The 53,685-nt window shown below is 38.3% G+C and overlaps 1 protein-coding gene and 1 pseudogene across 2 annotated transcripts; one reads left to right on the top strand and one right to left on the bottom strand.

The window, feature by feature from the left end:
* The first annotated feature begins 1,576 nt into the window (after nucleotides 1-1,576).
* RMDN3 (regulator of microtubule dynamics 3) lies at nucleotides 1,577-26,018 on the top strand. Of its 2 annotated transcripts, none has more exons than XM_087722601.1 (13): nucleotides 1,577-1,800; nucleotides 3,792-4,000; nucleotides 5,516-5,711; nucleotides 7,253-7,399; nucleotides 8,367-8,634; nucleotides 10,086-10,188; nucleotides 10,881-10,941; nucleotides 16,799-16,874; nucleotides 17,621-17,698; nucleotides 19,868-19,966; nucleotides 22,317-22,370; nucleotides 23,855-23,935; nucleotides 25,856-26,018. In XM_087722601.1, the coding sequence occupies exons 2-13, from the start codon at nucleotides 3,799-3,801 to the stop codon at nucleotides 25,907-25,909; spliced, it is 1,419 nt and encodes a 472-aa protein (XP_087578727.1). In that variant the 5' UTR covers nucleotides 1,577-1,800; nucleotides 3,792-3,798; the 3' UTR covers nucleotides 25,910-26,018. The 2 variants fall into 2 exon arrangements, with proteins under 2 accessions (XP_087578727.1, XP_087578735.1); XM_087722609.1 differs by lacking the exon at nucleotides 1,577-1,800 and adding an exon at nucleotides 1,970-2,369.
* Nucleotides 26,019-34,756: 8,738 nt separating this feature from the next.
* LOC106549947 (cytochrome P450 1B1 pseudogene) lies at nucleotides 34,757-36,845 on the bottom strand (annotated as a pseudogene).
* Nucleotides 36,846-53,685: the final 16,840 nt, after the last annotated feature.

Below are 53,685 nucleotides of genomic sequence, written 5' to 3' on the forward strand. Positions count from 1 at the left end.
GTGGGTATTTTTTGGGGGGGTGGGGGGGATACAGTAATGACACACAAAATCATTATCCAATTACAGTGACTTAAAATGTTTTATCTACATTGGTAAAAAGTGGTTTGGGGTAATGAAGAATCACCTGTGCATTGAACAGGTGCATTCTACATTGAACATTAAAAAGGAAACTTGTTACTCAGATATGCATAATGTTCCTTCCTCCTATTTTCCTCACAACAACCCTGTGAGGTGGGTTGGGCTGAGAGACAGCTAGTCCAAAGTTACCCATCGGCTTTCATGCCTAAGGCAGAACTAGAACTCACAGTCTTCTGCTTTCTAGACCAACATCTTGCTCACTACACCAAATTGGCACTGCTACATTTATTATCACTTGTGTCTTCTCTCTTCCAACCGTAACCCTATCAATTGATGGAGAGTGCGCACACTCACACCGATACATATTGATTTGCAAACAAATAACATTTTTATTTATTCATTCAAAACAAAGCTAAAGTGTGTTTTATACACAGGCAGCAATTGTATTTTTTCCACCTTTCTTTTGGCCATAGAATTGTAAAGCAGGTTGTGCATGATACCGCTCTCCAATTTTATTGTTTGTTAAGCAGTGTAATTGTTTCAGAGATCCTGATTGGGAAAACACTAACCTGCATTTGTTCAAATATTTGTGAAAGCCAACAAAAGCTTTACTTACCGTAAAGTAACCATCTTGAGTTACTTAGAATGTATAAATATGGGATAAAAATCTAATAAACAAACATCAGGAAGAAAAACCATGAGAAGATGGGAAAGTACCATAGCCTGAAGGAGGAACTAGAAAGGATGTAGAAAATGAAGGTCAGTGGCAGCTGGAGCACCTGGGCAGCTAAGATACTATATATAATAATTAAAACTCCCAGGCCTCTGGTACCCAAAGTTAAGGAAGACACATACAACTTGTATAGGAAAGAATCTTTCTATCTTTCTATCTTTCTATCTATCTATCTATCTATCTATCTATCTATCTATCTATCTATCTATCTATCTATCTATCTATCTATCTATCTATCTATCTATCTAATGAAACCATTGCTGTGAGGCAGATCACCTTGCATAAATTATTATTATTTAAGCTTCCCTAATTTGGAGATACATTATTATTTAATTAAACTTGAAGTGGACATCTGATGTGATCAAGTGGTGTTACATTAGGTAAAAACTCTTCCTTCTTCAAATATAGGAATGTGGTAGCATCTTTTCTGACTTAACAAATTTTATGGTAACAGTGACCTATGCTTTCATTAGCTGCAGACCAGCTGCTCAAAGTCAACATAGGCCTTCATAAATCTGCGGGTATTAAGTTAACCCTAAATACAGCTTCAGTAATGCAAAATGTAAAGTGTAAGGTATAAAACCTACAAAGTGAACGCAAAAGCTGTGGGTATAGATTTAGCACATTCACTTCTCCCGCCCTTCCCACTTTCTCCTTTCTTCCTCATTGGCTCCTTGGGCAGATGCTTTGAAACAAACGGATTTACGAAATAGAGGCGTGGCTTTGCGTCAGTTTTCCGCGCCGTTAATTTTTTTTTTTTTTTTAGTACCCAGGCGAAAAAACTGGCTTGTCAAGAGCCGGGCAAAGTTGAAAGGCGAAGCCCAAAAGAGGGTGCAGGGCAATGATATCATTGTAACGCGACTATGGGGAAGGGAGCAGTGCGGCTTCAGAGCAGGAAGGTGAAGGGGAGGGAAATGCGGTGGACGGTGGCCGCTTGAGAACTTACCACGCAGGAAGCGAAGCGGTGTTGGGAATACTTGCATTACGCGGTGAGAGTCCCGCTTGTTTTGTTTGGTAGATCCCTCTCGTTTGGCTTGGCTCCGTCCGTCGGCTTTATTTCTCCACGAGGCCCTTTTTATGCGGCTGTGCCTTCGGACGTAAATCTCACTGAGGTTCATGGGGATTGCACTGCGATCAATCGTTTCTGCATTTGTTGGGCAAAAAGGCGTGTGATCTGGGGGGCGAATAACGCGATCCGGCGACATGATGGGACACCTTGTCTATGGAGATTCTCAGTCATCCAGGTCACTGTTGTCCCAAAGGCGCTTTTTCAAGAGGCAACTTTCAAAGAAAAAGCAGAAAGCCCAGTTGCCTCTTTAAAAAAGCACCTTTGGGATTAGACACCTTGCTTTTCAGCGTGTGAACAGGTTGACACGGGTCCTCCCTCTGCCTCTGAAATGCAGAACCAAATGCTTTGGAGAGGCGCTGGGTGCCAGCGATTCCCCCGATGACACGTGCGCTTCCGAGTGCCACACTGCGCTATTTCCCGCTGTCTCTTCAGTCATCGCGTGGGTGCGGTGGGTGTTGGCAGGTTTCCTTTAAGTCTAAGGAACGAAAGGTGATTCCATGCGATAGCGGCTTCTTTGAGTTTCACTTCTCCTAAGCCGCGTGGGCAAGATCTGGATTTCCATGTCAAAATATATGCCCTGAGGGCAGAACAAGAAGCAATGGGTGGAAACTAATTAAAGAGAGAAGCAACTTAGAACTGAGGAGAAATTTCCTGACAGTTAGAACAATTAATCAGTGGAACAGCTTGTCTCCAGAAGTTGTGAATGCCCCAACACTGCAAGTCTTTAAGAAGATGTTGGATAGCCATTTGTCTGAAACGGTATAGGGTTTCCTGCCTAGGCAGGGGGTTGGACTAGAAGACCTCCAAGGTCCCTTCCAATTCTGCTATTGTATTATATTCAGTGACTGGGGCTGTTCACATTTCATTCCCTGCCACACCAGAACGCAAGGAATCCAATTGTTGAGGTCCATTGCTTCACAGGATTGATTGATTATTGTGTGTCATCAAATCATTTTCAGTGCCAAGTGACATCAGATAGATTTTATCTATGAACATTGACCATACAAAAGGGCAATGTCCTCCACCATGTGTACTGTTGGTTTCATTAAGAAAACTTGGCCTGCAAACAAACTATGGATACTGTTCTTTAAAAGGGTTGCAAACTCTGAAGATCGGTCTTGCATCCTCTTTTGAAGTGGCTTGTCATTTCGTACTATAGGGAAGTGCATAAAACATTTTAATTGGGTGGTCTCATTCTTGTGCAGTGGCTTCCAATGTTATATATAAGACCTAACTTACATAAATTGGACTTCATGCAACTGTTTCTATAAGACATACAATTTTAAAGGTGTGGAAAATAATTGTGTTATGCACGGATCCAAAGCAATAGGGGATATAGATGAATATAGCAGAGTGAACCTTAAGATGGGCAACAAAACCCATAAGAGCCCTAAGGTGAAGGCTTTCATTTTTATCCATTTGTCAGCCATCCCTTGAGAAATTTGTAAGTTTGGTTTAGGGAGAAGATGCTTGGTCAGGTTCCAGTTTGCAAAAATCAGGTAACACAAAACTTTCCAGAAGTGGTACATGTTGGGGAGTGCCTAGTCACAGTCTTTTCAGTATCCAGGGTCTTTAAACTATCTCCTGTGTCTTCAAGCAACTATGTAAGTGAAGTCTACGTTTTAAAGAAATGTTCTGATACCTTCTCAGAAATTTTTTTTAACTCTAGTGAAATTAAGCAAGGAATTGCTATTGAGTCTACAAAGCATTATTGTACCCATTATTGTACACATTTTTAAAAGCAATATACTGTCAAGTATATATAGTTTAGGCAATGACATTTATGTTGCCATGTGCTGTTCTTTAAAATATTTAAGAGTAATTTTAGCTTCACATGGTTTACTGATAATATGATATGACGTAGCTCTTTTTCCTGCACAGGCTAATTCCTTTCTATTTAATTTACTTCAGATGAATCATGTCCAAAGCAGGGGTCATTCGTGTGGGACTTGGTATAGTTCTTGGAGCAGCTGCAGGAATAGGTCTCATCTTTTATTTCTACAAACAGAAGACAAAGAAGCACAGTCAGAAAAACAACTCAATATATCCAGTTGTACATTGTCAGCAAAATGCTGTGTATGTTCGTGAACAGGGAGAAACCCTTCAGCCTTATAATCAAGGTAAGTTGATGATTAATTTATTTTGCATTTTTAGTTATTCATGACTGTACTTACGCAGAGTAATAAGATACATTTTTCTTCCTAGCATTTTCCCCACAAGTGCAGGGGCTGGGTTTTTTTTTTAGGGATTAACTATGTGTTGAGCCATTACCATTTTTGGGAGTATAAGACATACCTCCCCCCCCCCCCCCAAAAAAAAGAGGATGAAAATCTTGGTGTGTCTTATACACTTACTAGTAATCAGTGTGGTACTCAAAATATCAGTGTACTGACACTGAATGGCCAACACAAATCCTCCTAAATAAAGAGAAGATTCAAAACCTTCAGCTATGTGTGTGGCATCCATGATTGCTTAGGACAGTCCATGGTCACTGTGGAAAACCTGAGCCCTGCCAGATACTCTTCCTAAGGCCTGAAAATTGAGGTCCCTCAGGACTAATATCCAGGGAAGCTCCCGTATCAGCTCTGCGACAAGATCCATCAGCATCCCAAGAGATCCTCCTCAGAATACAGCAGTCACTGTATGAACAGGAACCTATGCTGTCCCTATACTAATCTAACACAGAAGTATTTGTACTCCCATCAGCCCCAGAAGTATGTCACACAGAATTTTAAATTGATATTTGTTTACAGTAGATTAAAAAATAACAATATAAAATTTATATATGGGTATGGGTATATAGAGATATGGGTATAACATAAGGAAACTGGATGTAAACTTTAAACAGTGATTTGGAAAGGAAGATTAGAAAACTTTGTTATTAAATGTTATGGGTGTTTAGTTAGAATAGGACATAAGGATTTAGTGTTAGTGGAGGATTTTAGAAATAGTAATTGAAAGGCCAATATGTGGTTATGAATTAAATTTTGGTATATTTTATGATGAAGGACGCTTAAACAATTATAGTCAAATGAAAATGGAGATATAATGATGGTGACATGTATAAATATTTGAGTTAAATACTTAAATTAATATGAATTATGTTTGTTGACTTTGGAAGAGATGCATGAAAGTCTTTTTGTAACCAACTGATACACTTTCTACAGCATGTAAAGAAGGATGTTGTATTTGTTTTAAATTTTAAAAAAATTAAAAAAAATAATGATATAAAATTAGGATTCAGGGCCAATCGATCAAATATTATGTATGCAGCTCTGTGTTTTGTCCACTTACAGTAGAACCTCGGGTCACAAACTCTTCTGACCATGACCAAATCGGGTGCTGACCAAAAAATCCACTAAATGTTTCAATCTGGTTGCTAACACATCCTCGGGTTGTGATCAAACACAGCTGCGGCGATTTTCCCTGCCGCACCGATTTTTTTTTGTACGCGCATGCACGGTCAGTCTTGGTTCCGGTCACGACCAAATTGGGTTGCTACCAAAATCCTGGAACGGATTATGGTCGTGACTGGGGGTTCCACTGTATCTAAAAAAATTTACAAGTAAGAACTAGCCACAGTTTTGTGCAGTACAGATGAAGTAATTTTTTGGTAATTATTTTTCTCCTACTAGTTCCATGGATGAGACCAGAACCAGTGGCAGGTGGTGATAGCATTCCATATACATCTCTTCTAACACATGAAGACCAGGCTGAAGTCTTAAACCGTCTTGATTTTGTGCGCAGAAGCCTTATAGAGTTGCAACATGAGGTGCAAGAATTACGGAATAGCCTACAGAGTTTAGCTGGAGAAATTATTGGAGAAGTCAGGTGTGTATCTGTTTTTCCCAGATTCAAGACTACAGAAGATTCCAGGTTGCAGAATCCAGAGACTATTGGTCAAGATTTGTGTCAGATCACTAAGATTACTCTTGCTGTTATCTGCAGGACAGCTAGATTTATAGTGTAAACTCACTGATGCTCCCTTTGTATATAGCTTCATTTTTATTTTTTAGCAGAAGAACAACCTAATAATTCTGAATGTCAGAACAACAATTGTATCACTTACAATTATTGCTTAATTTTGTAGCTGTATAAGAAATAGAAGACTCTTTTCTAAGAGAGAGGATTTGTGAAAGAGGCAAGCTTTTCTTTTAAAGCTGCACTTGCAATTTTAAAGTGAAACAACACATTTCCAAATAATGTTGGGTTTAATGGCCTTTGCTGAATTCAGCTTTTTCTTCTTATCCTTTCTTTTATTTGGATGTCTGCCTGCTTCTTTGCTTCTTATGCTTACATTTTTAGGGTCAAAACCATGAAGTAATGCTTCCCATTGGGCTTTTCCTGTTGCAATCATTACTATGCCTTTGGGAAGTTATTGGAGAATGTTTATTTCCCTGAAGAAATTTGAAGAAGTTGTTCCCCTCAATTTTTTTTCTGCTCAGAAAAGTGTAGAATTGCAAATGACCTACTTTACTTAAATTAACTAACTTTTGATAGCCAGCAGATGATGAGCATGTTGATGAAATGCAGAGCATGATCTCCAGGGAGTTTCCAACTCATGATACAAATATAACATGTCACAGAGTCTGAGCAACAGCTAGATTTTATCTGATATTCAAGAGGCTCAGAGAACAGATGACATGCTTTTAATCCATGATCAACACTTTTGAGGAGCAATTATTTCCATAGTGTAATGAGAATACAGTAATTAAGACAAATTATTATTTTAAAAAATATTCTGAGACTATGTTCCTAGAATATTCAAAGGTTTTTCTCGGTGGTAGCAACTTGTCCCAGTAGGTTGGATCATGTTTCCTATATTTGTTTTCTGCCAATTGAATATTTTTCTTTTCATGTAAGCATGTGCCCTTCTTGTTTAATTTTATTTGCTCACTATGGCCATTATATAGGTATTTTAACTTTTATAAATACATTTTAATAATTTGTTTTGTAAGTTATATTCCCATTTTTGAAGGGATATATATATATGTATATTTCCCTTCAAAATGGGAATGAATATATATATATATATATATATATATATATATATATATATATATATATATATAGAGAGAGAGAGAGAGAGAGAGAGAGAGAGAGAGAGAGAGATAGATAGATATGTATGTTGTATTTGTGCTGATAAATAAATAAACTCATTCATTCATTCATTCATTCATTCATATATGTATGTATGTATGTATGTATGTATGTATGTATGTATGTGTATATATATATATATATATATATATGAATGAGTTTGACTCATTTTGAATTGTATTAAACCGAACAACAAAAATTGTTTTGGTAGGCAAAAAAAAAGGACTATCGAAAGGTTTCATTGTCTTTTATGCCAATCTCTAACTTTGAAGGTCCCATATAGAAGAAAGCCAAAAGGTTATTCGGCGGAGGCGTTTTATATATCCCAGAGAAAGAAGCGATTCCACAGGATCCAGCTCAATATATTTCACAGCCAGTTCAGGAGCTGGCAACACAGACGATGGAGAAAGTGAAGGGGGGTAAGGAACTTTTAGTTTAGAGCAAGGAATAGTTAAATGTAATTTGGCTGATCAGGAGCTAAAGGCAGCAGTAGACAGTTTGCATTTGTTGTCAAAATATCAAGTGTAAGGATGAAAATGAGAATTATGAGGAGGCGTTTTCCCCTCATTGACTCAATCAACATTTGTGGAAGTGGCTTGCCCTTGCCTTCTTCCTAGGGCTGAAAGAGAGAGTGATCAGCCCAAAGATACCAGCAGCTTTGTGCTTAAGGCAGGACTACAAATCCCAGTTTCTTTTTCACTGTCTCTAACCTACATCAGACTGTCTTTTAAGATTAATGTTAATATAAACATTTAATATTAAGGAAGGAACCCCAATATTTTAGGAGGTTTTTTTTCTGATACATCTTTTGTTATATATTCAGTGGGTATCAGAGTGGTAATTGGCTATGCATGTAGTAGCTCAGAAATAATAGTTCCAAGTCAGGTTTTGAGACAATTAGTACTTAATATCTTTAAGTTTATCTTTGACATTTTAGCTACATTTCCATACAGGGTAAGCTATGAGTTTCCGGAAGACTTGATGACTGAATCAGTTACATGTTTATATATGCCACATATTTGTGCCCATTGGCTCTTTCTGCTTGGGCCAACATCTGAAAATTTAATGGATTTTCAAACTGGGTTACTCACTTGCTCTTTAAGATGTCATGTTTCGTAAATCAGGAGCATGCCTTGGTTTGCTATCTTTATTTAAGAAATACAAAAAGCCAAGAACCAAAATTCAAATAATATTTACTTTCTTGTTAGTTTAATGGTTTATTAAAGTGGCAGAAGCCAGTTAGAATGAGTGGGACACACTGCTGACTCGCTGTTAATTCCCCACGTTCTGGCTGATTGTTGAATATGAATTTAGTCATTGGTTACTTGATTTTTAAATTCTGTGTGTGCTTGACACGGAAGTATAAATATTGTATTTCCTTTAAAGCTATACTACGGCCAATGCAGAATCGGATTATGATAGGGAATCTGATAAAGAGAGTGATGAAGGAGAAGATGAAATCAGCTGTGAAACAGTTAGAACTGGAAGAAGAGATTCCTTGGACCTTGTCAATGAAGATGAAGCAGGACTGAGTTTGGACACTGCTTCAGAAGAAGAACTTGCTCAGTTACTTCACCAAGCCGATAACTCACACAGAGGGACTGACCAGGAGAAGAGAGACGGTTTCCAACTACTGCTTAACAATAAACTTGTGGTAACTCTGAATTGCTTATTCTGGGGGGAGGGGAATGTGTGTGAATTAACATGCAGCGAAAAATACAGGTGTTGTGCAAAGTCCTACCTAAACTATATCAATAATGAGTACAAGCAACTAAATGCAAACTAACCATTGCTCTTTTAAGCAATTAGCATCCTCAGTGTGGCTGAGACTTGGCTTAATTTAAGAGCATTGAAGTAATTTGTTTCTTGTATATTAAATAATTTAATAGTAAATATTCTAAGGCTGATAAAAGTGAAATTTGAACATCTCTATGTCAATAGCAAAGCTGTCACCAGACTTTTTCCCCACTAAACATTATTCTGCAAAGTTATATATCCAAGTTTATTTTATATTTCCCAAAAGGCTATATGTTACATTTTATAATATAAACAAGAAAAACAGTTAACTACTTAGGATAATAATCCCAGATTTGTTTGTAGAGAAGGAATCTCACCTTCAATTTCTTTTCTTTCTCTATAGAATTTTTTAAAGTACAATTACATCTGCATTATCCTTATCTTTTCATTTTGTAAAATGCACAAATTATTTATTTCCTTAATAAACAATTAGCATTCCCACAAAGTGGGGGGAGGTCTGGTCTTTTAGCCTAATTAATTTTGCTATTTTAAAATATACTGTATTTTGTCAGGGGAAAAATCCTCCGTTTTTTTTAAATCACATTTTTAAAATGTGTTTTTAAACTTTGTTTTTAAATTGTATCCATTTAAAACTTACTTGGATCACAAATTTGTTAAGCTTTTTGTTTTTAAATCAAAATCCAGTAAATATTTTCCCCATTTGTAATTTCAATAATAAGGCACTGGTTGAGAGTCTCATCTTCCATTTTGCCTTTTGGAATTTTTCTCTTAGGTTGTAAAGTAATTATTAAGATGTTTAAGAAAACAGGACGTCTGCTTGTCAGATATCTATTAAGGCCTCACAGAGCTTAAGGGCACTTTGTAGTTCCCTCCTCTCTCAACCTGCTCAATTAGTGTTTGGCCACAAGGAACTAAATTCCTGTGATTGCCTCATGAGGAACAGTTCTCTCCTTCTCTTTGGAGAGATTTTCATCAGCCAGAACCTGGCTCCTGATTGGCAGTTTCCCCACAGTGCTATTCTCGTTGGCGGAACTGCTAACGGAGTTTCAACCGCCATCATTCCTTATCCAGAAAGCCAGTCCTCACTCAGAAACTGGAATAATTCTACTTTTTTCTTATATTTGATGTAAAAAAAACCCAGCATGTTTTTGTACTTCAAACAAGTGGAAGAGGTTTTTTTTTTAAAAAAAAATATTGATTTTTACAAAGTCTACCTTTTAATACAAATCTTCGCAAAGAATTATAATTTAGCCCTGAAACAATGTGTTATATGGCATAAGTGCCATTTACTTTAATCTAGAAGAAATGAAATGCGAAGATATAAACTGTTATTCATTCTGTCTACAGTATGGTGACAAACAGGATTTCCTTTGGCGTCTGGCCCGAGCTTACAGTGATATATACGAAATCACAGAAGACACAGAGGAGAAGAAATCGTATGCTTGTGACGGTAAGAAGAAACTTTAGTGGATTTTTTTTTACCAGTTAAATTCAACCAGACAGTTATTCACCTAATCTGGAAATAAGAGTTTACTGAAGTGTATTCATGAACTTATAGAAACAATAGATTACATTAAAAACAGGTAGATTGAAAAGAGTTTGGATAAGCAGAAAGCATTATTGCTTCATAATGCTACAGTTATCTTTGCTCAAATATATTGTATCACATTTCTGATTCTTGGCCAATCTGTATGCAGCTTTTCAGATTTCTAAACATACGATTATCTCATAGCCATCCAGCTTCCTTTGCTTCTTATGCTGTCTCCATTAATTGGCCAATTGTTTCTCATAATAGAAATTGTGAATATATTGTACTTAAATCAAAATCCCAGCTCTTCTGCAGGCTGAATTTTGCCTACATTGAATATTTTCTCTTGATGGTTTTATACATGTTAAAAGTGAAGTTTGAAACCAAAGAATTTGACTTCACTAGAAAGCAGCAGGATTCTTGTGGCTTTGACAACTATAATGATAGCTAAATCCTTATACGGTAGATAGTATTTGCCAACGTAGCACGCTGCAAAACATACACATTTTTAGGCATTTTATATGATCCCCCAGCATTAGGCAATAAATATGTAAAATTTTATACAATGTTAAACCTCCCTTTGAAAAAAGTTTAAAAATTGGGTTATATTGCAGGCAAAGAAGAGGCCGAAGAGGCTCTGCAGTTAGGAGATCAAAACGCTGAGTGTCACCAATGGTATGTAATTATTTACTTTATATAGATAAGGGAAGAGAAAAGCTATTTAGAAAAAAATCTCTTTAACTGGAATGCAGCCCAGATCAAGAGTTATTGTATTCTAAATTATGCAAGATGAAATTACCCTATTCCAGTGAATATTTGTTCATTTGGCAGAAGAGTCTCTGAGTTCAGTGATAATCCTGATTATTATTATTGATAGTCCTCTACCTATATCCATTCAATCAATGACCCTTTGAAATTACGATGGTGATTCAGTCCTCAGTTCCGGTCATCCCAGCATCCTCCAATCATGTGATTACAATCTGGGCACTTGGCAACCAACTGTAAGCCCCAGAATTGCATGATCTCTATTTGCATCTTTGGGTTGGGAGCAGGGGTGAAATCTACTTACCTTCGCTACCAGTTCTCAAATGTGAACGTGCACATGTGCAGAGCATCAAAAACGGTCGTGATGACATCTAGGCGGGTAGGCGGAGCCTGCTTCCGAGCACGCTTGCAAAGTTAAGTAGAACAGCGGGGGAGGGGGGACCACTGTGCCACGTGATTTAGATTAGCTAGAAAGCAGGAAATTTGCCTGAAACGGTAGCATTTTTTTACTACCGGTTTGGGTGAACCAATCCGAACCGGTAGCATTTCACCCCTGATTGGGAGCCACACCTTACTTTAGTATTCCCCATTGTGTGCCTGCTTATTCTGTTGTAATTCATTCCTCTCCAATGAATGTAATATTACTACATTAATTCACTTCTTACTGATTATCCCAGTATTCGAGTGAGCTTTCCAAAGGGCAGAAGAGTGGGGCAAAGGAAAGGTGAAGAAAAATTAAACCAGGTCATTTAGTGATAGAAAATGCTGATCCCAATTGTCAGTAAACAAGAATTACCTGTTCCAGATATTAGTTCTAAATGCAATGTTCCTTTTGTGCAGTGTAACACATGAGAAATGTGTCTTCAAACAAGTCTGGTAGCTGAAAGAAAAACATGCAAAAGGGGTCAAAACTTTGGGACAACTCTGAAATACATAGCAGTTGCCTAATTTGCTGAATTGTCAATATGTAAATTCTCAAAGCTAGCAAGAGGGAAAAAAATGAATTCCCTTTCTATGTTAGGAAGTCTGTAGCCTTTGCATTCCTTAAAAACTTACTATGATTTAAAAACCAAGATGGGAGATTGCATATTTGCTTTGGCTTAGAAAATTGATGTTTTAAGAAGAGCTGGAAGTTCAGCTAGAACATTATGGGATTTTAGTAATCTCTTGAGAGAAGAAGATGTAACAACATCAGGTTATTCATGTTATTTTCAAACTATTTACTGAAAGCTTACAAAGCTGTCTGCAGTACAAAAAGACTGAGCTGGCCTTCAGGCTAAATGGAGTTCTGGTATGGGGAGGTATTGCTTTAGAAGAATACAGATGTTTATTTAGAAACACTGCAGGACTTTAAGCCTCCCAGGACTGAATTGCTTCTAAATAATATCCTTATATTTTTGTGAATTTGAATTTAAAATATATTAATCTTTTTCTTAAATATTTTAACAACTGTAAATGCTCAGAGTTGCTGGGAAAGGCAGCCTGTAGGTTTAGTAGATGATTATGATGATATTGATCCTGGCGATAATCCCCAAAACTGCTATCAGTTTTTATTTATTACTATTGACATATTTCAAAATCATCTTGTTTGTTTTTCATAATCGGAACTTTAATATATAGACAGAAGCCTTTCTGTTTAAGCTGATGATACTTTACCTATGGGGAGATTTTGACAATCTTACTGAAGTGCAAATAGCATCCTAGGCCTCCATCTTCAAGGTAACTCAGACAATGATTCCAGAAACAAAACCAATACTTTTTCCATAGCCGATCATTCATTTGCAATACTCTTCCTACTCTTTTTAGTCATATTCAATTCACTAGAAGGATGGGTAAGGACACACCTGTTCCCAGGACCTTGAACAGGGTCTTCTGCCTATGGTTTCCTGTTCTGACCCCCCTCGTCCCACACCAACACAGCCGAGCCAAAGATAAGTTATGGCATTTAATTAGACAGACAGGTCCTTGGCAGCAAACCGGCACAGACAAGCTTGGGCAACAATCCAGCACAGATAAGCCGTGGCAGCAATCCAGCCTGCCAAGCTCACAATAATGTTCTCCAACATTAGTTCCTGCATTGACTTCTGCAAGAGGGGCATGTGCACAAGCAGTCCTTTTATAGTCTGGAGAGGAGCCTAATGACTACCAGCTGAGTGCAATTACCTCCTGTAAGTGCACAACTGTTCCTGATGCCTATTAGCTCTTCGGTGCCGGGCATCCAGGAACAACTCACTGCTGGCGTCCGGATCACTCTCCCTTGTCTCCTCCCCATTGGTCCAAGGCTCAGGTGCCTCCTGGTGGCCATCCAGCCTCTTTGCACCCTGCTCGGAGTCGGAACCTTGTCCAGGGTCCTCCACATCCTCCAGAGCTGACTCATAGGGCCCCTCGCTGTCAGAGTCTGGTGGAAGCTCCAACGGCTCCTGCTGGGCCACAACACTTTCCTATACTCTTAGTCATGATATCATTCTGGGTTCCATGTTGGTTCTAGTGCCCTTTTAAGTGCTTAGGAATTACTGTCCTTAACACATCTACGCAAACAAGGAGGTTGGAAAATCATGTTTCCCATTCACCTGTAGTTTGTCACTCCATTTTATAATGTCCACTTCATTAAAAAGTGACTGGCTCCATGGCAAAACAATTAAATGTTGTGATGATGAAATGTGGGTGATGAAAAGTGTGAGAGAAGGAAAGATACCGCTTGCATCAGAACACATATTTCATGATTCTGATAAAACCTCCAGACTATAGATATCTGTTGGTTCCTACATAGGAAATGTCATAGAGGGAGAGAGAGAAAAAATCACATAACAAAGTAAATGGACTGAAAACATTGGTGACTTTTTTTTCCCAATGGCTTCTTCTATTCACTGCTGTTTTATTTGTTTTATCTGTGCCATTTTCATATTGGGTTGTTCTGCTGAGATTTTCAGACTTTGTGCCATTGTTGATCTTTAACGATCAAACGCCTACTGTGATGTACTTAGAAAAAATGTAAAATAAATAAGCCTTCTCTAAAAGATGTTGCAGTTTCATTGGTTCGGCCATTCTGTGGTCTGTTTTGGGTGTAAAGCTCCAATCTTCTGAAGCAAGTGATAAGTCAGCCTGCTCCTTCCTATTCCTCAGCACTGGCTTTCCTATTAAAATCCAGGCTTATTTAAAGCCAGTGTTCTCTTTATGTTCCAAACAAGAATCTCTTGCTTAAACCCAGTTTATAAACTACCTTTCTACCCTGGGGGCTCTCAAGATGTTTAACAGTCTGGAATAGAACATTAACAAATTTTAGACATGAATGAAAACAAATTATTATTATTATTCTAACTCTGGAAATCTGGCTGAATCACAAATGGAAAAGTTCTCAGAGTGTATCTTCCATAGCTTTCAATTGTTGATTCTTCAAGCACTATTTTTTCTGGGAAAAATTAAAAAATAGAATATTAAATATGGGAACAAAAAAAGGAGGAGACCACAAAATTGTATAAATTGTGACTTTTAATTCAAAAGTGTCATAAAAGCCAATTTGGTTTCTCTGTATACTGAGCCAGTTACTCCAGAGAATGATTTATAGTACTCAGCACACATTGGAAAAGTATTTTGTGCATTTTGAGAGCTGTTCAGATGGGTAATGAATAAAAATACAGACTAAAAATCGGTCAATTAAATTTGGAATATCCTCACGATGAATATATTTTTGGCTAAGAAGTAGCCAGATAAGATCAGTTATATTTATTCATGGCCTTCTATGTTGCATTGTGTTGCTTTAACTGCCAAAAACCTGATTTGGGGGTTGCTAATTCTGCATTTGAATAGTCTTGCTATAATAAAAACTTCTATAATTTTATTTTGCAATTTAACATTTTGCTTTATTTTAAATACTTCTAGGTGGTTAGCCAGCCACCTGTTGGCTAAAAAAATGGGATGTAAATATTCTGTTTTGTAAAAAAAATAAACAAGCAGGATATATAGTTTACCATGAGGTCTGATCTAGACAAGACTGTGTATCTCCTTACAGTCCTAGGTGACTGATTCTGTTTTTTCAGCTGGCCAAAGTTCATGAGAATCTGTTCACTTTGGAGACCCACGGCATTGCTCCAAGATCTGAACCATCAGTCTTACGCTGTGGGATAGCAGTAGGGGAGGAAAGAAAGACAAGACGAATGAAACTTTAAATATCTTTCCAGTTTATTTCCCAAGAAATGAAATTTTATCTGAACCAGTGGGAGTATGTGTGGTATTGACTTTGTTAGCCCATGAGGCTGATTCATTTTGTTGTCCCAGATATGCCTCGCTGTTGCTATGCAGAGTATGGGTGTTACTTTTGTTTGACACTTCCTGATTGCCTGGCTTGGCCTGGTATCTCAAACAGGAATAGAAAAAGAAAGAAAAAGTGAGCCACAGCCTGATCCTATGCTTGAACCTGAGTGGGTTTCACGGGGCTTACTCCTGAATACATGTAAGATTGTAGCTTTGAGGTAGAAAATATTTCACAAAACTGCCGCTACTGAAGCACTGTTGACAGCCACACTAGATAGATCACACCAGAAAATAGTTCAATAGGAAACAGCTCCATAAGAAGACCACAACTACATTTTGAGATTGGCTTTAGTAACAGACTTTTTCCAAGTCTAATTGTGCTTCATCTTCCTCTTTTTTATACTTCTACCTTTCTTCCAGGATTCCAATAATGTTTCACACACACTCCTTTGTCTAGCTAACAATTATTGTGTAGTTTTGTCAGTGTTACTTCCCTTTCTCTTTAAACTGTTCAATTCTTATTTAGTTAGTTATGTATTTATTATTAGTAAAGCACCATATTCCAGAATGCCAAGACATGTATAGATAAGTTCATAAGACAGTATAGCTAACAATACAATAAAATAAATCACAAAGCAGTAAAATAACAATGCCACCACTGCCACAGAGCTTGTTTTAGTTTTTTTTATCTCCAGAGGTCTCTTGGAAATAGCCAGGATTCAATAATTATCTGGAATGTGTGAGTTATTGTGGCATCTGAGATAAGCTTTTTTTGCCTTCGGACGACTAAGAATAACACTTTGTATTTGTGAACTTTATCTTTAAGAGCCTTAAAACTTTGAACTTAGTGCAATTGACTTACCTTGATAAACCAATTGTCACTTTACCTTCAGACATCACTTATTTATATTTTCTTTATTACATTGGTCAATTTTTGTACAACATCTACTACTGGTGGAGATTATTTTCCTTCATATAAAAGAAATTGTGATAATAAAAATCATTCCAGAAGGGTATTAAAATGTAGCTTTGCCAGTTGCCTGGGGGCCCTGAGAAGGGCGCTCACCAATGGAGATAGTTGACGGGTTAAGAAGACCTCATCCCCAACCCCAATTCTGGTTTCAGTATAGTTTTTAAAATCATAATCTGGATAGTTTTAATGTTTTAGAATTTTAATTATTTTTTTCTATTTGTTTTATAACATGTAAGCTATCCAGAGTCACTTTACAAGGGAGATGGGCGGCATAAAAATTCAACAAATAAATAAACAAACATGGAAGGTTGTATGTAATGTAACTACTACTACTACCAATTTTCTGTTATATTCTTTTTACTAACTAAGGAAATTGTAGTAACCTTACATTTTAGTGGCTGGTGTCCATCTATCAAAATAATAGGATGTCTCTATTTCTGAAGAAAGGATATTAGGTTTAGATTAAGTACTTCATCTCTGTACCAGAAAAAATAAATACAAAACCATAACTATACTAATGATGAAGTTTGTTGTAATTTCTAGGTATGCTATTCTGTGTGGTCAGTGTTCAGAACATGAAAGTATACAAAAGCGCATTCAAGCTGGTCATGTCTTTAAGGTAGGTAGGACCACCTTTTTTATATTCAAAAGATTTTTTTTTACTCCATAATTCAAGGGGCTTTTTTCTGCAGGGAAGAAAGTGAGGGTACATCTTGACCGAAGCTTGTGGGGTGGGGGGGAGTTGTAGGAAAGACTCCAATAGTGGAATAAGAATGAGTTGCAAATATTACTGATTGATTATAATCATGCTTCACTTGAAAAATTAATGTATGTGATGATTTTGTCAATATTTTACATCAAAAAAACTCTTGACATCCATTCCACCTGTTCTTGTCTTGCCCCAAATGCACATATGTGAAAGTTATATATGTGTGAATCAGATAGCTATGGACAAGGCAATAGAATGGGCTATCTGGAGCACTCTTCGTTTGGAAAGAAATTATTGAAGAAAGAGCCAGTCTACTTGACAACTCTTCAATCTGACAGCCTTAAGCCCTACTATTCATGGAGCCTTCTTCAGTCCACTATTTCTTCCCTGGAAGTCTTAATATACCTTCTTTTCTCTAAGGGATTATAAAATACAATTTGAGAAAAATGTTTGAATTTCATCTTCAGTGTAGACGAGGGCATTAGCAAGTGCTGTAGTACTATATTTTCTAGAACTCTTGCTTTAATTTAATAGCTACTTCTGCTTGAAATTCTTGAATGCTTGTACTGAATTTCAGCTTTTGAATGTTATTTCCCAATTTATTGCAAATGAAACAACTCTTTTGCCTGTGTGGTTTTGTTTTGCTTTTTCTTTAGAAACATATTGATAAAGCCATTGCTCTGAAACCAGATGATCCCATTTCTTATTATCTCTTAGGTCGGTGGTGTTACCAGGTAGGTTTTCATCTCTATGGTTTTTTGTTTTTTTAATCCGGAGCATCATACTAAATAATTTTGCCTGTATGCAGAAAATAAAAGATTGAATGCCTTAGGGAAGTTTTGTATTTAAATGTCTGGAATTGGTAGTCAGTGGTTAGCTACTGATAGAATTATCACAGAAGTGCTCAGTTTCATTGAGGGTTCAATCATTTGAATTTGCCATGTTATAGATATGGGTAGTTCTGCTGCAATAGTGCATCAATGTCACAAACTATGCAACCTAGTTTTGGCATATCAAGGAAAAACCATCATGTAGGGTCTTTTTAAAAAAATCTTCTTTGTCTTGTAATTAGCAGTTAGCAATAGCAGTTAGACTTATATACCGCTTCATAGGGCTTTCAGCCCTCTCTAAGCGGTTTACAGAGTCAGCATATTGCCCCCAACAACAATCTGGGTCCTCATTTTACCCACCTCGGAAGGATGGAAGGCTGAGTCAACCCTGAGCCGCTGAGATTTGAACAGCCGAACTGCAGAACTGCAGTCAGCTGAAGTAGCCTGCAGTGCTGCATTTAACCACTGCGCCACCTCGGCTCTTTATTGGCTATGTGATGCAACACTAAAGTGGATGCATCATAGCAAACAGTTGAAGAAAAGTTAAATTGCAGCCTTTGCAATGTGCAAGTATGAATGTTCAATGCTTCCTAATGATAACACATGAACACACACTTGTCTCATAATCTGTCAATGTTCAGGATTCAAAAAACATCTAAATCACTTTAAAAATTTAAATAAAATATTAATTCCTGGCAAAAACATGCTTCATTCAGTAATGATAAATGATTTGAAGTTTGCTGATTAAACAAGTTTAAGAGCGAAATGCATATTCTGAACAAAGCACAAATCTACATAAATATGAGTGAAATATAGTTATATGCAAATAAATGTATTACCCAAATGCAATATTAATTTTACAAGCAGATAAAAATCAAATATGTCAGATGACGGTGAGATATATAATGAAAGGACGCACTATTTCTACTCATCTTGATTGCTGTTTTCGACCAAGATTTACTTTATATGAATTGTATATATGGCATAGTAAATTTTTTATATTGTGAGTGTGTGTTGAAATTGATGTAGGCCATAAGCAGCCACTTCCGATAAACATTTTAGTAATTTTTATTTGCAGTGTTTAAGAATTACAAAAATGTTTGTGAAAGTAGGATGGTGTGGGTTTTTTTTGCCACTGGATGGTTTGTAGTACTTTTTATTCCTTTGTATTTCTTGTGCATTCTGAATTAGCAATATTTCTGATGATTGATTACTATTTTCTCTCTCTTTTTTGCTAATTAAATGCAAAAAGAGTAAAGCAATATTTGATGAAAGCATGTCTTTCAAGCAATGAGAAAGCAAAAATCCTAGACAGTTTCAAGCTTCAATGTTTTGATCGTTTAATTTTTTTTTAAATATTCTTTATGGCTTTATGCTTCTACTTTTCTCATGCTTTTGCTCCATAAAAACAATCACCTCTTGTCTTTTGAGAACATATGGATATGATTAGGATCTTACAGAGAACTCCAAGGCTTTTGCATGCAGTGTATTTGTAAAAACCTTTACATGCATTTTTCTTCTGCCCTTTTATTGCATATAAATATGGCATTTATTACATAAAAACATATCATCTTCTTTATATTGTTCAAAGGAACAAAAACATGAAAACCACTACTGTCATTTTCAGTTCTGGACATGCATATAAAAAGCAAAATTTCAGTATTACTTTAACTTTGATTAAAAGGAGCATATATTGCCCACATATTTGCTATATAATATGTTAGAGAAGGAAGGGTAGTCTTGATATTTAACCTCTTGAACAAAAGATTGTTAGCAGGAGGAAGTAGTGATCCAATCCATTCTTACACATGTGGCAATTCTTGTTAAATGTTGAGACATAGGTCTCTACCTCTGTGCATTTAAAGAAATATATGGCTTAAAGAAATGCTTTGAACACTTTGTTAAATATGCTGGCATACTTCCAAACAAACTTGCCATCACTGTTAGAATTTTTTGAGGATAAAAAAATATGCAAATCGTGTTCCTTGATTTCATGAGGAACCCTCTGCTAAATAAAAGTGAACCAGGTTGCTTGCCAAGCTTTATGAAATTTACTTAATTGTTTTTCTGTAGGTTGCTCATTTGGGATGGCTGGAAAGGAAAACTGCTTCTGCTTTATATGAAGAACCTCCCTTAGCCACTGTCCAAGATGCACTGGAAAACTTCTTAAAGGTATTTAGACTGAACAAAACTCTAACTGATTAGTTACACTAGTCTTGCAGAAGCGTTAAGTAAAAGGTACTAAAGTTGGACTTTGTCATTCTACGCCAGTGACAATCATTGGCTCATTATATGTGAGTGCCAGGCATATGTGAACAAAGGTAAGATAAGGCATGACGCTGCTCTGTGTGTAAATAACTTGATTCGGATGTGCATAACTTTAACTTCGGGTATTTCACATTATGACGTATTGACCAGTTGAAATATTTTGTTCTAGTACTGAGTAAGGCCTAGTGAAAGGCTTAGAAAAGTCAACTTTTGTAATATTTGTTCTATCTCTTATTTTTTATTTTCAAGGTACTCAGACTAACTCAGTCAAAGCTCTTAAACTGTAGGTGTTGTAGATAATGCAAATGATACTGTAAATTCAATCTCTGGATTGAATGGATTCATGTTTACATTTTATCTAGATCTTCATTCTTTCTTTTTTAATGACATTGCCAAAACTTAGCTGATTGTAATTTGCTACATTGGTTGCTGTATCACTCCTTATTTACTTTCAAACGTCTCTAGAGTCTTATATATTCGTTCTGTGTAGACAACAAGGTCCTCTGTTTTGGTTATTGCTCTTCTTTATATCTGAGTTTCCTTTTCTTTTCTGTTGTCTAGCTTGAAATGTTTTTCTGGCTGATCTTTTTGCATTCCTCTGCTTTCCTAGGCTCATTTCTTAAAGCCCATTATTTATCCTAGGTCTCCTTTCATTTTTTCTTTTCTTTTCCATAGCATTTTTTGTTTAATTATTGAAGTTACACTTCATAGACAAGACACAGGAGATCTTAAAATTGAAGGGTTTGGCAGTGTTAACCCATTGATTTTTGTACACATTTAAATGAATGTACCATGCAAGTAATACATAGGAAAAATACGCAAGCAATATGTAGCATATTTCTTTTAGTTATTGATTACAATAGTAAAACAAAACATACAAAACAAATTGTAAGAAAAAGCATTTCTGACTAAATTCAGAAAAAAAGAATAACATATGCAAGGAAAGAAAAATAAAATGAGAAAAATAAATATTTTTAAAAGGTGACTTCCAATCTTCATCCAAACAAGTATAAACAAAAAATACTTCTGCCTCTGAAAGGTTGCAAACAAATATCTCTTCTTCCCATATCCTATTCCTTATTCATATGCAAATCCATAAGTCATCAACTTTTCAGTCCTGGTGTCAGCAAAATATCTATAGAGGGTTACTGGAGATGAATAGAAACATGTCTTATTTTAGCCTTATTTGGTTTGGTCAAACAAACCAAATCCTGCAGTATTTCAAATGTCATAATGTTTTGTGTTATTTTTTAAAATTCTAGTACTAACCAAAAATAAACAGTAAACTGGGTTTTTCCCCCTTTTCTGCTTGGAATCTTAAAGTGCCCTCTAGGGAGCAATTTCTGAGATGATTTAGAATAAATGAAACAATTGTAGTTCACACGAAAGACTATTTATTTATATAATTATTTCTAAAATTTTATAGTGAAAATCCAAATAGTCCAGATTTATCTAATCCCTATCTTGTTTATAACTTTATTAGATCAAAATTATTTTTTGCCATTTATTTCCAAGTCTTTAAATTATTAACCTTATGGTTATTTTTCTTTTATTCAAGAATGAGGGGAAATTCACCAGGTGGCTTTTCAAACTCATTTTGAAGATCTTTATTAGCCTTAAGATAATTAAATCTGTAATTTCCAAAAGTATTTAGGAAGAGAGGTTAGCAAATCCAGAAACCACTTTTAAAAAAAGGCTCTGCCATAATTGTTAGCATGATGGCTAATCTCTTCATCTCCCAGCATTCAAGCTCCTGCAGTCTCCTCATGAGGAGCAGCCATCTGGTGCATATGTGGGTAATCTCCCATCCTCTCCTTATCTGGAGAGGTTCCATAGGACTGGTCTACTTACCATTTGTTTGGTCTTTATCATGATAGTTTTCTCCACTCACTTGCAGATTTGCTAGTTCTATATTCCTCTTTGGTAGTCCTTAGCAAATAATGTATTTCTCTGCACGTCAGCTGATACGTTGCTCATTTGTGTCTCTATAATGATATGGTTTTGCCAGATAGAGTTTGGTGGCACTTCAAAATTGGTATGACACAAATGAAAATGTACAAGGTCTTTCTTTTCTACTGCAACGAGCCTACTGATTTCCACTTCCGAAATGGTACTATACTACTCAAACTTTGTATTTTATATATAGGGAAAGGGAATTAAATCATAAGAGATGTATATCGAAAGTATTTGAAAGCCTAACATATTTTTAGTGATGATTTTGACTCTCTTTATTTTCTTTTTGCTTGTCTTATAGGCTGAAGACCTAAACCCTGGTTTTTCAAAAGTGGGAAGAATATATATTGCCAAGGTAGGTGATGTGTGTGTCTAGTAATGTGTTGGTGTGCAACCACTTTAAATGCATCAAACAACCTTATAGTCAATGAACTTACCTCACTAGGATTATCACCAAGCCATTGGTTCATCATTATTAGTACCATGTGCAATGACACTGAAGTAAACTGGATGACCTGTTTCTTGAACAGGAGTTTAATATCTTCAGTGTAGAAAAACATTTTGGTAGACACGTTTCTGAAATTCTTAGGTATAAGCTTCTGAAGAATAAATCCAAATATTAACATTTCAAGTCATAAGGCTGGTCTTGTAATTCCAGTATGACTCACATATAAATCTGAAAGATGCTTTTGATATTTTTTTTCTACATGTAACTTGTAAGCTACAATCCAAACAAGTCTGTGACTGCCAAAGCATCATTCTCTTCTTAAAACTTCTGTTTCTTCAGCTGAAATTCAAAATGTCTCTGTTCTATAAAAATTTGTATGATAAATGTGTTTATCCATGTGTGAGAATGCAACAGGGGTTTTTCAGTCTTTTTACTGTAGGGATTCCTAAAAGCAATCATTTGTATGAATTTATTTATGGTTAGTTGTTGATGGTTTTAACCTATGAATAAAGCAGAATGCCTAACATGGTTTATGCTCTGTCTGGACAAGACAGCTCTTGATTTACCAGGCAGAGTGGGAGCCTGGTGTGGCAGTGACCCAGCTGGGAATGCATGAGAACCGTGTCTCCTGATGGGAGATCAGCACTCTTAGGCTGCCTGAAATGGGCCTGCAGACTAAACCTACCCTGAAGCCTCCCTCAGGAAGAAGCCAAGATAGAGGTGCCCTTAAAAGAAGGGAAAGTTCAGACTACACAAAAGTGCCTCAGTCCCATATGGCTTATATGGCCCTGGGTAGCATGCAGCTGGAACTAAGGGCTGCTGCAGGAGCTGTTGCGGTAAATGTCATCAAAAGGGAGTTGTGGTGTTATCTGTGCCATTGAGTGCAGCCAACACAGCAAACATGGCCGATCACCCTCAGTCCACCATTCCAATTTTTATGGATCTTCCCAGGGGGTCGTGATCCATTATTTGAGAATCTGGGCAATAAAGTACAGGGGTAAAGAAGCAACAAGTTTCATAAAGAAAAGCTGGCCCTAAAAAGGATGGCAATTTAAACTTCTTTTTGACACACTTGGCAATATACTATCCTGTGCATTCTTTATTTCAGGGGTATCCAACTGGCTGGGGAATTCTGGGAATTGAAGTCCACAAGTTTTAAAGTTGCCAAGTTTGAACAACCCTGCTTTATTTTATTCAGTGGACGGTATCTGGGGTAAATGTACATTAGATAAAGGCGTTGCCTAGCTGCTCTATACGGCAACGATCAGGAAAGATTATGATTCTTCCATTTGCACAATGTTAATGTTTGAAACAAGTAAACCTATTTCTTATTAGCTGCAAAAAAGGAAAATATCCCGTTGTTTTGATTTTCTCTTTTCCTCCTTTTACAGTGCTACAAGGAGCTGGGGGATAATTCTAAAGCTGCGCATTGGTTGACTCTGGCTTCACAGTTGCCAGTTATCACAAAAGAGGTAGCAGTTTTTATTCATTTTTGAAAACAGTTAAGGGTTTAAGAGCAGTCCACTGGGATGAGAGATGGTGAGGAAAAGAAAATAAAGGAAACGGTAGAAGTGCTATGCCCTTTGGCCTGATTACTTCATGTCAGCGGAGGCCCCTTCCCCTATTCGCCACTTGGCTGAATGTTTCCTTTTTAATTGTACTTTTCTCTTCCTATTGCTCCTCCTGGGAGAAAAACAAAACCTTCCAGGTCTAAGAAAAAAAAATTCTTCTGGAAAAAGTGCAAATGGGATACTGTAATTGAAACATTTCTCAGGAAAAGATTTCTTATTTCTTCTGAATATCTGCAGTGGACTTTTTCACTTCTGCCTTAAAAGCACTGTCAGCAAAATTTATCTGCTTGTGGACAGTCTTCATAGGTGGGTAGAGAGGGAGTCCTACAAAATCTTATCATCCCTGAAATGGTCTTCCGTGAATTATAAATTGCCTTTTTCAATTCTAGCCTGTCCCTCACTCCCTGCCTTACTTGGAACAGCTTGTGACATTTTAGTCTTTTTTTTTCTCTTACAATGAGCCTATCACTTCTGCAGCATTTCCAAAATCTGGCTCTTCTCAGACTACTGTAAAGGTAAAGGTAAAAGTTCCCCTCACACATATGTGCTACTTGTTCCCAACTCTAGGGAGCTCACTCCATTATGCAGGGCTAGGGATTCAAACAGCTGAACTGCCGGCCTTTCTGATCGACAAGCTCAGTGTCTTAGCCACTATGCCATTGTGTCCCTATCATATATATGGTATCTATATATACAGACTACTGTATGTTAATACTATTGTAGATATTCTTGTCTTTCCCATCTAGATCAGCTATCCCAGTGGGTAATGTTTGGGGTCTTTCTCTTCCTGCATTTATGGAAAGTTCTGTAGAGGCTGGGAGAGAAAGATTTTAAGCTCCGTGCCTCTTTGTATTTCTGCTGAGGATCTGCAGGAAGCTCTTTCAGCCAGCCCTCTGAAACCAGAGGGAGTCCTCTTGGCAGGTGGCACAAGCTTACAACCTTCCCTGCTGGCTTCTCCACTGACTTTCTGGGGAAGCCAACAGAGAAGGTTGCAAATGGCAATTGGAGGGAGTTTGCCAACAGTGTGAACAAGCTGCCAAGCACCCAGTTCGCAATCATGTGACTGTGCATGCGCTAGTGTGAGATTTTGCGACTAACTTTTACAAGTTATGAAGCAGCCTTTCCAAAGCTGTTGTAACTTTGAATGGTCGTTAAACAAACGGTCATTAAGCAAGGACTATCTTGCTTAATGTACATCTGTACACATGTATTTTTTTTAAAAGATAAAAACTGAACATCCAATAAGAAAGCTGCTGTGCATTTTGGAAATTGATATCATAAAATACAAAAAGAAACAATCTGAATTTGGTAGATACAAATAAAATTTGTTATTGGAATTAGTATTTCCTCATATATGATGTGATACATTTTTAAAGATTTGTTAATCAATTATAGATTAGATATGTGCTCAGACAATGGCAGCAAGGCTTTTCCTCTCTTGCATAACGTAAAAGATTGAGAAACAAATAGAATTCAGCTATTCAGGATTCTTCTACATCAAAAGTTTCTAAACCATCAGCCATCACACCTCCCTTTAATGTAATCTTGATGTACACACCTTCTCTAAAACTCCAAATATGAGCATAAATGAACAATGAAACATTGTTCAGCAACAATCCAAAGTTCTTCACCCCATCTCTAAATTCTGTCTGCACCATCTCAGGGGAGATACAATTCATAGTTTGGGAAACCCTATTTTACCTGGTATGTAGCTAGGAAGCTGGAGAAAGAAATCTAATCCTCAGGACCACATGGCTCATAGAATTAATCATAAATTACTTCCTAGCATTGATTCATAAATGTTTCTCTCCCATTCTTCAGGATGCAGAAAGCAGCAGAGATATGGAAGAGATGCAAGCAATTTCTGCTGATTAAGGAATCTTAAATACTCCCATCTTACAATAAGCACTGAAGAAAATTCCAGTATAAAAATAATCTCACTGTGGCTCACACTAGGCTTCAAAACAAACCACACAGTGGGGGGGGGGGGGGGAAGAAGCCACAATTTCACCACTTCTTTCTCAAAGATTATAGCCAGCAATACAAAATCGTTTTTAAAAATGTAATTCAGCTCTCTCCCTTATCACAACATAAGACGATCCTAATTAACGCCTGTGTTTACCTGTTTGTAGAATAAATGTTGGCAAATCCATTAGTATTTTTTCCATGCTGCCTTTGGAGTAATACCCATTCAGAAATCTCTAGTACATACGTTTTTTTCCAACAATTTCTGGGAAAATTGATAACAGCATCATAAAACATGTAGAATTATTTATAGCAATACAGCATCCCTATCACTTGTTACTACTCCTTATAGGGGCTCCTAAGTGCTTTATTCATGTCATTTGAAACATCTGCTGGGTGCTTATACTGAATTTTGCTCTTAAAGAGAAAAAAGTAATTTGGAATGCCACTGACTGAAGAAAAAAGAAGTAGGAAATTCTTTGATTTTCCCCTTCTCCTAGTATCATAGCTCTGAGTTTCTTCAGTTATTGTTTCAACCTAAAGAAATATCAGGAAAGATTGTCAATATATTGCCTGAGTTGTATCTAATGTGGGATGAACCAATGGATCATGGCCTTTTTGGGAAATTGATTATCTTTGCTGAATAATATATTAATTCTTATGTCTGCTATTATTTAAGATGTTTTATTGGTTTTATGTATAAGAATATGTGTGGCATATGACTCAAATATTTGAAAAGTTGAGGGAGTGACATGGTAAAATCTACCAGTGCTGTTCCATGTGACTTATAAAATGCAAATTTAGGTGTGGTTTAATAATATAAAAGTAAGAATGCAAACTAAATTAGGTTATTATTCAGGAAATTAGAGGTATTATCCATCATAACAAATAATGGAAAATATTCAGTTGAAGTGCAAACCTATTAATCTTTTTATGTTCAAATACTTTATTAATGTTTGTTTACTAGTTGACAGGGTAAAGGATGGGGCCTGGTGTGCTGCCCTTTCTTGGAATAGCACAGAGCGCCCATTTGCAGCATGTCCAGAGACTGAGTGGTCCTCCTTCTAGTTCTTAAATATTTTTCGAAAGAAATAACATTACTGCTAGAAAGAACAATTAAACACTGTTAAAACACAACACAAAAAAGAAGAATTTGCTTCAATTGCAGGGCTTAAAAAATACATACCAATGCATCCCTCCCCCCACCCCCGTATTGCAGAGAAAGTACATTATCTGCAATTCTGGAGATCATATGTCTAATCCAGTGTACAGCATGGAAAGAAAATTATATTTAAAAAAATTAAAAAGAGGGGGACCACATGTATATGAAGAGATTCTATAAGCTAATAAGCTGAATTGTGTCAGAGATGTGTGTAACATAGATAACATCAGTGAATATGAGGTGGAATTACGTTAACTAGTGGGTTTCCACTTGTTGTAGACCAAACAATTTTCCAGAATCCAACATAACTCTTTTCTATGTGTGCTTTGATTTTTGGCAGATATTTTTGAAACCATCATTTCATAATAACGATAGCTATATTATTACAGTGAGGTTTAATCCATCTGCCATGTTGGACATTTCTGTACCATGAGATCAGAGACAACTTGCAAGAATTTGATCCCTTCTCATAAAGATGGATATTCCATTACCCTTATATTGCTTTTTTTAATTTTACAAAATAATGTGGAACAAAAAGCAATATTTCAGTCCAAAATAATGGGTTTTCCCTGTTTCTTTAGTTTGTAACCAAAAATATCTAGAACCTATCTTATAAGTACTGTATGCTTCCAAACCAACAACGTAAAGCCCAAGTTTCATAATGATTTCAAAGAAATGTGATGCTGCTAAGACTATAAAATTTTTGCAGAGAGAGTAGTGTAATGTTTATATGACCAGATGTTGAAAATATGCTGCTAGCTTCTTAGCTAGTGGACTTACTTACAAATCTTCAATAATGACCTATACATTGTTTAGTGGAGCACCCAAAGTTAAACAGAAGTATAATATATAAATATTTTTATAAGACATATGACATAAGGCATTTTAAAAACACATATTTACTGGCACTGTTAATATTTTACTCTGGTAATGTGAGACCAAACTCCCCGAACTTCATTTCCCATTCAGACTTCTATATAGCAAGCTATTGTTGATTTCCTAATTTTGTTGGGTGGAGGAGAAATTCCTTGTGGAACATAACATGTTTTTGTACCTTGGATTCTTTTATATTATAACGAGGTGTAGAGTATATTCAATTTGAAGTCTTACAAAATTAAATATGTGGCATGTTCTAAGGGCAAAGAAACTTGCCTTTGCCAAGGAGAAAGAAAAATACTTATACTTTATTGCTTTTTCATGCAAATCATTTCAGTATTAGGTTCAAAATGTGCAGAAGCAAGTTTGATGCAGAAATTTTATTCTGATTGAATCACTCAGCTGTTCATCTAAAGCAATGTTTCTCCACCTAGGAAGTTTTAAGAGGTATTTTCAGAATTCCCCAGCCAACATGCTGGCTGGGGAATTCTGGGAGTTGAAATCTATACCTCTTAAAGTCACTGAGGTTAAGAAACATTGATCTGAAGAATCTTTTGTGAAATCTGTGGCCTTGTTTGCAGAGAAGAAGCACCCCTTGCCAATGTCAATTAGCTTTGTTAATATTTGCTTTCATAACTCTACATTTATTTAGCATTTTTATTCCATGTTAGAATTGAGTTTTGAGATGTAACTTTGTCACTTCCATAATTTCCAATGCTTATTTTTCTTATATCTCATTGTATAACCATGTTTTATATCATTTTATATAACTGACTGGTTTGTGATTGCAGTTAATTAACTGTTCCTTCTGCTTTAAAGATTGTAGCCAAAGTGAACACGCAGATACCTGACATTTGACTTTTGTAAGTAGTTGACCAGTCTACTGGTACATGTTTGTACACCGAATATTATTGGAGTGGCAAGTTGTGTAAATGTTTTATGTCAAAGCATCAGCTGCCTATTTTAATACCATTTTAGAACCAAGCTCATTATCAAAATTAATATGACATTGTAATAATCAATCATAGCCTGAGACAAAGCGCCTGGGAAAACCTCATGTAGCAGGCAAACATTTAGAGAAAAATAATAGTGTTGTAGTTGGTCAGAGACTTACAGCCTGGTTTGATAAACAGACTCCATCCTCAATCCTCAGAAACCATCCTTGGTTATAGATAATCTTGGTTATCTTTGCCTTTAAGCCAAAAGACTCCAGGGCTAGCAGCAGGCTGCAGATTACAACTAAAGAATTCCTGATTTCACCTTTAAAATTTTCATATAGATTTTTTTTGTTCTGCAGTCTCTGAGTTACATTTTGTCTTTATTAAGGCAGTCAAACATTCCTAGGTTAGTTCTTTGGGAATCATGACAGTGGATGAAATGTGGCTCCTTTTCTAATTCATTGAAATACAGTTTACATTTTAAGTATACAAATGTGAGAATTTAGCTAATGACCAAAGTGTTGCCTTTGAGTACTTTTTAGAATAGACTAAAAAGCATTTATAAAAAATGAAAATAAAACCCTATATTAAATAGCTGCAGTGCTATATCCTACTACCCATGTGTAGACTCATTCAGACTTCCCACTGAGTTAATATGTATGGGTTTGCACTGCACTAAAGTATACTTTGCTGGTTTTGCCACATTTTGACATTCCATATGAATTCTTCTGAATTAGAACCTTGAATGATTCCATATTTGTTGACATTATTAATTTACAAATGTGTGAAAGCATTTGTGTTATACGATACTTTTGGACTGCCTTACAAATATTTTAACATTGCATACAACCAAACTAATGTAGGGTGGATTCTAAAGTAACTGTCACAACAGTGAAGGCAATGAGATTAGGAAATTAAAAGTATCAATCCTTGAATCTGGATTGGCAAACTATCTTCTTTATAAGTGTCAACTTCTAGATCTAGTCAACAGTGATGAATGGGTGATATTTTTGATTAAAAGAAGACATTTGGTATGACTAAATTCAACACTTGTTGTGTAGGCAGAATATTGCCCACTGATTGCTTTCTGTGTGTAGTTAAGACTCCAGCCTTTCCCCAAAGAATAACTGCATTGGAGATGATGTAGTCAGGTGGAATTAGTTTAAAATTTTGAAAGCTGGAAGAAAAGGCTTGATATGTTTTTCAGGCTACAGTGTCTACATAATTTGCATTAATGCAAGGAAACTTTTTCTTATAATTCTATCCACTCCTTTGCTTTGAGAATAATGTTTTAATTAGTGTTCCAAATGTCAAAAGATGCCTGTGTAATTAAGTATCTTGAATGAGATGCAATTACAGAGGAGGGTAACCTTTGTTCAAAGGTGCTTGGAAAAGCATTGGTTCTTTTTCTTTAGAAGGTGTATTTTGAGCAGCCTTATGTCAGGAAAACAACATATGGATGTGTGACTAATTTTGCTGATTAACTGTGAAATTAAGGGTGGAAATACTTTACAAATGCACTGCCTCCCACTGCACGCACTGAAAAATCAATGTGAAAATAGTAATAGAAAAAGACATATTGAATTACTGACATTGAGATATTTACTTTGAGTCTCTTTCAAGAGAGCAAAAAAGTCTCCATAAAAATTTCCTGATTGTACTGTTGTGCTTTAAAAAAGCTATTGACTGTAAAGTAATTTAAATTTCAACACAATTTTAATTGAAATAAAAGTAAAAACACTAAAAACTTTTCCAATTTACTTTGGGTAGTAGTATTTCTAACAAACGAGCATTTTAAAAATTCCGCCTGACCTGTTACAAGCCAATAACACTTTATTTTCTTTCCATAGACTAGACCTGCATTTCTTCAAAAGTCTTTTGAAGCACAGGGTTTTAAAGAGATCCTAATGTATAATTTCTGCCTGATCACTCTTACCACTTAATTTTTATTTCTTTATTATTTCTTTGTTGGATGATGTAATGTACTTTTGCAAAAGTGACCACTGCTTTATTTCCCATAACAGAACGTGCATTTTATGAGCTAAATTCAGGGATGGGCTGCTGGGGGTTCGGAGGGGTTTGGGAGAACCTCTAGCTAAAATTCTGTGCAGTTCAGAGAACCCTCAAATCCCACTCCTGGCTGGCCCCACCAGCCCTCCCTGCTCTTTCCAGGAGTCCCCATGCAGCCTGTTTTGGATGCAGGTAAGTGCAGAGCCTGCGCAGCGGCTCAGGGAGGGTGAAAAACAGGCCTACTGGATGTCCAGGAAGACTGGAAACAGGCCCTTTTCTGGTCTCCAGAAGGCCTCCAGAGCCTGGGGAGGCCACTTTCACCCTCCTGGAGGCTTGAGGAAAGTCTCCGGAGCCTGGGGAAGGTAAAAATGCCCCCCCCCCGCCATGGTGCAGGAGGAGCCCTGCTGCCATGGTCTAGGACTAGGCCATGTCCACGCCCACCCAGTAACCAGGCAGAGAACTCCTTGCTAAAAATTTTGAAACCCACCCCTGACTAAATTCCCATTTAGAATTTGTAGTGTAACAAGAGTTCAGTTACAAACTTTTCAATAGGTGTCAAGTTTGTTTTCTGGAACTTAGTGCTAAAAGATTCCTTTATTCAGCTTTTATTCTTGCTTTGAAACCATCAGGGTTTTTTTTGTTGTTGTTCAGAAATGAAGTATTCAGACAAAAACAGTCCCTTTCCTCCAGTTTCAGCCACTCTGGCAGGGATATGTGTTAATAAAATTATGATGATTTCAGCATTTGCCTTTGTACATTAATTGCAGGATCATTTTGCATGGAAATGTTTTAACCATTTCCCTGAACATACTCTGCTAAAGATCATTTTTTACAAAATATATGAAAGATTCATTTGAAGAAAACAGGCAGAATAAAATATTGTTCAGGAAAGAAATGCCAATTTCACTTTAGTATTTTGGAAGGATGTGTTTATTTAGACACTTGCTAACTAATCTGTCTCTGTGATATTCTATCTGAAGTAAAGACTGATACTAGTATTCCATTTGACCTTTTAAAAGGAAATGTAATTTCACTTTATGATCATTGGCTGCCGGACTTTTTATCATATTATGTTTTGCATGCCAAAAATGCCTCCAACATGTTAGATTCCAATTCCTAATTTCTCCGATGTGAAAAGGACACATGTTGTCTCCAGTGGTAGCTCCAGAGTTGACTCAAGACACATTGTCATCACAGAGCAACACCCTGGGACGGATCAATGTCTCTGCAACTGCCTGGGGAAAAAAAAAGACATTGACAGGCAGGTTCCAGAGTTAGGCATATCCAATTGCTCAGAGGATTGTTATTGGAGTGGCTCCAAAGAACAACAGAGTCCTTCTGTGGTTTTCTGCTAGTACGTTCAAGTCATTGCAATATTCTACACCATGTTACTCCCACCAGTAATCTCTGAAGTGATAAAACTGGAATGGTAAACCAACTTTAGTGGTTAGATTTGTTAAGCTTTCTATTACTGGAAAAAAGGATACAATTTTATCTAGTATTATTTCTATTACAAATTTATGCTTAATTCTTTTATTGTAAGCTGCCTTAGTAAAGCTTCTTCTAAAACTGAAGGGGAGGAATTAATACGATATTTGTGCTTGGACTCTAAATGAAATTCTTACATTGGTAATTTACAATTCGCACATTTCCATTTGACTACAGTCTCACTTGAAGCATTAGGACTTGTTCCAGAATCTAGGTAATTCCTCTAACAGAAAAAAGCTTTTAGTTTTCTTCACTTACCTGTGAATATATGTAAGAAAGAGAGAAGCAGAGTCAGAACTTCTGTAAAATTGGTTAGTGGGTTGCTTAGATTTAAGCTTGGAACGTTCCAAATGTTGAATTAGCACTGTTTTGACCATGGGGGCAAGCACAGCAGGTATAAGTGTTGTGTTTGTGCGTATTAACTTTCAGGCTACAACAGTTCTCCAAGTCCCAGTTAGACAGATAATAAATAATGGTCTAACTCAGGGGTCACCAACCTTTCCGACCTCAAGGACCACTAAATTCATAATTTTAAATTCCACAGATCGCTAATATGATTTTTTTTAAAAAGGTAAATAGTATTTAGTGCAATATAAAAAATGCAAATAATTTTTATCCAGACTATCAAAGTTTTCTCATGGACCACTGGTTGGTGACCACTGGTCTAACTACTCTAAAATAATTCCTAACTCATTTGCATCTCAACTTTGTAACTGAATGCCTATTATATACCATGGTTTAACCATAGTTTGAATAAACCATGATCTGCTGGTTCACAAATGGTAAACCAAAAGAAAACAAACCAATGTTTGTATGGTATATGAATTAGGGCAATATCTTACCTTAGATATACTCTACCATAGTCCTTTCTCTAGTCTATAAGAATATACATCCTTGGCTTATGACCAAAATTGAGCCCAAATTTTAATTACTAAGCAAGACAGTTATGTGAGTTTTGCTCTAATTCACATCCTTTCTTGCCACACTAAGTGAATCACTGTAGTGAAGTCTGCAGCACAGTTGTTAAGTGAATCTGGCTCCCCCCATTGTTTTGCATGTCAGAAAGTTCACAAAAGGTGATCACGTGATCACAGGACACTGCAATCATTGTGAATATATGCCAATTGCCAAGCGTCCAAATTCTAATCATGTGACCATGGCGATGATACAATGGTCATAAGTGTGAAAAATGGTCATAAGTTATTTTTTTCAGTGCTGTAACTTTGAATGGTCACTACAAGAATGGTTGTAAGTTGAGGACTACCTGTAAACATTTATGAAAAGGGAAAAAAAGCTTTATTCAGGGACATTAAATTGCATGTTTTAAAAGTGCAAAGTAATTGAGATTTGAATATTATCATACAACAAATTCTAGAAACTGCCATCTGAGAAAATAATAATGAAATGCTTTAAGATTCAATAGTTTAGGGTGTTTTTTTTAATGTTACTTTGCATTCAAGTTTAAAAGCTGCTGTTGTAAAAAAACCTGTTAAATGTTTGGCTAGCAAATAAGTAGATGTACATAATAGTCCTCAACTTACGACCACAATTCAGCCCAAAATTTATATTGTTACGTGAGAAATTTGTTAAGTGAGTTTTGCCCTACTTTACAACTTTTCTTGCCACATTTGTTAAGTGAATCATTGCAGTTGTAACACGGTTGTTAAGTGAGTTTGGTTTCCCCACTGACTTTGTCAGAAAGTCACAAAAGGTGATCATGCGACTCTGTGAGACTGCAATCGTCATAAACGTGGGTCAGTTGTCAAGCATCCAAATGTAAATCATGTGACTGTGGGGATAGTAGTCATAAGTGTGAGAACCGGCCATAAGTCACTTTTTTCAATGTTGTTGTAACTGCAGTCACTAAGTAAACTGTTGTAAATTGAGGACTACCTGTAGTTTCTACTCACACTTCAACCAATGAATCTGAATGCACATCCTTCCACTATAGAATTCAATTCTAATATCAGTTATTTATCCAAATTTATTTGTTGCCCAACTCCCAACAGATCCAGTTAACCCATCAATCCCTGCAATCACTTGCAGAAGGCGAAGAGTGGATTAAATCAATTCTCTTCCTACTGTATGAACTGAACAATCATTTAAGCATGGGTCTTTCTACTCATGATTTTTTTTTTCAAAACACCACGGCTGGATTGTATGGAAGAAAATTATGCATGTGTGATATTTCGGGCAGGAAAAGGGGTGCATACGATTAATTTCATATATCTTATTCTCTATCCAAGCTTAGAGTAGGACAAGGGATAAAGGAGAGTAAAAAAGTATAGTCTACATTGCTATTTATTTGTAAATCAAATTTGCAGTCTCCCCACAGCTCATAGTGAAGCAGTTGCAGTTGAGCACAGCAAGCAGCCAGCAGACTGAGAAGGCTTTTTTTTAGGATATAGAGAAGGGGGCACAAGTTAATTGAAGGGGTGGTGGTGGAAGGAGCCCAGCTGAAATTTCCTTTGACAGAGGACTTCGTATGTCTGAGTTCCCGCTGCTGGTAAAGGCACAGAAATAAGTAAAGACGCTGATTTCAGAAATGTAAGTCAAGGAAAGGCAACAGTTCGCTCGCCTCAACCCGCCAGGGCGCTTATTCCAGAGTTTAAAACGGTTCTACAAAGCAGGTCGCGGGTGGCGCACTGGCGCTAAGAAGGGCAGGTGACGTCGGTGTTCCTCTGGCTCCTGTCGTCCTCGGCCCGGGAAGTGCTTCGCCTGGTCACCGACAAGGTGTAGGGGTGGGGCCTGAGAACCAGCCCCTGCTCGCAGTCCACCTTTATCTCTTCGGCTGGGTTGGCCGTCAGGTCGCACTGGTGCAAAAGGATGGCCATGAAGAGGAAGAGCTGCAGCTTGGCGAGCTGATCCCCGATGCAGCGCCTTTTGCCCATCGAGAAGATCAGGACGCGGCAAGCGAGGTCCCGGTCGAAAGTCTCCTGCTGGACGTCCAAGAACCGGGTCGGGTCAAAAATGTGCGGGTCTTTCCAGCGGGCCCGATCGTGGTTGACGGACCATTGGTTGACGAAGATCACGGTGCCCTCGGGGATGTGGAAGCCGCCCAGGCACACCTCGGCGGTGGTGGCGTGCGGGATGGTGACGGGAACTAAACTGCAATAGCGCAGCGTCTCGTAGAGGAAGGCTTCCAGGCGAGGCAGGGAGGCGCGATCGTCGGCCGTCGGAAGCCGATCGCGACCCACCACGCGGTCCAGGTCGGCCTGCAACTGCTTTCGCAGCTGTGGGTGTTTCAGAAGCAGCAGCACCAGCCAAGCCAGAGCAGCCGACGTGGTGTCCTGACCGGCGCCGAAGAGATCGGTCAGCGTGCTTTCCGCGTAGTCCCCGAGGGGCCCTTCTTTGCCCCCGGGGCCGTGCTCCATCAGGCCCAGGATGGCGTCGCTAATGTGACGGGGAGAGGAGCCCGGCTGGAAAGTCAGCCGGTGCTGCGCCACCTTGGCGCGCACGAACTCCAGCATTTCCAGGTTGATAGCCTGGAAGTCGCGGAAGACGCTGCGCACCGGGTTGGGAAAGTAGAGCAGCCAGGGCAGCACGTCCACCAAGCTGCCCGCCGCCACCGTCTGCCCGAAGCGGTCGTTCCTGTTCAGCAGCGCGCGGAACTCGCCGTCGGTGTGGCTGTAGCGCTGCCCGAAGCAAAGGGCGCACATCACGTTGGCGTTGGCCACGGCCAGCAGCGACAGCGGGTTGACGTAAACGCCGCCCTGGCTGAGCTTCGCCAGCCCGTCGATGAGCTCCTGCGCTTCGGCCATCACGTGCTGCTCGAAGAGTCGCTTGCTGTGCGCGTTGGCCGTCGAGAAAGCGCGCAGTGTGGCCTGCGCCACCCGTCGCTGCGCTCGCCAGCGCTCCGTGTAGCGCCCGAAAGCCACGCTCTTCCCGCCGGAGACCATCCGGAAAGAGGGGAAATCGGGTCTGCCCGCGAAGGGCCCGCCTAGCTGCACTAGCGCCTGCCGGATGGTCGCCTCGCCGTTGAGCACCACGATGGAGCGTAAGCCCAGGCGGAGTTGGAAGACGTCGCCGTAGCGCTCGGCCAGCTTGCAAAAGGTGAGGTGGGGCAGGCGACCCAGCTGCAGGGCGTTGCCGACCAGCGGCCACCCGACGGGACCGGGAAGACGCTTCCCCGGAGCCGCGGAGCGCTTGCGCTCCCAGAAGTACAGCAGGAGGGCGCAAGAAAGCAGCAACGCCGGCTGCAAGGCGCTCTGGAAGACTGCTGCCAGCTCCCCGCCCCGTCTGTCCTCGCTTTGCACCATCATTGTGGCCCCTTCGGTTTCTAAGGGGGAGAGGAACGGTCGGCTGCCGCCTTTCCTTCTCTGCGCCCGAGATGCCTGTGGGGGAAAAGCAACGACTCTCAGACGGAGGGCACGGGCCCTCCTTTTGCCCCCCGGCTTTTGCTCTAACGGGGATGGTCCGTCGCGATTTTATAAGCCGTCTAAGGGGGTGTGTGCCGAGGCGAGCCGGTCTCCCTCCTCTTCCTCCTTCTCCCGCTCCTCTCCCCCTTTTCTGATGGTCCCAAAGTCCCCTGTGTGCAGCCATGCCCTGCTTCCCTTCCAGAGAGAATAGCAAGAGCAGGCCGAACCAGCACGTCAGGAATGCCTGCAGCTTTCCAAAGCCCGCTTCCTGCCAGACAGGCCTCATCCCCGCAGCAAGAGCGAAGGGCAGGCGGGAGTGGCTGGACGCTGCCAGGCATCTTTGGCTGCCTTGGAAGGCTGTTGTTTTCCTGGCTGGAGGGAAACAGAGCAATGACCAAAACCAGCAAAGGAAGAAGAGGACTTGAAGCTTTGCCTACAAGCCAAGAGCCATTGCTTTGCTGCTGAAATTTCCTGTGGGTTTTTTTTTGTTTTTTTTTTGATTGGCAGCCTCATTTTTCCTCTCTATGAAATGGGATGCAAGTACACTAAGCAGACCTGTATACCGGCTAGACCAGGTAAACCTAATATAAACCAGATCCTGTTGGGCTTCCTTGGGCAGATGGTTGGCCACTGTGAGAACAGACTATATTCTTATTAATTATTTACCACATGACACAGTATTATAGAGGTAAATCTCTACTTATAACATGACCATTTTCCACACTTAGGACCATTGTGGCATCCCTGTGGTCACGTGATCAAAATTCAGGCAACTGACTCATATTTATGACAGATGCCATAAATTCTAACCTTCTAACAAGCAAAATCAAGGGGAAAGCAGATTCACTTAACACTCATCTAACTAATTTAACAACTTCAGTGATTCACCTAACAATTGTGGCAAGAAAGGTCACAAAATGGGGCAAAACTCACTTAACAAATGTCTTGCTTAGCAATAGAATTGTTGGTCTCGTGATAATAAGTCGAGGACTACCTGTATATTAATGAGATGGGTGGGTGGAGGTAGCCACAGTATTCTCTTTTTCTTCTCAGTGTTTACACTGAGCAGAGTCCTCTATTTTTTTTCCAGATCAATGAAACCCATTCGTTGTAATAAAATATGCAACTTTGATTGCAACATTGACTGATTGGCTAGTTGTCTGAAGTTGTGGGTCGAGAGAGAGTGTCTGGCCCAAAGTCACTCTTCCAGTTTTCATGACTAAGGTTGGATTAGAACTCACAGTCTCCTGATTTCTAGCCTGTGCCTTAATCACTGCACCAAACTAGATGTCTAAGAGCCCATTTCCCTATCATTCAAATTGTAAGTGCCTTGGTATCTCCATCAGTCCTCCCCAACTTGTGCTGTAATTCCCATAATTCCTTACCAAAATAGTTGGGAAGTAGCAGGTTGGGAAAGTTATCCAAGTATTTTGTTTTTGCTAAAATGTCCTGAGGGTTTTCTTCCAAATGATTAGAGATGAATGATCCTATGCTGTATGTAAATGAATTAATTATATATGTCATTGAAACATCTTTTCAAAAAGGAATAGCAACCCAGAGAGGGCATTTTTAAATACCAAAGTGTGAGTAACATCGTTTTGCCCTCTGCCATCTATTATTTTTATGTCCACAGTACCCGTCAAATTTCCAGATAAAGTTAGAAGGGAAGACCATCTTCTGAGTTGCTCTCAAAGTTTTCACTGAAGTGAAGATGCATGAAATGAAAATTTGAGTAAAAAAAAAAACAGTCTGTGTTAAGATATTAGGCTAGAAATCTCCTGAGTTATGGTCCTGCCTTAGGCATGAAGCCAGCTGGGAGATTTTGTGCCAGTCACTCTCATCCTTAGGAAGTAGGCAGTGGCAAACTACTTTTGAAAATACTGTGAAGAAAACTGCAGACAAGTGTCAAAGGCACCAGGGAATAAATAAATGAATAAATAAAGGCATGAGTCAGCAAAGCAATTGTTGGAGGTCAAGCAACATATAAGTCAGTGGTGGGATTCAAAATATTTTAATACCGGTTCTGTGGGTGAGGCTTGGTGGGCGTAGCATGGCTTGGTGGGCGTGGCAGGGGAAGGATACTGTAAAATATCCATTCCCTCCCCACTCCAGGGGAAGATTACTGCAAAATCCCCATTTCCTCCCAATCAGCTGGGACTCTGGAGGTAGAGATGGGGTGGGGCAATCAGAGGTGGAATTTACCAGTTCTTCAAACCACTCAAAATTTCTGCTATTGGTTCTCCAGAACTGATCAGAACCTGCTGAATACCACCTCTGACACAAGTATAATATAAATAAATAAAGCAAAACACTACAGGTCAGGTGGAAGATAGATGCTGTTACTCCATAGAGTGCAGAATTGACAACAAAATTTTCTGCAAATCCTTGTGATTACTGTTACTGTCTAAAATGGGGTGTTGCAGTTTAATATTTTACAGCTTCTGATAGTTTCCAATCATTTCCTTCTCCTAACCTTCCTCACAAGAAAAGAAATAATGTTATTTGATAATTGCCTGCCAGTGCTATAACTTGTTGATCCCAGATGTCTTGCCAAGTGGAGACGATTGCTCAAGTGTTCTGATAGGCTTGTTTTTGGCAGAGTAATTACAGACAAGCAGTGTTTGTGTAGATTTCTGAGAATTCGGTGGTTTTTTTGTTCTTTAAAGCAGGATTTATGGCTAAAACAAAAGTATGATTCATATAATACTTGCTTGATTTTTTTTAAAGGGAGACTATGCTTTATTACTAGATGTGTGTATAATTTGAAGATGTGCCTGATAATTTTTTTAAGGGCTTGCTATGCTGATCTTCATTTCTTCACTGTTGAGTTGAATTGCTCTCCTAGCCATCACCAAATCAGCAAAAAATACATGGGCATGACAATTGCTGTTCTCTTTGCCATTTTGCCCCTTTTATTATTTCAAGCCACTGCTTGTCACTTGACTTCTTTCTATAAGCTTCTACGGTTTCATGGACATCAATAGATTGCATACATGGAGGCTGCCTTTGGAGATTGTTGGACTAAAAAGGTAAACACGATTGCAGGTAGTCCTCGTTTAACAACCACAACTGAAACCAACAACTCAAGTTAAACAGTGCAATAATTAAGTGAAATTGCAACTATGCTTATGATCTTCAGCTTTGTTTTACTTTACAGACCTGTGAATTTTTTCCTTGAGGGAGGAGTGGTTTTGCTGCCTCTGAAGGAGCCTTAGTGCACCCCCTTCTCAAGGGATCATTGTTTGACCTAGCTAATCTAACTAATCTGGCCAGTTTCTATCCAGTCTCCAACCTTCCCTTTCTGAGGAACGTTGCAGAGAAAGTGGTTCAGAGGATCTTGGATGAAGCAGATTATCTGGAACTCTCAGTCAGAATTCAGGCCAGAGTATGGAGCTGAGATAACATTGATCATGTTCTTAGATGAGCTCTCTCAGGAGTGGGATGGACAAGTACATCCATCCTTAGTATTCTGTAATTGATTTTATTATTGTTCACCAGTCAGACTCATCTTTTTGAGGTAGGCAGCCATGTAACTTGAATAAACGAAAAAATAAATAAAAAATAATGGGGAAGGGATAAAGTAAGATGATAGAGAAGAGCAGAGCAGAGCTGTGGTGGCGCAGTGGTTAGAATTCCGTATTGCAGGCTAATTCTGATGACTGCCGATTGCCGGCAGTTCGAATCTCACCTCAGCCTCCCTCCTTCCAAGGTCAGTAAAATGAGGACCCAGATTGTTGGGGGCAATATGCTGATTCTGTAAACCACTTAGGGCTGTAGAACACTGTGAAGTGGTACATACACTAAGTCTAAGTGCTATTGCTATATAGGCAACTTTATGGGGTCATACCATTAAAATGTGTTGCTTGTACTGTTGTTCAGTACAATGGGAAACCCCCTTACTCTGCATTTAATAAAGCATATTGTGGTATCCTAGCCTTCTCAAACAGATCTGTCTTCCCAATTTATGAACTCCCATAATCTCAGCTAACATGGCACCCGCTCTTGGAAGATTACTTTAAAAAACTATCACAGATTAACTATGGGATAACTTTTAATAATGACCTTTATGCAGGAGCATTGGAGTGCGGGTGGCAGGGAGCCAAGATGCTGGATGTAAGTTGTGTCTATGAGATTAAATTCGGAGGCAAGAATGCTGTGTAGACCAATATGAATCCCTGGAAAAAAGCTGGGATATAAATCTAATAAGTACATATCCCTTGAGGAGATATCTTTTATCACAGGTAAGCAGTTTTTAAACTTGTCAATCTTTTCAGAATCCTGAGATCACTAGATAGTTCTAAATGAAAAACAGTAGATAAGGGTGAGTCAGAAGCAAAAGACTACTTTTTAAAATCTACCACATCTCACAGATCATAAATTAAATGAGGGAATCTGCATATATACATCTATGATAGTTCAGGGGTTCAACTATAAAGTTAACAGGCAGGGATGCAGAAACACTTAGTCAAAAGCAACCACTACATATTTGAGAAACATTGAGGAAATAGTGTTATGTATAAGACCAGTCATTGGAGGGAGAACTTTGTAGTATTTGTATTTTTACTTATTACTATTATTTTGATATATACTGGGAGCTGAATTCCCTTGCAAGTCTATTGCAAATTGTATAGCAATCTTATCAGTATATCCTGATTTACTTTCTATTTGCTCTTAGATTGAAATATAAGGATAATATCGCTAGAAAAAGATCCCACAGTTATTGAAGTAAATATCTTAGTTATTAATACCTGGGACAGAGCTTCATGCTATCACGCTTGCCACATGACTGCGGAAATGTCTTCAGATAGCGCTGGCTCAATGGCGTTGAAACGGAGATGAGCAAATGAAGGCAAATATACATGTCCCAGAACAATGTTGCAAGTTCCAAACTAATCACTAGTTAACCTCTGTCCTGGTGAACGACCCAGATTGGATCTATGAGCACCTCCCCCTATAATTGGCAACGACTAGCTGAGTAAAATCCTCACGGGACTCATTATTAATACCTGATGTTACATGTAAAGAAGAAAAGGAATGAAAAATGTTTTACTGGACATAGAAAGATGAGGGGAACCGTTAAACATAAATCTGAAATCCTTTAACATGTATTTCATCACCAGCAAAGCAATAAAAGCAATGGTTGTACAGTACTAGAAACAGTACTGTGTACGTGGTGACCTCTCAGTGTGTTAGGTTACTTCGAAGAAAGGGGGCAGTTTTGGAGTTTAGTTCATCGTATCTGCAGAGCCCCAGGTAGATGAAGTTTGCATTAAAAGATGCAAATAATTTTTTTCAGTAATTACTATTGTTGGAGAAAGATGAAGACAAAACTGATTTCTGAAATAGATGTAAGGAACTTACAGCCACAGATTTTATTGAAACCCTATTATCCCACCCCATCACATTATTGTTTTTGCATTTTATAGAAAAGAGGAACTACTTCCATTCCAGCTTTAACCTCAGCCCACAAAAGGCTAAAATTGCCTAATCACCAAAAGGCCTCCTAAGCAGTCTGGAATTCAGTATTTTAGCCCTTAGCTTTCTACCAAGCTTGTGTACAATTCAAGCACAATTAATGGCTAAGTTGTTATAGAGATCTTCAGAATTAAGAACGTTGTATAAAGCAATTATACTGCTATTTCATATTTTGTTGTTCTGACATGCAGCAGATAAATAACTTTCTTATTTAAATTGCATTGCTGGTACTTGTTTGGTTTAATGAGAGTTTAATTTTTTGTTGGGTTTATCAAATTGTTTTATTAAATATTATTTGTAATGCTATTGTATACTATATGGATTCCTGCAGGAGTAATAATAGCTATTACATCTGAGAGATCCATCTATTCATTAATATTTTATCCCTATCCCATTCTGTTTGCCTTTTTCATCTTCCTATTGTGGACTTTTTACACCTAAGTCAAGTACTAACCTAAGTCTCTGGGTTTATGCCATTTAGGGATAGGATGTGTATGTTGGCATACAGTAAGCCAATTTTTTGTAATGGTTTTTAAGGTATCAAGCTGTGAGGTTCAGTCACTCTCTCTCATCCTTAGGAAAGAGGCAATGACAAACTACTTCCAAAAACCCCTGCCAACCAAAATGCAGGCATTTGTCCAGACAATCACCAGGAGTCAAGACTCAAGACAGACTCAAAGGCGCAAAAACAACGAAGGAGAAAAGCATGAAATACTAATAAATACATACATTATGTGATTGTGCAGAACTTTCAAAAAAGTTGCTCACCTTATGAACATAAGTTATTCTTTCCACCTGCTAAAAACAGTAAGTAAACATATTTGTTACTGGAGTGATGCCCATCATCTGGAAATGGTAAACGAAAACCATCACAGCATATTGGCCAGGGATTAGACTGGATAATGATTCTTGCTCTAAGTGTAATTATTGTTAGAATGCACATGGCTTTCTCTTAAAAAATACAAAAAGGTTGCATTTAATTATTATTAGTTGACAACTGTTGTGGCCTAGCAGGATGAGCTGCAGATGGACTCGGATAGCGAGGAACCATATGAGTCTGCCAGGGAAGATGTGGAGGACCCTGGGCAGGGTTCAGACTCAGAGCAGGGAGCAGAGGGGCTGGTTGGCCACCAGGAGGCGCCTGAGGCATGGAGCAGTGGGGAGGACTCAAGGCAGTTTGTTCCTGACGCCAGGCAAAGAAGGGTGGAGAAACGCAGCAGCTGCGGAGGCAGACTCATAAGAGATAATCAAGCCCAGGTAGTTGTGGCTTGGCCCCTCCCAAGAGAGTATATAAGTGAGAAATTGGGAGGGATCCTTTTGCAGGACACAACTGTTCGTAACAGTCTTGAGGAACTCTTGTCTTGTCTGTTTTGTATTTCCGTTCTGTTTGGTTTGGGTTGTTGCCAACCCTTCTTGCATGAGAGTGTTGTCTGGGCTTTCAGCCAACGGAGTTGTAATTCCTGTGATTAAAGAGTAGCAAATAGCCAAGCCTGTGTCTGCGTTACTCACAGGCCGGAGGGGGGGGGTGTCAGAACAAACAACTATATAAAAGAACCAGATTTATTTTCTAAAAATTGGAAAATCATGTGAAAATATATTACTGTATTCCTTGTTCTGGAATGGAAATTACTAATTGTATTCATAATAGGTTTGTGCTTATTTAATTTATGTTTATTACACAATTATCTGTAAATGCCCAGAATTTTTAGGCATATACAGAGTTATGTCAAGCAAGTTAGTACTCATCTTACCTGCTTGCTTCCTGATGTTTTCCCCCCTTTTTCAAATTAAACCCACAGAGCTTTTGTGGGTATTTGAGGTCCATGGGCTTCATATTGGAGGCAGCCAAAGAAACAGATAAATACATTAGTGTTTTCTAGGGACAAACAGTAGTATCCTCTTGATGTTTTGAATCTAATTTCTGTCAGCCCCAGTGAGCCTGGCCAGAAGCAGGGGATTATGGGAGTTCAAAGAAGAATCCCTGATTTTTGGTAAAATAGCAGAATATGAGCTGCTGTATTTATTTATGAATGCCCCTTAGCAGTGCCATTTTTCTTAGAGCATGTCACCCCTGACATTTTTACTATCGGAAGTGTAAGAAATCCTGCTTCATCTCTGAATATTGTTCATATTTGGAAAGTGCAGCACTGCTTATTTATGAGTTTTGCTTAGGACTAGCACTTAGTACTGCGTATTATAAGAGAGCTAAAATATTCTGTGGCGGCAAAAAATCAGGAGCCTGGTAATGCTTTTTGTGACTAACAAAGTTTATTAAAAGACATATGTTTACCAAAGCAAATATATATACAGAATGCTACAAGACTAGAAATTTATGAGGTCTGTCCTTTACCCACCATAGAATTTTGCTTTCTATGAGGTGCCAGCAAAATCAAATCTGAAATGCCTTACATAAAACCATAGATGGTATAAATGCTATGTTTTCATCATCCATCATGATGTCTAAATTTGCACATGCACAAAAAGATACTGTGTTCAATATTTTATACTATTCCAAAAATAAAAATCTAACTACGTGTAACAATTTTTCCTGTTTGTCCCTTTTTTTGTTTTGTTTCTTTATTTTAATGCTTTATGCCTTTTAACACAAAAAACTGGTTAAACACAAAAAAATATGTGACCAGACTCCTGATTTTTCATACTGGCCAAGTTTATTAACAAAATAGACTTCCTGTAAGGGTGTGAAGTTTCAGATGTACCAGAACAAGTTGCTATTCAATGAATCCAGACTAGTCTTGATGGCCAGTGTGGGTGGGCTGTTCTAAATTGTTGGAATTCAGTATATTTATTATCATTGTCCTTTCTTCAGTGTGTGTGTGTGTGTGTGTGTGTGTGTGTGTGTGTGTGTAAATACAAATTTTTCAAAGCCATGCTGGAATAATTTCAAAGGTTCCATATTATTCATGAATTAGGGAAAATTCTGAGACGTGCTATTTAACTGGCAGTACTTCTTGTGTACAAAGTTTCTTCATTTAATGGGATTGATGTAGGAAAATGTCATTTTAGGCATATTTATATAAATTTGAAACAATAGATGCATATTTTGTTTATTCAATGGTTTTTCCTTTTTTCCTACAAAGTTGCAAGCTTTGTTCACCAATGCTGTTAGTATTGATTGTAATTAAAATCTTTTAAGTTGACATTTGCTAGTTTGTACATCTGTTGGAATTTGTACTGAAAATAATTTAAGTAGCCCTGTTTATGCTACCTGCGTATAATTTTTTAAGATGTTAGTTGTAGTTAGTTTTAGTTTATTGGTCTTGTATGCCGCCCACTCCCGAAGGACTCCGGGCGGCTAACAATAAACAGGGGAAGGGGATAAATAGACAAAACAACAATTTAAAATACACAACATTCATAGTTACCGTGGGGCTGGAAACTTCGACAGCCCCCCGGCCTGCTGGAGCAGCCAGGACTTAGTGGCTTTGCGGAAGGCCGGGAGAGTAGTAAGGGTCCGGATCTCCACGGGGAGCTCGTTCCAGAGGGCTGGAGCTGCAACAGAGAAGGCTCTCCCCCGGGGGGGTCGCCAGCTGACATTGGCTGGCAGATGGAATCCGGAGAAGGCCTAGTCTGTGCGATCTGATCGGTCTTTGGGAGGTAATTGGCAGGAGGCGGTCTCTCAGGTACCCAGGTCCAATGCCATGTAGGGCTTTATAAGTAATGACTAGCACCTTGAAGCAAGTCCGGAGACCAATAGGTAGCTAGTGCAGCTCGCGGAGGATAGGTGTAACTTGGGTGTACCTGGGTGCACCCACGATCGCTCGCACGGGTGCGTTCTGGACTAACTGAAGTCTTCGGACACTCTTTAAGGGCAGCCCCATGTAGAGCGCGTTACAGTAATCCAGTCTTACTGGATTACTTACTTGCAGTCTTAATCCAATGTTATTGCCCAACGTATCCCCCTTTAAATTCAGAGAGATGGATTCCATTAACATAATGCTAAGTCACAATATGGTAGATAAATCACCATGGCTAAGTCATAACTATAATTTATAAGCCACAATATCTAAATTCACACATGTTGTTCTATATCTAAACAAGTTATGACTTACTGCACTGTGCAAACATGTGTAAAACTAGCTTTCTTACACTTCAACTGTAACATACGATTCCATTCAGAGAGGTGAAAATGGGAAAAATATGCAAAGTATGGAAAACATACAAGACCTGAAAGTTGTGAAGATGATCCAGAGAAATTTGAAGTTGGCCTGAAACTTTACTTCCAAATCTCACAGCGTGGCTCATTGGTCAATTTGTTAAAAGCTTATAAGATATGCAGTAAATCTTTTGCTGCCTGCTTGCAGCTGCAAAATCAGCAGGAGATCAGCAGTAGAAGAGGCCATACTTGTGTAGTGTTATTACTATGCTGGAAGGTTGTTTTTAGTTCAGTGAATCAAATTGTGCAGAATGACTAAACTTCATATGGATGAAGATGTGAAGCTTGTAAATACATTTTGACCAGTGGTGGGATTCAAAAAATGTTAACTACCAGTTCTGTGGATGTGGCATGGCTTGGTGGGTGTGGCTTGGTGGGCGTGGCAGGGGAAAGATATTATAAAATCTCCGTTCCCTCCCCACTCCAGGGGAAGGTTACTGCAAAATCCCCATTTCCTCCCAATCAGACGGGACTCGGGAGGTAGATAATAGATGGGGGCAGGGCCAGTCAAAGGTGGTATTTATCAGTTCTCCAAACTACTCAAAATTTCCACTACCAGTTCTCCAGAACTGGTCAGAACTTGCTGAATACAACCTCTTGTTTCTATTCTCCTGCCCCCCCCCCCCCCAATTCCCAATACTAGCTTTTCAGATTTTAGATTTGGAGAGAAGAGTCTGATGTAGGAATTCAAGCAGGTTGACTCCAGTCCATATGACAAGGTAGGTTGGACACCATACAAGAGAATTGAAAAGTTGTTTAGTGAAATATTATTTTCATTGTATGGAAGGAAAAAGGTTCTGGCCATTTTATACAGTGGATTGTGTAGAAAATGCTTGCTGTTCCATTTTTATCATTAAGATTCATGTACTATTTGCTTGCTTGTTTGCTAAGTTATAATGGATTGAGTTTGCACATGGCACTAAGCCCAAAATGTAGTTCTACTATTAGCTTGAGGCTATATTGAGTTATATGTGGAATTGTCAAAGGTTATACTCCCACAATGGATGAAGAATATGATCACCACTTAAACTTCTGCTAAAAAAAAGTATTTGGGGTCCATTTGCCTAAAGGGTGGGGTGTTCTGTGAGTTTCAAACAAGATGCTGGTTGGCCACCATAAACCATGGCTTAATAACCGAGCCTACAAATCTGTGGGTCTTCTCATTGATAACCAGGAACTTTGATTAGACAAAGAGAAGCTATGATATATAGAAGAATTCTTCACTTAGGATCAAAGGCATAAATCACATTTAGAATAGCATAACAGAGTTGAAGGGACCTTGGAGGTCTTCTAGTTCAACCCCCTGCTCAGGCAGGAACTATACTGGTACCATTTCAGACAAATGGTTGTCCAATCTTCTCTTAAAAACTTCCAATGTTGTAGCATTCACAACTTCTGGAGGCAAGTTGTCCCACTGATTAATTGTTCCAACTGACGGGAATTTTTTTCTTAGTTCTAGGTGGTTTATCTCCTTGACTAGTTGCTATCCATTTACAGAATCTCAGCACTAGTATCAAATGCAGTTAAATCTACAATGTGACTGAAGCTGCATACATATAATAACGTAAGAGGTCAATTGATTTGATTTAGACCAGGCACAGAGTTCTAGCAGTTTATTTTTCTAAAGAGCAAAAAAGGCTTTTGTTTATGGAGGGAGAACTCCAAGCAACACAGAGAAGTTAATTTTAGATTTTATATTAATAAAAAATTAAAATAAAATTTAAAAAATGTTTTGGTCCAGGAAAGATGGCTACTTATTGACTGATGTTATCCTGTAGAAAAAAAAATATTGGTGGCCCTTATTCCTGAGATCTTTCCCTAATATAGTCTCTTCACATAAAAGACTATATTAGGGTTTGTTTATAGTTCAGGTAGTGCTGTAAGAATAGAAAAAAAGGGGGGAAAAGTAAGAATATAGAGTAGTGCGGAATTCTCCATGAATATTGAGATTCCTGCCTGGGGACCTTCAACAGGTATTGCTCTGAATTGTTTACTCTTCACTTATATACAAGGCAGTTAATTTCACAGCCTCGCTCTTAGTCTTTATAATTGCAACCTCTCACTCGGTAGCCATTTGAATGGATAGTTATTAACTTGGAACAACCTATTAGGAACGGCCCCAGAGAACTTTTTCATGACAGCTGTTTAATTTAAACTGGAGTGTTTCAGTATGTACTCTCTTCTTCTGCTGCCTCTCTCTAAAAATAAAATCAGACAGAACAAAACTGATGAAAACCAGTCATTTTGCCTGGTTTAGTGATGACAGTAGTAAAATGAATGGCTATATATATTTAAAAGCAAGATAACAGTTCTTCAATTTAATTACATGAATCTGATTTATTAGGCTGAAAATTCCATTTCCCAGAGTAATAAAACATTGTTGAAATAATGAATATAGCAATGCTAAGCTTGTGGATTTTTTTTTCTTCTTTTCAAGTTTTTGGGAAGAAGAAACCAGAGTTATGCTGTGCTAATATTGATTGTAAGAGAAGGATAGACCCGTTTATTGCTTTGTAGAGCAAAGGTATTTCAAAAATATTTACAGGGAAAGCTAAATGAACCCCCCCCCCCCTATACAGAGATACTGTACCTTTCAATAAATAAATAAGATTAAATAATAGAAATGGCATTCATCACTGTACATTTCCTCTGAGTTTCATACAGTGTGAACCATATTTTAAGACAAAGCGAAGCATGTGTTCAGAGTTCAGAGCATTTATATAACCTATAGCCTAGTTTGAAATAAATGTAAATTAAATCTTTTTTTAAAAAAAAACATGCTTGGATATATCTTTGAAAGAAGTTATAGACATTCTCTTTAGACATTTTATATTCTGGAAATAAAAAAGTAAATTTTAACCCATAATCAAACAAAAATGTAGTCTAAAATATAAAAGCTTATATAATAAACTACATTGGTCATCTTTATTTTCATCCACAGTGCTAACGTTTGTTTCCTTAAATTCATTTCTAGTTTTCACAATGTCAATAAAATATGAAAGCAGTGAATGAAAGAACCCATTCAGTGTTACAGGTAGAATTTGTTACAGTTGATAATCCTTCCACAAGTATCTCTCTCGCACAATATTATCCACTTATGTAAAAACATTTTCTCCTTCTCAGTTGCTTTGCTTTTTTTTTGCCAGTCCAAAAGGAAAGAATCAGAAAGACTGACAGAAAGATAGAAAGACTAACTCACCAACCTCACTTGCATTTTATACTCAGAATATTGTTTTTAAATAACGAGTATTGATAAGGAGAGATCAATAAGCAGCAGAAGATAAAAGTAGTACTATGAAAGTAGAGCACTGATGCTTCCCAATAAAAAGAAAAGGGGAAAAAAAGCTTTTTTAGATTAAAAAGGGGGCAGAAATTTGGTTTTTTCCTCTGAAACTGAGGGAAAAAAATGGTATAGACACTCAATTGTAATTAAACTTACAGTTTCCAGAAGGACAGTCGCGTGAAATTAGTTCTGGCTAAAATAACAAATTTGTGGCAATTTAAAGATTAAGAAATGTATTGTGCCCAAGGCTTTATGGAAAACAATATAGTTAAACAAAAAGAGCAAACTAATTGCCAATTATTTAACTTTTTCATTGCAAGGGAAGCTCAATGTCTGGACTATAATCATGAGGGCAGTCCTGGCCCTTTCCCAACAACAGCCAGTCTGCTCTTGATAAGCATTCCTAGGGTGTAAGTAGAGTTCAGACTGCGTGCTTTGTTTTCAGCTTTTGTCTGACTTAGAGTTATTTCTACTTTGGTTTCTCTCCGCTGGCTATAGCTACGTTGCTAGGATCCTTTGAGACATCTTGGGTAAAGCAAGGGTGAGGTCCCTGCCCAAGCCTTCTTCTAAATTCTTCTTGAAAATTTGACCTCATGTTTTTATTCTCCAAGACAGTTTATTATTTCATGTATTCAAAAATTTAATACCACTTTATAATGCCTTGGTAAGGCCACACTTGGAATACTACATTTAGTTTTGGTCACCACGATGTAAACAAGATGTGGAGACTCTAGAAAGAGTGCAGAGAAGAGCAAGAAAGATGATTAGGGGACTGGAGGCTAAAACATATGAAGAACGGTTGCAGGAACTGGGTATGTCTAGTTTAATAAAAAGGACTAGGGGAAACATGATAGCAGTGTTCCAATATCTCAGGGGTTGCCACAAAGAAGAGGGAGTCAAGCTACTCTGCAAAGCACCTGAGGGTAGAACAAGAAGCAATGGGTGGAAACTATTCAAGGAGAGAAGCAACTTAGAACTAAGGAGAAATTTCTTGACAGTTAGAAGAATTAACCAGTGCAACAGCTTGCCTCCAGAAGTTGTGAATGCTCCAACACTGGAAGTTTTTAAGAAGATGTTGGATGACCATTTGTCTGAAGTGGTATAGGGTTTCCTGCCTAAGAAGGGGGGTTGGACAATAAGACCTCCAAGGTCCCTTCAAACTCTGTTATTCTATTCTCTTCTATTGCCATTTCCAATTTTTGTGAAAGTGCATAATTAATAATCAGTTAATACTCAACTATTAGGCTTGTTGCCCTTTCATAAAACTGGATTGTAGATGGATAACTAAACAATCTATATGAAAAAATAACTTCCTGGAGAGAAAAATTTGCTGTCAGCTTTAAAGAGAAAAGTTTTTTTTCCTAGCATAAGAAATAGATTCTCTGAGTTAATTTCCACACTGTTCTACATGGACTGCACTCCATTCTTACTGTTTGTGTGAATGAGCCTTTAATGAATGTGCTAGATCAGAATGTCACAGGGCCCTAGGACCACAAGGCTTGATCTTAATTACATTGGATATAGGTTCACCCTATTATTCTAGAAAGATATTTGCCAGCAGCTTGATAGACATCTTAAGAGTTTGAATAGTTTGACAGCTCCGAGATTTAAGTTATAAGTTCTCAAAAGTTTTGGAGCTGTTTTCTTTCTTTTTTAATTCTCTCCAGTGCAATAGCAGAATGTGGGGAAAGAGGCATCCAGTTTGTCTGTCTGTCAATCAGTCAGCAGGATACATCTCTCTCGACCAGGCAAAATGTAGTACAGAAGTGGAACAGGCACAGCAGGAAAAACAAACAAAAGAAAGACTGAGTTTGAAAATGGCCGGATATGACTGCAGCCATGGAGAAAAAGAAAATCCAGAGTAACATTTCTCCAGTGGACTCTTATAAGAAGGGCAACTGGGCAGTGACTACTGCATTTTTAATTCCCTTTCCTCCTGGTCGTTCACTCAGAACAGAGCACATGCACATCAGCTATGTATTTCCCCATGCACAAGTCAAACACACACAGGTGCAACATAACATACATAAGGTACATGTTAACTTTGTAACTCAGAAGGACATAGAAACACACACACACACACACACACACACACACACACACACACACAAAGAGCACAAACATACTATTACTGAATGGTGCGGAAAGGAATCAAGAAGCCATCACAATCTATATTCTTTCCCAATCTTGTTTGAAACCTGCTTTTTCAGGAGATAAATTTTCTGTTGAAAATAGGCAGAACTTTAATCCCCAATTTAATCTCTTACAGGACATCAGCACTCCTTTCTTAATTTTAAAACTCCTGATTTAATTTTAGTACAGATGTTCCTCATCTTGCCCATTAGGTAGCATACCGGAATATCAGCAGCATTCGTGAAATGATACATAAGAGGCAATAAAGGTGTATGTCATCAGCTTCCTCCTCATAACTAATAAACATGGACAAGCCTTAGCGTTTTAAAGGAACTGAAGGGAAATTGGATTCTTGCACAACGGTTATACATGCAAACCAATATCCCAGCTCTGCGAGAAGTGTTCCACTTGCTAACTGTCAGCCTGTTACGGTGTAATCCAATCCATTCCAGCACTGCTATTCTTAATTCCTGCCAGCTCTGCCTGGGAGCAAGAGAAAGGGTGGGTGGGTGGGAAGAGTTTGGAGTTCTGCCTCCATGTATTTCTCTGCCGAGAGTTTGCGTGCATTGGAGAACTCTCCTGCCGCCAAGCATTGCGTGCAGAACTGGCTGTGAAAAAGTACCCTGACCCAGGAGGGACTCTAGCTGAAATTGGCCAGGAGAGGTGGTCAGGCAGGCAGTCGAGAAGCCAGTGGTAATTCATCATAGTCTGGATTTGTCAGGAATTGGTCCAAAATATTTTTCTGCCTGAGACAAACAACTTCCACTCGCATCTCAGGGACAGAAAACAAGAAGGCTGGGAGTGGAATCTCAATCAATTGCACGCAGGGCAGTGGGCTGCTTTACAGAGGGAAGGTGAGGCTGACATTGCACTTACCTCATGCCGATCCAGTGCCGCCACCTGCTTCCTGGAAGGGTTAATTCCTGCAATTTGGTACTGGTGGCTCTATAAAGTCAAATGCAAGGACTCTTCTTTTCTTGAAATAAGTTATAAGGAATTAAAATCAGAACAAGGAAGGACAAGGAAGAAATGAATGGAGGCACACAGAAGAGGAGCAAGATAACAGGATAAAGTAATGAAAGGTATTATTTGAAGAGAACTGGCTGAAGGAAATTTAGATGGGAAAGAATAACAAATTAACAGTTGGAAGGGACCTTGGAGGTCTTCTAGTCCAACACCTGGCAGGAAACCCTCTTTTTAGACAAACGCCCAGTGTTGGAACACAACTTCTGGAGGCAAATTGTTCCACTAATTAATTATTTTAACTATCAGGAAATTTCTCCTTAGTTTTAGTGGTTCTGTCCTTGATAAGTTTCCATCTGTTGCTTCTTGTCCTGCCTTCAGGTGCTTTGGAGAATAGACTGACCCTCTCTACTTTGTGGCAGCCCCTTAGATCAAGGGTAGTCAACCTTTTTATACCTACTGCCCACTTTTGTATCTCTGTTAGTAGTAAAATTTTCTAACCACCCACCGGTTCCACAGTAATAGTGATTTATAAAGTAGGGAAGTAACTTTACTTTATAAAATTTATAAAGCAGAGTTACAGCAAACCCGTACCGCCCACCATGAAAGCTGGAACGCCCACTAGTGGGCAGTAGGGACCAGGTTGACTACCACTGCCTTAGATATTGGAACATTGCTGTCATGTCACCCCTAGATGTCCTTTTCATTAAACAGATGAAAGGAATGGCCCTTTCAGAACAGAATGTAATTGTTCCTGTACTTTACTGCCGGCACAATTCATGGCAATTCAATAATTCTTGTTAGCAGCCCACCAAAGCAAAACCAA

This window comes from Thamnophis sirtalis, unplaced genomic scaffold, assembly GCF_051295495.1.
Source record: "Thamnophis sirtalis isolate CommonGarterSnake01/CBP01778 unplaced genomic scaffold, rThaSir2_p1.2 scaffold_1, whole genome shotgun sequence".
Lineage (NCBI taxonomy): Eukaryota > Metazoa > Chordata > Lepidosauria > Squamata > Natricidae > Thamnophis > Thamnophis sirtalis.

Coding starts and splice junctions, on each gene's coding strand:
- RMDN3 (XM_087722601.1), top strand. CDS start 3,799: ATGTCCAAAGCAGGGGTCATTCGTGTGGGACTTGGTATAGTTCTTGGA. Junction 5,712..7,252: donor GAAATTATTGGAGAAGTCAG/GTGTGTATCTGT, acceptor CTAACTTTGAAG/GTCCCATATAGAAGAAAGCC. Junction 19,967..22,316: donor CACTGGAAAACTTCTTAAAG/GTATTTAGACTG, acceptor CTTGTCTTATAG/GCTGAAGACCTAAACCCTGG.